At 44.6% G+C, this 60948-nt stretch overlaps 1 long non-coding RNA gene and 1 pseudogene across 2 annotated transcripts; both read right to left on the bottom strand.

Annotated features, from left to right (window-relative positions):
- Positions 1-15285: 15285 nt before the first annotated feature.
- LOC144289668 (nmrA-like family domain-containing protein 1 pseudogene) lies at positions 15286-16443 on the bottom strand (annotated as a pseudogene).
- A 2271-nt stretch (positions 16444-18714) lies between these two features.
- On the bottom strand, positions 18715-36473 carry LOC144319949 (uncharacterized). 2 transcript variants are annotated; one of them, XR_013385576.1, is made up of 3 exons: positions 36225-36458; positions 21433-21503; positions 18715-18955 (listed from the first exon to the last, which is right to left on the bottom strand). It is a non-coding gene; the product is annotated as an uncharacterized LOC144319949 (long non-coding RNA). The 2 variants fall into 2 exon arrangements; XR_013385577.1 differs by lacking the exon at positions 21433-21503 and having other exon boundaries at positions 36225-36473.
- Positions 36474-60948: the final 24475 nt, after the last annotated feature.

The raw sequence follows: 60948 nt of genomic DNA, 5'->3' as shown, positions 1-60948 counted from the left end.
ACACCACTTCTGACTTTATTTTTTTTAAATCTGATTGTTCCTAATTCCAATACTCTGACCACTATTTCCACCCCTGTGAAGAGAAACCCCTGCCTATAACTTGGCAGAGCATCCAGGCTTCTCCAACATACATCACTTGACATCATCGTCTGCTCCATCCTTCCGGGCTCCAGCATGCTGCCTTCTATATCACCCTGGCTCTTCACCCTCCCTGGCTACCATAGGTTTAATCCTCAAGTCATCAATAGTTCAGTCAAGAAGGACTTAAAAAAATAACAGTAAGGAGAAATGGCTTCCTCCCTTCATGGTACATTCCACAGGAGCTCCTCAGCAGAGCTGCTTGTGTCCAGACATGTTACACTGCTTAATAATATAATCACTTGAGTTTATACACAAAGACCTCTTCATCCCCAGGGTGGACAAACCCACAGAAGGGCCAGTCAGAGAGGATCAGCTGCCAAACTTCACTCAGGAATGCTCCCCTCATACTGAGACTGGAAGCTTCCTTCCTTTTAATGAATTCTCACAGGAGGCTAAGTATTTTCTAAGAGGCTTCTGAAGCCCTCTACACCTAACCATCCCCAGGCCATTGGGCATGCCAGTTCAGTTTTAGACATGGTACGAAGGGGTCCCAGGAGGCTCCATGGTGCCTATGATAATCCAAGAAGAAAATAGACAAGTGGGCAGTTGGGATGAAGGCACATCTTCATAGTTGTATCTAAATCTCTAGTTAGACTAACTGGGACCTCTGGCATACCCTGCTGATTACATACCAGGAGTCACTCTTCCCTTCTTTGAGGATGAAATGTAATTTTTTTCAAGGTGACTATATACTCTGCTTAAAAGTTGTATATCCCCACTCTCATACCTAAGTGTACACCTATGACCCAGTTCCAGCCAATGAGATGTTTGCTTCCTGGAACTGGATATGATGGCAGGGGCTCTAAAAACATTTTGTACCATGAAGTGAACTTCAAGATAGGCACAAAGTAAGGATGGTGGCCCAAAAGTTAGGAAGGAACACTATACCCAGGGAGGGGGAATTGTTAATTGTTAAAGTAATTGTTAATTGTTAAAATTGTTAAAGTAACCCTTGATTAGCTACATCCAGACTTATCACTAGAGAGAGAAAAGAAGAAAGGAAGAAACCTTGATGCACTAGCTCTTATTTTCCATTTTCTATTAATATATTACTGTTTCTAGTTCTAGCTGACGAAGCCCTCTGGTTGTTAGGTTTGGAGCAACTTTTCCTGGGGTCCCAAACCTGACTGTCGCCCCCCCGCCCCTTGCTTATCTGTGTCCTTGAACAATTCTTCCAAGCTCTTTGTGCTTGTTTCATTTCAAATAAGAAATAGAGAATTCGAATACTTATCTCACAGTAGTTAAGAGGATCAAGCAATATGATAGCATGAAGCTCTCAGAAGAGCCCTTGGAACACAGTCTTCATTAAATATTACATAGCCTGTGAAAGAATCAGCTGTCCCCTATCCCCATGTTGACTAGGTTTGAGGTTATTCTATGTGCAGGTTATTCTATTCTAAATGCTCGTTTCACTCCTCTTGTTCCAGACAAGACAGGACCTCCCAGCTGGTAGCTTTACTTCCCCCTCACATGTAGAGAGGTGAGAGGTGTGTATTTGTATACACATTTTCTCCTTGATTGCTGACACAGAGAAGGGTCTCATTTTAATAACAATTGCACACCAAGTACCTGGTGTTCAAGCTCAAGGTCAACAACAACTCTGACAAGCCCACGTTTTCTTCGTGCAGGATTTTAAATTGTCCTGTAAACTTCCTATCAGTCACTTGCACTCAGCATGAAAATATAGCCATCTCTGCAACACGGGGCAGGAGGGGGCGGCTATTACAGAGCGTTGCAGACATATGTCGCCATCCGGCAGAGAAACAGAAGAGGCCCACTTCAATCTTAGGGCAGAAAACATCAAGCGGAAACCAGTCCAGATGCCCCTCTCACGCTTCCCTTGGACATAAAAATAGGAATGGTTGAAATTGAAAATGACGTGGGAAGAATGAGGCACCATTTGTGGGAGACACAAAAAAACACGAAGCTCATGAATGCTATTTGTTTCCAATCCATTATTCAGCATCTGCTGTTGACCCTTTGTCATTAGCATCCTTTTGTGTGGGGCCACCTCAGAGATTTTCCCCTTTTCGGACACAGATGATGAGTTCCAAACCCACTCTGAATAGGCCATTTGCTGACCATTTGTTTCTGCAGCAAGGGTGAATGCGTGGGGCTTGTTTGCAGCAGGATGACTGCACACGGCCTTACTTCTGCCTCTGTGATGAGGAGGCTTCAAGATAATGGCCAGCCCTTGGGGGTAGCCCCTTCAAGCCCCCCAGCCAGGTGCATGGTAAAGAATAGGCTGGTTCCCTTTCATTTGCAGAAGGTGCTTGTTCTGATTTTTCCTGAGCTTGCTTCTTTTGAGCAAGGCAGGAACAGAATGAAAAGGAACGAAGGAGAAGAAACCCATCAGTGGAAATCAAGGACCACATTTACTGACTCACCTGAGTGTCCTGGAGATTATGGCCATAGCAGCCTGGCTAAGTGGGTATGTGGGGCAGAGTTCAAAGGAGCAAACTCCTTCCTGCACAGGCAGCCAGGATGCAATCTTCACCCAGTCCTGAACCAAGGATTCATATTTGCAGTTTGAATGGACTGGCAGCTTAAGCCAGAGGGAGAAAAAAAAAATCCAATCCATCAATCTATTTCCTAAGCCTGCAAAACCCCAGGAAACTACTTTGTGCTCAGAGAGGTTGGTGCCTTAAAAAATGAGCTGCCCAAGTCCGTTTGATATGCAGAGGTCAATGGAAGCCATGACTTAATAGATGGCAAGTGAGGGAAAAATTCAAAACGGCAATTATGTTTTCCTGCCAGATTCCATGTGTTCTTCTGAGTCTCACCCTTGCTGTCTTTCTGATGCTTTTGATAATTATTTAATTGGTCTCTAATCTAAGTAGATGCTGTTTGAACTGCCTTTCGGGGTTACAGCAAGTTACTGATTATACAGCTCTCAGATGAATAAATACACGTCACTTTTTTTCCTTTTTTTGGATCATGGAAAAGCAGTACTTTGGATTTATTGATGGACACAAAGTAGAGAAATCAGGCAATTCCCTGTGTAATTTTCATTATGCAAATGTTTTGTAGAAATAGGCATCTAATGACAAAAGAGCTTTGTAAATAATACCTGTGTTAGGAACAGTTTAGGGTAGGAGAAAAGGGGGAAAACACTGCTTTTCCACATGTTTCAAGTATTCTATAAGAAAAATAACATGTCTCTTGGATCTAAAATTAATTATACATTCCATATAAGCACTCTTTATCTTGGATGTGGTGCTTCAGTAATACTTAGGTAATTCCTAGAAGCTTGGACCTGGACCCTTTAAGCCTTGATGAAAGTATAGAACACATTCGCTTTCTAAAACCAGAGCTCAGGCATCTGGGTGGCTCAGTGGTTGTGTGTCTGCCTTTGGCTCAGGGCCTGATCCCAGGGTCCTAGGATCAAGTCCCACAGCAGGCTCCCCACAGGGAGCCTGCTTCTCCCTCTGCCTCTGTCTCTGCCTCTCCCTCTGTGTCTCTCATGAATAAATAAATAAATCTTAAAAAAATAAAACCAGATCTCTATGTTGCTATCAAATGAGAACTTCTGAAAATACTATATAAAAGCAAAGTACAATGCTGTTTTAGTTTTGTATTACCAGCCAATTCAGTAATGGTCACATAGATAGTTATGTATAATCCCAAAGCAGCAATATATAAATGCCTTGAAAAACAGAACTTCAAATCAGCTCCTCCAGAGCCCAGCAGAGCTTGGCAAACCATCCACCTCCAAAGACTGGATCACATCCTTTGTTGGATGCTTGAGTAGTCTTTAGGGAGACTCCTATTTTATATTGCAGGGTCCTCACTCAGCTGTCTTTTTTTTTTTTTTAATTTTTATTTATTTATGATAGTCACACAGAGAGAGAAAGAGAGAGGCAGAGACGCAGGCAGAAGGAGAAGCAGGCTCCATGCACCGGGAGCCCGACGTGGGATTTGATCCCCGGTCTCCAGGATCGGGCCCTGGGCCAAAGGCAGGTGCAAAACCGCTGCGCCACCCAGGGATCCCTCAGCTGTCTTTCTATCAGAGTAATAACCTAAGTCCTTCTGGCAATCCCACCATTTCAGCATGATAAAGGAAATAATCTCAGTTTCAAACATTTTGAAACAAAAGCACAAGTTGTGGGAGTTGTGGGTTTTGCCCCTGAAGAGAGAAAGGCCCTCTAGTATCCCCCTCTGAGGCCTCCACTAGCTACACCCCATGTAGACATAGTTTTCCCTCCCCTGTTGTCTTGGTACCCTGTATACCCTTCTTGATGGCCCAAGTCACATTGTTTTGTCAGTGGGTTCTCCAAAGACTGGAAGAACTTAAGGAGCCAGGTCATGTCTCAGTGTCCCCCCAGTATTACAACTCCAGGCACAGCAGCAACTTAATTAACATTTGTTGAGGAAGTGCCCATATGCCAAACATTTCCAGCATCCAAAAGTATTGCCCCTCTTCAACATAACCTTCTTTTACACAATGCCCCTGCAGGCTAGTTTGATGGAATGAGTACATGTAGGGCCAGAGGTGGACCTGGCGAGCTGGGTAGCCAACTTCCTTCCCCTATGGTAACCAATGTTCACTTGTTTTAACAAGACCCACTCTGTTTTGACCAAACTTTCTCCTTTGGGATCATTTTTGTGGTTTTATTTCCTCACAAGTGCCAAGACCAAGAGCCTATGCCATTTACTTTGGTCAGTTGGAAGGTAATCCAACTGACAGGAGTATGGAAAAAGAGAAAGTAGCATCTCTAGGATTTTCCATCCATTGACAACATGCTGCTTGGGATTCGTGTCAGACTGGTGACCTGCCAATACAACCTGGACTAAGAAATCTTTTCTAATCAGCATATATCTTTTTAGCAGATTTAATTTGAATTGAACACTATAGGCCCTGGCAGAGCAAGTATAGCTTGATTAGGAGTCCTCTCTTACCAGTGTCCATCACCTCACATGTGAACCGTTTCAGGGATTATTGTAACCCAGGCTCTGGGAGGTGGTTAAATTTGCCACCCTGATCTGGTTCATCCTTCTTTAAGGCTTTGTTTTTATTAGGATATTAAACAAAGGAAGGCACTTAAGCCCAAGGTCACTTATTTGGTTAATACTGCTGTAGAAAGCCTTCTAAAATGGCTCCCAATGGTTCCTTCCTCTTGCTGTCCACTCCTTGTATAATCTATACCTTTGTGTGGCAGCTCAATCTAGGGACTTCTTCTAAGAAACAGAAAACAGGAACATAATAGGCTCTCACTCCCCAGAATAGGTTATACAAGACTGACTTCTGTTTTCCTTGCACTCTCCCTTGCTGGCCTTCTCTCATCGTATTGCCTTCTTAGCTTATTCACTTTGATAAACCAAGTTGCCATATTAAAGAGTTAAATATAGCAAGCAGCCGAGGATGGCATCTGACCAACAACAAGCAAGAAACTAAGGTCCTCAGCCCAACTGCTTCTGAGAAACTGAATCCTGCTAATAGCCACTGAATGAGCTTGGACATAGGTCCTGCTGCCCTCAATCAAGCCTTGATGTGGCCCAACCCAAACCTTGATTATAACCTCCCAAAAGTTCCTGGGCCAACCGTTTGATTGCAACTATGGAGAAACTCAGGAGCAGAAGACCCAGCTAAGCCACACTCAGATTCCTGACCCATAGAAACTAGAAGATAATAGAAGTTATTGTTTTAAGTCACTAAATTTGTAGTAATTGCTTATGCCATTAAAAATGTCCAGGCACCAAATCTAAGGAGTATTTTCCATATCAACAAGCAATTCTCAGGCCTCCCCACACAGCACCAAGCAATTATCCACAACTCAATTCTGACACTATCTTCCCAGAGACAGCATCAGATTCTACAGGTAAGGGCTCAGTCCTGCAACAATGCCCCCTCTGTACTCATTTCCATGCTGGTCACAAGCCAAGGTTGTTATCTGTGCTCCTAAGCAACCTACTTTCAGTTGGAAGTTCCAAAGATCTCCCTCCAACCAATCCCAAGTCCAGGACATTATTGTATTCCCAACCAGACTGGCTAATCAGACTGCCCATGATCCCCTTGCTCAGATTTAAGTAGTTTGCTACAATGGCTCACTGAACTCAGAAATGGTTTTAGTTAATCATAAGTTTACTAGAAAAAGATATAACTCAGAACTGTCAGATGGAAGAGATGCATAAAGCAAGGTATATGGGGAAGAGTTCAGAGCTTCCCTGCCCTCTGTTTACTACCCTTCCGGCACCTCCACTCGATCACCAACCTAGAAGATACCTAAAACTCTGTTCTTTGGACTTTTAATAGATGCCTGATTACACAGGCATGACTGGTTAACTCATTGGCTATTGGCAGTTGATTCAACCTCTGGCCCCGCACCCCTCCCCGGGTTGGAGGTAGGACTACAAGTTCCAATCCTCTTATCATGTGGTTGGGACTCCCAGAAACCAATCTAATCTCCATCCTCAGGTGGGCTCCCAAAGTCAACCCCTTTAACCTAACAGAAACACATTTTTCTTATTACTCAGGAAATTCCAAGGGACTTTAGAGCTGTATGCCAGAAACAGGAAGACCAAATATTTATTTCTTAGTGTAAATCATAGTATCAGAGCAGCTATAGATCACTAATAAAATGGCAAAGTGAGAAGCAGAACCTCAACCTCCTGCGTTCCATTTACCATTCCACGCAGTTAAGGCACTGGCAGCCTTGAACCCCTTTGATCAGCCAGCAGACATCCATGCTATCAAGCTCAGAGTAAAAAGAGTTGTCCTCCTTTTTTTTTTTTTTTTTTTTTTTTGGCTAGACGAGAAACTTCACAAGCATTAAAATAGCTGCAATTGATCAAAAATTAAACAGAGCAAGATAGAATATAAAAAGGAACACAAGTCACTAGAGTGTTATGCTTGCAATTATCTCTGTATTTAGGGAGGGAAGTTTGGTTCTTTAAAGTTACTTTCAGGGGAAGTTTGTCCACATTGGAGAAAAAAAAAAATCCTGTCTTCCTGACCCCTGTTCCTAGCAGAGCAGGAGCCTTCCCCTGCCCAGGAGGGAGCTATTGGGGGAAAGGTCCATGTGGAGCCACCCAGCTAATCATCTAACATTGCCAGATCCCATTGGACACAAACTGGAAGGGTGGTGCCCTGGTCCCCGCATGTCAGGAGCGCCCTCTGGTCTCCAGCCTCAATCATCCATTACGAGTCCCTTTCATGGCCTTGGCTTGGGTCCAGCCCTTCTGTCCCGTCATCTTCTGAGACTGTGAACAATTCCCTCCCTTCATTTATATTGCTTCTGTGAAGTATAACTTCATCATGTTTCTCCAGAGTCTTCTTTTTCTAGGTTATATAAATTTAGCTCTTCACCCTCCTTCACAGCTTGCCCTCCAATCCTCTTGCTAGTTGATTAATTTTTCTTCATTTCTTACACATATGCACAGGTATACACCCTACTGCAGGGTAAAGGGCTATAAGAAACAAGACCAAAGACACTGGGAAAAAGCTGAAATTCACCATGAGAAAGGGGGAATTAGGAAGCTTCTTCGATCTGAGAGTAAATGCATGGCAACTTGTTTGAAGAAAACCCATGAAAAGAAGGTCATTCGGAAAAGGTTATGGTTTTAGAAATCGTATTCAGGTTCTTCCTTAAGATAGAGAGTTCTAATTAAGATCAGCCTATAAGATGTTTTCAACATGTGCCAGAGGGCTAGGGCTAAGAGTTATCTTCCCCCTGCACTCCTTACCCGCCATGCTTTGATCTCTCCCTGAGTCTTTCTCCCTGCCCAATGTGGATCTCTACCTACTCAAACAAGCTCCAAGGCAGGGAAAAAACAGAAGAGCCACCTTCCCTATGGGTACAGGCAAGTATAAGGGTGCTAACTCTAACACCTGCTCCTGGGTAACTCTGTTTATTTGCAATGTTGTTCAGGAGATTACAATATTGCCCTCTTTATCCCAGCTATGAGCTTTCTAGCCCCCAGTTACCTACATTTGGGTGGCACATCTCAGTAATTTTTTTTTTTTTTTTAAGATTGAGAGAGAGAAAATACCTGCACTGGGGTGGGAGAAGTGGGGGGGAAGAGAGAGAGACAAGCAGATTCCACACTGAGCATAGAGCCTGATGCAGGGCTCAGTCTCACGACCCCAAGATCTTGACCTGAGCTGAAACCAAAACTCGGAAGCTTAACTGACTGAGCCACCCAGGCACTCCATACTTTGGTTGTTTTATTGCACCATGAAAAATACCTGAGATACAATCCGTCTCTACCTTGGTTTTGTTTTTCTTTCTTTCTTTTATTTAAAAATTTATTTATTTATGAGAGAGAGAGAGAGAGGCAGAGACACAGGCAGAAGGAGAAGCAGGCTCCCTGTGGGGAGCCCAATGTGGGACTCAATCCCAGGACCCCAGGATCATGACCTGAGCCGAAGGCAGATGCTCAACCACCAGGCCACCCAGGTGCCCTGGTTTTGTTTTTCTAGAAACCCCCTTGGGACCCAAGTTCTTTTCCTGTTACGATTTAAAAAGCTTTGTTTCGTTTCTCTCCCTTTCTCCTTAATCAATTTTAGGGAGTTGGAAATGAAAATACTTCTGTCATCCAGGACTTAAGTGTGGTCACTTCTGGCATCAGAGGCTGAGGAGAATTACCATCTTCTTTCTAGACTTTACCTCTTCTGGTAACAAGGCAATCAGTGCTTCATTCTCCCAAGATGTGATTTGACACAGGATAAAATCTAGGGCACAGTACTGTGTTTTTAAACAAAGTTTCATGGTTGCACATTTACTTCAGAATCCAACAACTTCCAGAATTTTACTTTGTGTTGTTCAAGTGTGGTTACTCCAAGACAATCACCTGATGAATTTACCCTATGGGAGGTAGAATAATGGTTACTTCCACCACTATTTTATTTTATTTTTTTACATTTTATTTATTTATTCATGAGAGACAGAGAGAGACAGAGAGGCAGAGACACAGGCAGAGGGAGAAGCAGGCTCCATGCAGGAAGCCTGATGCGGGACTCGATCCCAGGACTCCAAGATCACACCCTGGGCCGAAGGCAGGCACTCAACCACTGAGCCACCCAGGGATCCAGCCCCCCCACCATTATTTTATTATGCATCTTTTAGCTCTTATACTATTACTTGTGTTTTGTGGTTTTTCTACTTAAACAAGGTGGTGTTTATCTTTGCAGGAACCAAAATGTATTCTAAGAAATGCTCAACTGCATTATTCTACACACATAATGGCTTCTTGGCCTGATGAATAGGTTCTCTGGGTTTACCCAATTGGATTTTGAGCGGGTCATAGTGTTTTGTAGCTGGTCTCAGCTAGGCTGTCTATCAGGTAAACAGGAGGGATGGAGGCAGGTGGTGTTTAAAGAGATCAGGGTTGGCATACATTATGCAGGGGGGAACGAGGGGTACATCAAGGTTGGTATGTACTGAACTGTGTCCCCCTAAAATTCAGATGTTGAATTTGTAACCCCCAATAGTTTTATGTCACTGTATTTAGAGATAATTACCTCTTTAAAAAGGCCTTAAGTTAAAATGAGGTCTTTCAGTTGGAACCTAATCCAATATGGACTAGCATCCTTCCAAGAGGAGACTAGCACATACAAAGAGAAACACCAGGGATGTACAAACACAAAGAAAAGTGCTCATGTCTCACTCTGTGAGGACACATTGAGAAAGTAGGCATCTGTAATGCCAAGAAGAAAGATCTCCAGAGAAACCAAACCCGTCAACATCTTGATCTTGGACTTCGAGCTTCCAGGATTGTGAGAAAACGTTTCTGTTGTTTAAACCCTCTTCTCTGTGGCATTTTATTATGGCAACCCTAGCTCACTAATGCAATGTCAAGGTAAGGAAAAGGATCAGAAGAAAGTGAACAAAGCAAGGTGGTGGGAACTGGGTGGGACAGAAGAGCAGTCTCATCATCTAAGGATAAGCAGATGCAGCCCAGAAGACAGACCCGCTCTAAGGCAGATGGTAAGTTCCTCAGACCATTCCCTCCAACTCTTCAGCTTACAGAGCTGGCTCTTTTGAGAGAGATCCAGAAATCATGACCAGTAAAAATGACCAAGTCTAGTGCAGGTTTTGCTCAGCTCACATACACCAAAATGGATCTGGTCTTTGCTCTGTGATCATGAGGAAATTTATGCAGAAGGAAATGTTTAGGGAAGTAGAGATGGAAGATGAACAAATCATATCTCCTGCAGCATTAGGAGGAACCTGCACAGCTCAGAAAGTAGAGGCATTGGTGCTATGGGTTCCATACATGGCATCTGTGGTAGGCAGAGCAATGCACCCCTCCAAAGATGTCCACGTCCCTGCCCCCCACACCTGTAACTCAGGTACCTCACATGGCAAAGAGACTTTCACATGTGATTAAAGGGATGAACTCTGAAATGGTGAGATTACCGTGGAGTTTTGGGGCAGGCCCAATGGAACCATCAAGGTCCTTAGAAGAGAGAGACAATAGAGGCATAAAAGGTTATGTCTAGGCCATGAAGGTTGGAGCAATGCACTTTGGACATGAAGGCAGGGGGTCACAAGCTGGGGAGTACAGGCAGCTTCTGGAAGCTGGGAAGGACCAGGAAAGAGTTTCTTCTCCAGAGTCTCCAGGAGGAACCAGCCCTGCCTCTACCTTACTTCAGCTGGGGGAACTCACTTTGGAAAAATGACTTCCAGAACTTTAAGATAATAAATATGTATTCTATTAAGCCACTAAGTTTGTGGTAGTTTTGTCACAATAGACATAGGTGATGAATACGCTGTCGTTAGGACCCCTTTCTCCATCCCTCCCCCCAGATTTTCCCTTGCCTATTTCTCTTTCCTCCTCAACCCTCCTCACTGACCATCAATTCTGCATCAGCAGGGCTGCCCTCAGGGGAGGATCCTGTGGTCCTGTGAGCCTGTGAATGCTCATGTTGGTCCCCACCCTGAAGGCTGCCCCTGGCCCAAGAGTCCAAGTGCCGAGCAACAGCTATGCTTCCCACTCCAATTGTCCTGCCATCCTGAACTTCAAAACATGCAGCAAATAATTTGGCTTAGACTTGACCTTAAATTGCTCTTCAGGAATATCCCAACACCTTGCTATGGGCTTTGGATGGATGCAGGGGCCCTAACCTCATGTCAAGTATTATTCCCATTTCCCGGATGAGAAAAAGGGACACACCAGACAGACAAAACAATACCACATCCAAGGTCAGAGAAACCAAGGCTTATCTACTTTCCAAGCCTCACAAAGACAAATGCTTTTGGGGTCAAGATGCTCTTCAGTGAGCCTTCTGATGTTTGCACTTCATCCACTAGATGAAGCACAGCAGGAATCGCACTGTGGACACACTAATTTTACTGGATTTGATTTTATTGTTCTGATGTGTGCAGCAGTTTGGTTTAATGAGATTGGATTCAGAGAGGCCTCATTGAGTACTAGCTCAGAGCTCTAGCTCTGAGATCTGGAGCAGTACAGCAGAGTGGCTATTAAAGTAAGATTATACGTAACCTTCAATTCAGCACTCCCATCCCTGGGAATATAGTCCTTAGAAATTAAAGGACCTATCAGTTGAAACTACACTTACAAGAATGATTACTGTATATTTGCTTATAGTGAAGAGAAAAAGTGAGAAAAGTGGCTTCCTATCACAGGGGACTGGCTAAATAAGTAGAAAATATCCAAACCATGGAATATTAGGCAGCAATTAAAACAATGAGCTAGATCTACAGGAGGGTAAGTTGGGAAGAATTCTACAAGGTCTTATATAGTGGGAAAGACAAACTACACTTAAGTTTGTATGACAAAATCCCATTTTTTTAAGTCAGTGACAAAATTCCCATGCTTGAGATTCTTTATAAAGGAAATAAAAAGTATTAAATGATACCAGACAAAATTCGATATCCATTCTTAATTTTTAGAAATTGCAATCGCAATAAAATAGCGTTAGATAAATAACTCTGTAACAAGATAAAATATTCCTATCATAATCCCAGAGCTAGCATTCTGCTTAATGGGAAGCACTAGAAACATTACCATTAAAGAATTTGATGTTGTGCTAGAAGTAATAGCCAACACAACTAGGTAACAGAAAGTTATAATTCTAATTCTAAAAATTGGAAAGGAACATAAAAAATTATTTGCAGATGGTATGACTGTATACTTGGCAAATGAAAAACAGCTGAAAAGCTTCCATAACCAATAAGAGATTCATAAATACTCTAGGAGTATAAAATAGATACATTAGCTTCCACAGACACTATATATATATATATATATATATATGCCTATATATATGCTTATATATATATAGTGTATATGCTTATATACACAATAACCAAATAGATAAGGCTACGTGAGTGTAGCAACCAAATCAGGAATTAAAATAATTCTAAGTAGGGGCCACAGAAGAGAACTTTACAATACTCCTCAAGATTAAAAAATAAGACTTTTTAAAAACGAAAATGAATACCGTGTCCGAGAGGTGAATTTTCCATACCCTAATTTGCAAGCTTATATACCCCAATACCTACAAGTTTAGTTTTAAAAAAGATAGATAAAAAAACTAGATAATGGGACTCCAAACCTCACATGGAAACAAGAGTTGGAATAATCAGGAAAACTCTGTAATAAAAGAGCAATTTGGGAGGAAAGTGGGAGGGGTTGGGGGAGTTAGTCACACTAGATGTCAAAACATATTTAAAAGGTTCAGGTATTGAAACACTATGGTAACATATGAAGAAATAGACCCATAGAACAGAATACAAAGTCCAAAAAAACCTCTACAGATGTATCTGTAGAAACTTGAATATAAGACAAAGAAGGCATCTCAAATCAGTCCCAAAATGATTCAATAAAAGGATACGGGGTTAGATAACTACCTAGAAATATCTAAGACCAGATGCATGCTTCAACTTCTACTTCAACTTCAACTTCTGGGATTATTTCCAAATGGATAGAAGACTTTTTTTTAAAAAAAAAGATTGTATTTATTTATTCGTGAGAGACACACAGAGAGAGGCAGAGACACAGGCAAAGGGAGCAGCAGGCTCCTCGCAGGGGGCCCAATGCGGGACTTGATCCCAGGACCCCGGGATCACGACCTGAGCCAAAGGCAGATGCACAGCCACTGAGCCACCCAGTCATCCCCCAAATGAATAGAGGACTTAAATGCAAACACTGAAGTCAAGATCTAGACAAAAACAGGAGAGAAACAGAACATTGGAGCAGTAACGATCTAATGAGAACTCAAATTTAGAAGTGATAAAAGTCTGGTAAACTGGACTCTTAAAATAGCAATTTCTCATGGGAAAAATATCATACTTAAGGTCAAAAGAAAGAAACCAGGAAGAAGTACTCACAACTCCTATCACAAAAGACTAATTCCTTAATTATAAAAGGGCACCCAATAGAAAAAAATAAAATGGACCAAGGGTAAACATAGATTATTTCACTAAAAAGGAAACATAAGTATCTTCCAAACATGAAAAGATGTTCAACTTCATCTTAGGGTAAATAATTCAAACTACCTGGACTTGGTAATTTTGGTCTATTCCATTGGCCAAAAAACCTGAAAATTTGTGAAAACTGTTGACAAGTTTATGGAAAAATAGACACATTGCATTCTGCTGGGGGAGAAAACAAACCCGCACAACCCATGGAGGGCAAGTGGGCAGAATCAACCAGAACAAATGCCTTTCTTTATCTTTGATTCAGCAATCCACCCCACAGACATGCCAGCCCTCGGAGATAACCAATGGAACATGGGAGGGTCTATTTCCACATTGTATGCAAGAGCAAAAAAATGAAAAACCATCTAATCGAGAACTGTTAATTATGGAATTCATTTTTAGAAATAAAATGCAAACAATGCAGCTCTTTGAAAAGAATTAAAGTCTCATGCTATGATTTGTAAAGATCTACAAAATGTAGTTACGTGAGGGGTAGGGGGCAGAAACAAGGCATAAGATCGTGTGCATATGCTGCCATGAGTATAAAGAGAGAAATCTATCCATACACGCATAAAAGCGCTCTAGACGGAGTCATAGATTAATGATAGTGCTGCTGTTTAGTGAATATATTACCTATTCAAAACTTAAATATTTGAGTTTGGCCGTGTTGATTTTTTGTCATCAGCATACATTATCTATAAAGAAAAAGGCATTTTTGAGTAAAAGGAACTTTGAAATTAGAATAAGTGCCTGTAAATTCTAGTTCCACCTCTTAGTAGCTGTGTGACTTTGGGCAAGATATTTAACCCTTGACACTTGACCTCTAAAATGCATATAATAATACCTCCCGGGTTGTTTCGACAATGTGCTGGCTCAACCTTATAGGGTTGAGCCCAGTGTAAACCCTCAATAAATAACGCTTATTATTCCCTCCCAGGGTTGCTCTGGAGAGAAGGACAGGAAATAAATAGCTCAAGCTACTGGTGCAGAGCAGGCCTTCGATGAATATTCATGCCCTCCTCTCTGCTTCCAGCTCCAGTATGACCCACCTCATGATAGGCCTCATTGCTGCCAAGTGTTTCCCACGTCTCAACAAAATTCTAGAATCATCTTTCTTGACAGTGTGCCATCATAAAGACAAGACTACCTAAAAGCCGTTCACCCTTCTTACAGGGAGCTGCCTCTAATCATCAATTGTCAGACCAGGTCCTGAGCTGCTTGGCTGGAAATGGAATTATAAATGCAGCTGAGGAATCTCAGTGATCAAATCCTGATGGAAATTAACATTGGAAATTTTGGATTTCCAGCCTGCTAAAGTCTAGAAGATATGGTAAAATAATTAACCTATGCTTTTAAGCCTCCCCTTCCCTCCATCCCCCGGTAAACCTGCCTCAATGTTAACATTTGAGCTGAACAATCTTCGATTCAATCTAAGGACAAATCACAACTCAGAATAGGAGACCGGTCACTAATATTTATTAAGTACCTAGTAAGTGCAGAACACAATGTAGGTTTCTGCACATGGTACGAGATGAAAAAAAGCTATGGCTTTGCGTTGAAAACCCACCTGAGGAATACAAAGTAAAACCAGTTCTTTAGTGCAGGAAAATAAAGTGTCATTCATTCCAGCTGTATTAAGATTTTTCTATGAACAGAGACGATATCAACAATTAATAGAAAAGAGGCAGGAAAGGTCAACCTACTTTGGAGAAGGAGCATCCAGATTTTTGAGACACTAGTTATAGGTAAATAATGCATGATGATTTTTAATCATTTTGTGAACATGTGAGAACAATGGCTTTTTAAAAAATAACTTTTGTAATACAACTGCAACTGTACCTCCCCACCCCCCCCAGATGGGGCTGAGAGGTGGTGGGGTTAGAGACAGCAATGTCCCCTGTGTGCTACTCCAGCTACTGGTCCAGCATCCTGGCCTTGGGATTAAGCCTCAAGGTCAGTTCAATGTCACTTCCAGGTTTTAAGCCACAGAAAAGGAATATGTTGGCCAGGTCCCAGGCTCCAGGGAAGCCCTATTCCTGGCCCTTCAGGGTCATCTTGGCATCGCTCAGAGTCTTCTTGGTGTCTTAGAGAACAGGGCAGCACACACTTGCATGGGGTGCTTGCAACTCGGAGCCCAATGTTCTGGACAACGTATTTTTCTGGCATCTTCAGCAGGCTGAGTACCACAGGACCCAAGTGGGTCAGGGATATGCCATCCATGGGCATGTCACCCACAGGCAAGCTCAACAAGTAGCTCTTTCCATCTGGAGCTTTCTGGGGCAGAAGGAGAAGGGGTTCTTGAAATGGCAAGACAGCCACATACTTGTCATAAGAACTCCGGTGTCCCCAAAATGTTCTTCCTCCTCCCCTTTCCCATCAAAGCAGCTAGCTGCCAGTCTCCCAGCCATCTGCTTCTTGAGGTTCTCCAGGCTACTGGAGACCACATAGTAAAGACCCAACCACTGGGCCAGAGGAGCCAGCAGCTTCCCTGGCTTGACCTCCCACTCCTCACTGCAGTTTCCCCAGTAGCCAGTCATGATGAAAGTCATGTGGGCCCCAATCATGGCCAGCTGCAAGCTGGCCTCGGCATCCTGGTCTCCCCACACCATTTCTGCGCCCTGCAGGCTCTGCTCCTTTGCTGCCCTACGCCCAGGGTCTCATCACCATTGTGGCTCTGAATGTCCCATCTTCCAGGAGCATCCGGGACACTGAGCCTCACTGAGTACCTGTGACTCCAACACCACCACGAGTTTCTCATCTGCCATGAGAACTAAAAGGGAAAGGATGATCCCTGAGGCCTGTGGGATGCACAGGGTTGGTGATGGGGGCCTGGAATGACCCCCATGCACGCACCATGTGGACCTGCTGAGCTGCTGGCCTGGGGAAGTCGGGGCTCCGTGACCTTCTGTCTGCTTTGTTCCACTAGACCCCCTTGGGCATGACCCCCCCATTCCCCACCTAACCTCCCCATCGCCCAGAAACTTAGTCCCCCACCCCACTTTGACAGTCCCCCCTGCTGGTGGTACCTCCCTACCCCTGATGGAGAAAACTGATTTTTAATCACTCATCTGTTCCAAAGGGAGCTCTTCTGAGAGTGTTTACCATGCAATATTTCATAAGCAGAGTTTAATTAACATTTGAAACTATAAATCTCTTTCAAATAACACCTTCTAATTCAAGTCTCATTTGGTGCCTACAGAGAGAGCAATCAGGAGTGAGGACCGGTGACAGGCACAGTCACTCACTCCCACATCACTGCAACACACGGGCATCCGTGTTCCTGCTTTACAGGCAACACCATGGAGGTGTAGACAGAGCGGCAACCACATCCCAGACCTGCTTGCTGCAGGGCACGTGCCCAGTGTCCCCTCCGCCCTAATGCCTAGCTCCTCTTGCATTTCATGGTAGCCACTGGAGAGAACGCAGATCAAGGCTAGGTATGCTCATGTCCATGGCATCGTGGTGGCCACAGAGCAACCCAGCTCCTTACCACGATCTGCTTTGTACAGGGAACTAAAAAAATCCAGCCAGGAACCGAACTTCATTTCAGCCAGGGCATGACCTCTACTTTTCAGGCCTTGGAAAAGGCTCACTCAGTAGAGGGATGGGTACTTGAGTTTGGAACCACCTGCATTTATACAATTGCATTGCATTGCATGCTCCAGGGTCAGGGTATGGTCTCAGCCATATCCCCCCTGGGCCCACCCATGGTGTGTGCCTCCCATGTTATCCCTCTGCAACCTCCTGGCCTCCCGGCAGTCCCTTAATTCTTTAGACGAGGTTGTGTCCATCGAATTTTTGTCACAGACTTGTTTCATATCCTGACTCATTTTTCACTCATCATTTTAGAAATCCCAGGGCAACTTGGAAAAATTGCCAGGTTGAACTTCTTAAAACTGTTTCATACGAAGTCTTTGCAAGGTCACTGGAGATGAGTTCTTAACAACGCACTTACTATCATCAGGGCAATCCTGCTGCTTTCTGACCTCGGGCAGTCACACTCCAAATCTCATTCTGAGGGCCTGTGCTCTAGAACCACTTCTGAAACCAACTGTTTCAGCCCATGTTCCTTAGAAAATGGTCTGGGCCACAGAGGATACACAAATACATTTTTTTTGGAGCCCGAGGCAGTAAAAATAAAGGAAAATAGAGTTGAGGCATAGAGAATAAGAAGCCATGAAATGGGATATGTTACCACCTGGACACTGTTCACAGTGGGCTGTGAAGGGATTCAGTCAATCGCTCAGCAGGGTACCTGCTTAGCCACATGGGACACCCCCATACAGGCTATCCTTGGGAATAGTCCACTGTAGGGAGAGAGGGAGGATTTGTCAGTGGGCTCCCATCAGTACCACCCATCAGTAACAGCTGGCACCACAAATTGAGTGGTCTTTGATTTTTCAGCAGGTACTTGGGCAACTCTGCAGCATGGGGTTCAGTGCCTCGAAGCGGCAACAGAAGCCAAAGGCTCCAGGGTTGGTTGTCTTCAGGCAGAGCAGGCAGAGGCTCGTAGTGGATCGGTTGGCCATAGGAGTGGCTTAGGTGGAGCAATGTAGCCTATGCACTGGAAGACAGAAGAGACCCACCCAACAAATCAAAGATACCAAAGAGGAGTCTTATGAAGACAATGGGTGTTTTCATTTGTTCAGACATTTCTAATACTCCTGGGCAGTGAACAGGATCTTGGGATTATAGTTAAAGTATTTATGGCCATCAAGAAACTGAAGATAAACAAAAATAAACACTAAATACTATAGTATTTAGTTCTATAACATGGTTAAGACAACAAAAAGCCATACCTCTCAAGAGAAAGGGATCCAACCACATGCAGGAATTTGACAAAAGGTGTTCCCAGAAGAAACCAACATTAACTGAATTCCATGTTGTAAAATCAAAGCCATTAGTTAGAAAAGTAACTCCAGAACTCATCTGGTGAGGCTTTCACTTCAATCAACCAAGCTCTTATGATCCTGAGACCCAAGAGAAGTCAAGCCCAACCCAATCTCCACCCACCCCTACACCTACTCTGGTGTTACTAACCATTTGCACTTTCCAGATCAAAGGTATTAGAGGTCTCTGAGCCTTTGTCAATAAAATTCCCTGCCCAGAATGCCCTTCTGTGTCAGTCAGGACAGACCCACTTATGTTGCAGTACCACCTACAGAAATTTTATGGCTTTCAAAGAGAAAAAAAAAAAAAAAAGATTTATTTCTACTTATTGTAGTCATTCAAGAACATTGACAGATGGAAGTTTCATCTTAACGTATGTTTCACTGGTTTCTTCAGCAGTAAAGAGGGAAAATGATAAATCACATGCTGGCATTTGAAACTTCTGCTTAGAGGTGACGCTCATCCATCCGTTTCACATTTCATTGGCTCAAGTGTAATATATGGCCACACTTAAATTCAAGAGGATGGGACAGGCTATTCTATTGGGTGCCAAAGAGAGAAGAACCAGTAAGAGACAATAGTATCAATAACTCACCTTTTTAAAACTTCTGCACCTACTGAATTCGTACTCAAGCTTCCAGATTCAGGTCAGGTTGTATCCATTCAAAGAAGCTTCCCGACTCCAGTACCCTGACCTCCGGGCTGATTCACCAGGGCTCATAAGCGCCCCCAACACTTCGCTCAACCATTGCGTCAACGAAACTGCATAGACACGATCGCTCTGCTTTCCCGTCTCCCACATAGCACACAAGGTTCCCTGTGACAGCAACCATTTCTCCTTTAACCCGCGTGCTTGGCACCCAGCACAGCGCCTGCTAAACAGACACTCGATGCACGTTTATTGAACTGAACAAAATTGACACGACAGGACAGAAAATAAAACTTCCTTCTCATAAGAATCCGCTGTGCCAGAGTAAGTGAAGCGTTGCACAATGTTATAAGCATTTTTTCAATGCCAGTCTCTCCTCTCCTGCAGTTTGTCAAATTAAAGTGACACATTCAGGTGATAAAAAGAACTCCCCTCGGGCAAAACCTGAATATAAACATTCTAGGAAACTTTTGCCTTCATCTGTTTTGCTAGTCAAGTAAACCTTACACAAATGCTTAAGTTCTGCTGAAGTTTCCTTCTCCCTCCCATCCTCCCTCCCCCCCCCCCCCCCAAGCAGAGTTCAGCGAGGAGGCAGGGCCTGGATGGGGAAAGCAACTCATCTCCCTCGTTCTTGGCAAAAACGTAAATCAGGTCATAAGCAAAAGTCATTTGGAAATCTGATTTCTCTGCGGGCTCCGCTCTTCTTCTCTTCCAAGTGGGTGAATCCCACGAGCGCCAACCCTGCCTTCTCTGTGCCATCAGGAAAGAAGGAGAAATTGTACTTACAAATGCCCACGAGCTCGGGTTCCAGGGATCGTGGTCAGAAAAACTGATGCCACGTCCACGTGGGGCAAGGACAGCTCCACGGTGGCACCGCGAGTGGGCAGCCAGCGCCGGTCCCGCCCACGCGGACTGAGGGCCGGGCGGCTCCCAGGCCCTTTTATGCAAGATGTGGTTCACGGACCAGCAGCGCGGGCCTCGCCTGAGGCCTCATCAGAAACTCTGAATCTGGGCAGCCCGGGTGGCCCAGCGGTTTAGTACCACCTGCGTGACCCTGGAGACCCAGGATCGAGTCCCGCGTCGGGCTCCCTGCATGGGGCCTGCTTCTCCCTCTGCCTGTGTCTCTGCCTCTCTCTCTCTCTCTCTCATAAATAAATAAAATCTTAAAAAAAAAAAAAATCTCAGCTCCCCACGCTGCACCTGCATTTCACATTTTCCACGAGATCCCCAGGTGACTCTCATGGAAGTTAAAATTTGAGAAGTTAAAATTTGAGAAGCGCTGAGCTGGGCTCGGAACACACTTTCTGGAGGAGTCTGGAAAGCATAAGGAGAGCTGTGCCCACCCCCGTCTCCACCTGGCGCCTTGGGAGAGGTAAAGGCTTCTTGCCCGGTGAGCATGGTGGGACCTTTACTCGTCGAGGAGGCAAGCGCCTATGGACGGGGAAGGGAGAGCCCGGTGTCCCCAAGGATCTCAGGGCCAGGCGTCTGCCGACAGCTCTCTTCACAATTACGGGTGGTGGTCGGCCAGGTTGCAAAGGTGGACAGCCCCCTTACCATGGGGTGACCCAAGAATCCCAGAGATGCTGCAGACCGTGTCCAAAGGCCCCACGGTCTTCCAGCCTCCTAGGGTATGAGCCACAGCTGGCATCTCACTCCCAGCCTTTCCAGGAGGTAGGGAAGCTGGTGAGAACCCTGTGTCATTATTCTCCCTTCACAAGGCAGGGACTCCTCTGTCCTTGTTTATTCTCATTTCTTGCTGTGTGCTCCTTGTCTGATTTTCCTTTTTTTTTTTTTTTTTTTTTAAGGTTTTATCTATTTATTCATGAGAGACAGAGAAAGGCAGGGACACAGGCAGAGGGAGAAGCAGGCTCCCTGTGGGACTCGATCCCTGGATCCTGGGATCATGACCTGAGCCGAAGGCAGATGCTCAACCCCTGAGCCACCCAGGTGCCCCTCCTTGTCTGATTTTCCACCCTCTCCTTCCTGCCTGCTGTCCCTCTCTGTCACCCTTCACAGCACTTTGGCTTCCTGGTAACTTGACTACTCTATGATTCGATCTTGTCTAACCTATCCTTTTACTCTTGGTTGGTAGACTATTTTAGTCAGTGTTATTCCATCTACCCTGAGATGAAGGCATTTCCCTAATGGTTTCTGTTCTCTTTACGTTATTGTAGTGTGTTACAACAGCGATGAGCACGGGGTGTGTTCTTTCACAAAACGACCAATACTGACACACTGGGTATAGTTACGTGAAAGAAGCTCAGATGCTAGGCCAGGCATGGGTAAGAATCTCTCTTCTGGATTCTCTCTGTTCTCTCCTGTATTATCCATTCCCCCATTGCCAATGGCAATTGACCTTCAACCTACATCGTGTTCAAATCTCCTCCATCTCCAAACGATGCTGTCTTCAATACTCTTCTCCCTTAAGCTCCTCCATTCTTCATTAAAAAAAAAAAAAAAGATTTATCTAGTTCAGATAAAGAGAGAGTGCACATGCAGATGTGGGGAAGGGGCAGAGGGAGGGAATCCCAAGCAGACTCCCTACAAAGCGCAGAACCTGGCCCAGAAGCAATATTATAACCCCTGAGATTGTGTCCTGAGCCAAAACCAAGAGTCTGTCACTCAACCAAATGAACCACCCAGACACCCCTCTGTTCTTCCTTTTCAAAGGTGCCCTTGACTACCTTCTCTGCCTTCCATTTCTCTCCTTCTTTTGCACTAGAAATTTCAGCTAACTGAATTTCCTACAACATAAGCAGTTCCTGGACTCCCTGGCTGGGAATCTAGTGATGCCCTTTTCGATTAATTCCAGATAGAACTCGAGAACAGATATTGCCCTTCCCCTTGGTAAGACTTACCTATTTTCAGTCATTCCTTATCAGCTTAATTCATACACCCAACCACATGGTGCTTCCTGGTGATTTCAGACCACAACCATGGTTTTTCTGGCTCCCTACCTGTGTCCATATCAGTTTTCCGATGTAGATGGCTACTCCCTATTAGTAGCTGATGAGGTCTGCTTACCTTTTAAGACCCAGATTAGGTCACCTTCCTTATTGGGACCTAAAGCCTCGCCTTCCCTCTGCATTCTAATGTCATAGCCACACGTCTGTCTCATTCATTGCAATGCGAATATTTACATTTCTGCAGTGTGAGCTGCTTGGATGCTTAGATTTTTACTCTATTTGTCTTTATATCCCAGCTTCTAATAGGATGCCTGACCTATAAATATACACAAATGTTCATTAAATTACATTTCAAATGAACTCCAATTTCTTTTCCATTTATTGCACACTGTGGTTTCAGATTCGTAAGATGTCAACATTTCAATCCAGAGAGTCATGTACAGAGATACGGCTGCCAGGAAGCATGCCAGGGCTTCAGGGAGGTGTGCAATTCTGGATGGGCTCCAGGCTCCCTGGAGAAAGCAGGTCATGGAGAATGGCCAGGCCGCTTAGCCATGACCTTCCTCTCCCCATCTGCTTTTGATTTGATCTGCTCAAAAAGCAACTTCCCTAGGTTCCTCAGCTGCCAGAGATTACCCTGGATGATTTGACTCTGGAAAGAGGAAATGCTATACCCGTCCCCCGCTGGCCAGATATCCACTGAAAATCAGGCCAGGCTAGAATGGGCAGTTGTCAGGGCTCGGCACTTGGGAAATTTGAATAAAAGGAGAACCATGGGGCAGCCTGGGTGGCTCAGTGGTTTAGCGCCGCCTGCAACCCAAGGCGAGATCCTGGAGACCTGGGATCAAGTCCCACATCCGGCTCCCTGCATGGAGCCTGCTTCTCCCTCTGCCTGTGTCTCTGCCTCTCTCTCTCTCTCTTTCTCTCTCTCCCTCTGTCTCTCATGAATAAACAGATTTTTTTTTTTTTTAAAGGAGAACCATGGATGGTTTTCACTTAAAACTTCATGTTTGCGGGATCCCTGGGTGGCGCAGTGGGTTGGCGCCTGCCTTTGGCCCAGGGCACGATCCTGGAGACCCGGGATCGAATCCCACGTCGGGCTCCCGGTGCATGGAGCCTGCTTCTCCCTCTGCCTGTGTCTCTGCCTCTCTCTCTCTCTATGTGTGACTATCATAAATAAATTAAAATATATATATATAAAAACAAAAAAAAAAAAAAAAAACTTCATGTTTGCTTTAGGGAGCAGAGGAACAGATGCAGGCCCTGTTGGGAGCCCCTTACAAAACCCAACTTCGGTCTTCTCACTCTCTGAGTATTGCTGATTCAGCTGGCCCCCTAACTCAGTATGTATAGTTCCCTAACTGCATTGAGTCTAGCTGTCCAGAGCCATGCTGTGAGCAGAACCGAGAATCCATAGGGCTCAGATCTGGCTTTAACTCTGCTGGGGTGGGGCACTTCTCAGCCAGCCTGGGGGCTCCGAGTGGGTCAGTGGGAGAATGATCTAGTGTATTTTACCTGTAACAGAACTCTGGTTCACTCCACAGGTGCCCCAAGGCCATGGAGGGCTGCCATGGGCATTGTGTATGTGCCTAGGTCCAAAGTGGGTATGTTGGAGTTTTCAAAGTACATGATGCCCTAATCAACTGTCTTTGTGGCTAGACATCATGGGAACTTTCCTGCCATCAGAAGAAGAAACACTCTCTTCTCATACCTCATGCTGAACCTACATCATCATGAAATGACTGTCAAATGAACAAGAAGCTTGCTAGAAAAGAGTTGGTGTTTGTGTGTGAGCAAGCATTGTGATCATTATGTTATCAATGTAAATAACTGCACTGCATGTTGTGTAAGTATTGACATACTTGTATTTTTCCTGGAGCTATATGTATATATAAATATATATATATGTAAATATATATTTAATTCTGAAATCTGATCTCTTTACAACTTGAGATATACTGAGAGTTATTCGCTGCATTAAAATTTCAAATTCAACAAAACTGCACTCACTTAGAAAGCATTCATCTATGCCTGCGTAATCCTCCAGAGAAGAATGAAAATATCAAGCAAGTCAAGCTTCTCCTGCAAGGAACATCTCCTACTCTAGTTCAAAGGCTTTCTGTGAAAGTAGAAAATAAACATGACAAAATCGAAATTGATGCAGGTGAATCTGCATCAGATACTCGGTCCACACATGATGAAATCAGAAGGGTTAAAGGCATGCTGGCAATGCTGTCTTTGAGACAAAGCTATAGCTTGCTGTCGATAAAAAGATTGTAATTTCTGCCAAAGGAAAAGCTTTTCAAAAACGCCTTCTCAGGGCAGCCCGGGTTGGCTCAGCGGTTTAGGGCCGCCTTCAGCCCAGGGCCTGATCCTGGAGACCAGTGATCAAGTCCCAAGTCAGGCTCCCTGCATGGAGCCTGCTTCTCCCTCTGCCTGTGTCTCTGCCTCTCTCTCTCTCTCTCTCTCTCTCTCATGAATAAATAAGTAAAATCCTAAAAACACATACACACACACCTGAGTTGTCAATGAGAGATAACATTATGTGAATGTGTTAAGCCAAAGGGAAATAACACTAGTATTTTAATATTATGTAAAATTAGTATCACATTACTAATATTGGCATTTTACTTTGGTACTGCAATCACCAAATAAAACAATAAACTCATAATTACACACACCCCTATACACTTAAACAATCATAGAGGGACCATGCAGAGCTTAGAGTTTCTGTATTTTTCTCCCTTATGTGTTGGTTTTAACCATTCGATTAAGTCAAATGGTGGGAAAAAAAAGTTCTTACAGCTTATCAAAATTAGGGCTCTCTCTCCAATCTGAGTAAAACTATAAATTTGTTTCTCCTGTGTCCCAATGACATAGAAATTCCCAGATACTGGGAGGTAAAAGTTGGACGAAAGAGTTGCACTGTTTGTTTTGTCTCTTAATAAGTGTGGTGCACCCATTGTTGGGATGTGATGGATTTCCTCCCAACCTCTGGGACTGCGGTTCTTCCATCACCGCTTCAGCACGGTTGAGCTGGATCAGCTCACTCTGTGGCTCCTTGGGTGCTGACCTCTGAGAGGGTTTCCTGGGAGGTCTGGTGGGGGAGGGGCATGAATATCTAATGAGAACTTCTCAACGCATTCAGATTAGATTTCTCTTTATTCTTCAACAATAGCATCAAAGGCAGAAAGTATAGCTTCTAAACCAAGAGAGATTTTTATAGGGCATTTGCAGGTCTTACAAGTTTTTTCCTCTGGTTTCCAGTTCTCAGCCTGACCTGGGGAGAGGGAACTTGCTCAAAAGTCAGTTAGCAAGCTATTCAGGTAGGTTCAAGCCCAGGTCTAGCTGCCCCAGAGCTCATGTCCTGCCAACTCCATCGGTGGTCCCTGGAGTGCAGAACCATCTAGAGAGCTGGGCCCCAGTGTCAGGCCCACACATTTTGCTTCTAATAAGATCCCAGGTGAGGCTGGTGCTGCTGGTCCTCAGAGCACACTGAGAGACCCTGTGCCCCACATCAGTGGTCCCCAACCTGTGGCAGAGCTTGTTATGAGAGCCTCAAGCCCTGCGACCTCCCAGGTGATTCTGATGTGGGTGACCCACAGTGACATTTGGAGGAAATCACACTTTGCTAGTGGTAGGTACCAGGAAAGACATCGTAATTCCAAACAGCATGGGCAAAATAGAGTGCTAAATACAGGTTTTAAAATAATTAGAAGTTATTCTATATGTTGGCAAATTGAACACCAATAAAAAATAAATTTAAAAAAATCCTAGAGGAGAACACAGGCCAACACCCTTTTTGAAATTGGCCACAGTAACTTCTTGCAAGATACATCCATGAAGGCAAGAGAAACAAAAGCAAAAATGAACTATTGGGACTTCATCAAGATAAGAAGCTTTTGCACAGCAAAGGATACAGTCAACAAAACTCAAAGACAACCTACAGAATGGGAGAAGATATTTGCAAATGACATATCGGATAAAGGGCTAGTTTCCAAGATCTATAAAGAACTTATTAAACTCAACACCAAAGAAACAAACAATCCAATCATGAAATGGGCAAAAGACATGAACAGAAATCTCACAGAGGAAGACATAGACATGGCCAACAAGCACATGAGAAAATGCTCCGCATCCCTTGCCATCAGGGAAATACAAATCAAAACCATAATGAGATACCACCTCACACCAGTGAGAATGGGGAAAATTAACAAGGCAGGAAACCACAAATGCTGGAGAGGATGTGGAGAAAAGGGAACCCTCTTGCACTGTTGGTGGGAATGTGAACTGGTGCAGCCACTCTGGAAAACTGTGTGGAGGTTCCTCAAAGGGTTAAAAATAGACCTGCCCTATGACCCAGCAATTGCACTGCTGGGGATTTACCCCAAAGATACAAATGCAGTGAAACGCCGGGACACCTGCACCCCGATGTTTCTAGCAGCAATGTCCACGATAGCCAAACTGTGGAAGGAGCCTCGGTGTCCATCGAAAGATGAATGGATAAAGAGGCTGTGGTCTATGTATACAATGGAATATTACTCAGCCATTAGAAACGACAAATACCCACCATTTGCTTCGACGTGGATGGAACTGGAGGGTATTATGCTGAGTGAAGTAAGTCAATCGGAGAAGGACAAACATTATATGGTCTCATTCATTTGGGGAATATAAAAAATAGTGAAAGAGAAAAAAGGGAAAAGGAAAGAAAATGAGTGGGAAGTATCAGTGAGGATGACAGCACATGAGAGACTCCTAACTCTGGGAAACGAACTGGGGGTGGTAGAAAGGGAGGTGGGCAGGGGGTGGGGGTGACTGGGTGATGGGCACTGAGGGGGGCACTTGATGGGATGAGCACTGGGTGTTATTCTATATGTTGGCAAATTGAACACCAATAAAAAATAAATTTAAAAAAATAATAAATAAAAAATAAAATAATTAAAAGTGAAAGGCACAGAACAAATCTTTTTTGAATGGGCCATGGTGGGAACCAAAGACAACTTTTGTGCAAAGGAGATGTCTGAACCAGAGCTAGCTACATAATTTGCAGGGTCCTATGCACAATGAAAATCTGGGATCCTTTTTACCACAATTAGAAAAAGCGTGGCATTAATGCTACTAAAATATAAAGCTTTTCCCTTTCTCAGTCTCTCAACTTGACATGGTGTTTTTTATTTGCTATTTAATGACTTTGCATGGATTTTACCATTCATCTTTATGTTGTGCAATGGCCTGTTTTAAATGTAAATTTAAGAACATCTAATTAACATACAGAATGACCAACATTGCACAATTCACATTTTGGAGCTCATACATGCATATGTTTTTCATTCTTACCAGAACAGTGGAAACACTCCACAAAATTAACTGAACTCTTAATATCACTTCCTTTTTGTAAAGATTTATTGATTTCTTGATTTGGAGAAAGAAAGAGTGAGAGAGATTGCAGGGGGAGAGGAGAGAGAGGCAGAGAATCCCAAGCAGACTCCCCACTGAGAATAGAGCCTGACATGGGGCTGGATCTCAGGATCCTGAGATCATGACCTGAACCTAAATCAAGAGTTAGATACTTAACTGACTGAGCCCCTCAGGTGCCCCTAATTTCACTTCTTTTTTAAAAAATATTTTATTTATTTATTTGAGAGAGAGACAGAGATAGTGGCAGAGATAGCAAAAGAGAGCACAAGCAGGGAGGAGAGGGAGAAGCACACTCCTCGCTGAGCAGGGAGCCTGATGTGGGGCTCGATCCCAGGACCCTAAGACCACGACCTGAGCCAAAGGCGGCTGCCCAACGGCCACCCAAGTGCCCCCCTAATTTCACTTCTTGATATGTGCTCATTCTACCTTAGCTTTTCAATGAGGAAAGAAGGAGGGACTAAAGGAAAAAGAACTATGGGTTGCTCTAGCTTTCCTTTTCCTGTTATATATCATTTTCAGCTCACCTACTTGGCCAATACGATACTGGTTGGCATCCTGGCACAGTGTCTTGAGCGAAAGTGACATGAATAGGGAAGGGTATGATAGGATTCCTTTGCTGTTCCTATTTTTGGGGCCACAACTGCCTTCTTTTTGTGTTGAAATAAGTTCGGGTTTGAGCAGAGTATGTGGCTTCTCCAAGCTCTCAGTGTCCTCACTTTGTCGTAGATGTAATGCTCTTGCCTTGTACTCACCTGGAACCATCTTGGTCATGAGCCCATGAGAACTCTGTGCTCATGAACCATCTTGAACACAGTGAGCAAATGGGGCAGCAGGGAAGGGAGGCACGCCTATTGCATGCTTCATATGCATACTCTGCTCTACCATCAGGGTTCACGTACAAAACACAAGTTCAAAGACAGAGGTGTTAAGTCTTCAAGGCAGTAACAGCAGATGACCACAAAGCTGGCTCTAATGTGGGTATTTGAATGAGGAATCTAAAATGGGAGATTATAAGGGAATTCCAGGCTGAGAGAATTGGGTGGAATGGACAGAGGGAGGTACACGTAGGGTACTATGAAAATGTAGGGGAAATCATGTTCTATCTCAAGAGAGACTTCCTTCCCATTGGGCCTATGTCACTGCAGAAGGGACAGGGCTCTAGCTGGCTGGAAATAGTTTATTCTCTTGAGAAAGGTGTTCAAAGATAAAGCAAAGCATTTTTGTGGGGTTTTTTTTCCTTTCTAATTAAAAAAAAAAAAAAAGATCTTAAATCTGTCCATAAGAATAAAAATAAAGCTGAGATTTTATTATTATATTATTTTTTTCTTGAAAGCAAGAAACCTCATGAAAGTTATATATGTTATTGATCAGTGTAATAAAAGTATCAGACGATAATTTTCAGCTTTTGATTGCCTAGAGGACAGTTTAGTTTCTCTAATGAAATTATAAAGAAATATTTCCACTTGTTTGTTAGTTTTTTATATGAAACCATGTTTATTAAATCATACTGTTATTACTTTCTCTCTCCCCTTGGTTATTACTGTGGAGTACTGAGGCACAATGCCCAGCATGTTGGAATTTGTTTAGTAACAAAGCTAATATTTTATGAAAGAATAATATATCTTTGCTTTTCAATGTACTATCGTGTGAACTAAAATTAGGCCTCATATCTAATTGTGTTATCCAAATTAGCAGAAGATTCTTATCAAAGCACCATTATTGGACTTTATATAAAATGCATTCAATTTTTGTCTCGAGATTAGACATTATATGTTGCAGATTAAAACAATATAGTAAGATTAAACAATATAGTTAGAGTTAAGTATTTAATTTTTCAATATAAATTTAAAATATTTTATCAACTACTGTGTATTTTGTCTTTTAATGTACATAGTTCACATGTCAAGATTCAAAACCAAATTCTAATATTTGAGATGAAAGTATATTTTATAAACTCAAAACTTTGAATGTTAAAATTAAATTATATAAATAATATATTAGTACTTTCTATTGTAAAAAATGCAACCAGTAAATATAAATAGCAATCCTCCCTGACGCCCCTCCAGAGGTAACAATTATTTTTAGGGTGATAGGTATAATTTAAATTATTTTTTTTTGTTTATATCATAATGAACAATGAAAATTTGTTGGTTTTTTATATGAGTAGTGTCATTTTGTGCTTAATGTCCTGAAGCTTGCTTTAATTTTATTTCTTAATTTATTAAAAAGATTTATTTATTTATTTTAGAGAGAGAGAGCATGAGTGGGGCAGGGAGGGGAGCAGAGGAAGAGGGAAGAGGGATAGAAATCCTCCAGCAGACTCCTTGCTAAGCACAGAGCCTGTTACAGGACTCAGTCCCAGGACCCTGAGATCATGACCTGAGCCCAAATCAAGAGTCGGCCACTCAACAGACTAAGCCACCCAGACGCCCATGTTGCTTTAAACGATCAAGGTCAGAGAGTTCCAGGCTGGTACATATGTATAGACCTAACATTCTTTTTGACAGCTGCAAGTATTTCTTAGATGTTTGGTTGTTCTTTTATTCCCCTCCTACTGATATTTTGGTTGTTTCCAATTTTTCACTTTATATACAATGTTATAATGAATAACTTTGCCCCTGCTTCCTTGTTTCCTTGAAAATGTGTTTTTAGGGATACAAAGAGGGAAAAAAGTGGAACCGGTAGGTCATAAGAGATAAATTTAAATTTTTCATTGGTCCTGTCAAATTGTTCTCCAAAAAGACTTTGCCACTTAAACCCATAAATTCCCAGTTTCCATTGCCAAAACTTGTTATTTTGAATCTTTTAAAATATTTGGGGGACACCTGGGTGGCTCAGTGGTTGAGCAACTGCCTTTAGCTCAGGTCGTGATCCTGGAGTCCTGGGATCAAGTCCTGTGTCAGGCTCCCCACGGGGAGCCTGCTTCTCCCTCCACCTATGTCTCTGCCAACCTCTGTGTGTATCTCATGAATAAACAAATAAAACTTTAACAAAATAAAATATTTGGAAATTTAGTATGTGAAAACTAGTATGACTTCTCTTAGGACTGCAAGGACAGTCTAGTATTCAAAAATATAATAGTATAATAATTCAAAACATCTTGAATTAATACATTAATTAATAAAAATATAATAATTCAAAAATATAATAAAATTAAGCATATCAACAGAGGAGAAAATCATACAATACATGCTTCAAATGCATTTGATGAAATATAGTTTCCTCTCTGTGATGGTCAGTTTTGTCTGTCACCTAGGTTATGGTATCCAAATATTTGGCCAAACATTATACTGAATGTTTCTGTGAAGGTATTAGGCTTCAAGGGAAAAAGATGGACCTCATAAGAGGAAGAGGGAATTGTGCCCACAGGCTGCCTTTGGACTCCAATCTTTCTGTGTCTCCAGCCTGTCAGCTTGGCCTTGAAATCTCTTTTTTCTAAAATTCTTTTTCTTTCTTTCCACGCAGACACACACACATGCACACATCTAGACAAACACATGTAGAGACACACAAATACACTATATATACAGACACAGAGACAAAAACAAAGCATCTACCCAGACAGGCCACACACACACAAGTGCATGCACACATACATACACACACACCTTGATGGTACATGAACAACTGTCTATAGAATGAGAAGGGCATTAGATTGAGCAGAATAGCTGGGTTTCATTTCTGGTTTTGCCACTTACCAGCCTCATGACCTTTGAAAATTATCATTGAGCTACAGTTTCCTGCTTTATAATTAGAGTAATAAAAAATAATAGCACGCTGCACTGGCTGATAGTTCTTAAACAATTGCTTATTGATGCATTACTACAGAGCACACAGTAAGTTTTAAGTGCTTGCTTTTTAAGAAATTGATGTCTACACAAGCACACTTCATTCTTACTGGCCCTTTATTCTTCCTTATTAAAATTTTATATTCACTGAAAACTGTGTGTGTGTGTGTGTGTGTGTGTGTGTGTTTAATGAGAGCATCGCTATGAGACCAGTCTTTGTCTAATTTTGAGTTGGTAGGAACAAACATTAGTGTCCTCAGTTGTGGTTTTGCATGTGTGTAATTTTTTTTCCTAAGGAAAAATACGCCACTGTTAATTTGAAGGGTAAAAAATAAACCATAGGTATCTCAGTTCAAGGCAACATCCAGACTCTGACTTGAGGGTACCTTAGTATAATGCCCCAGAACTCCAGAAGTTGGGCCCAATAACTCCACAGCTCACAAGGAAACAGCTGATAGATTTGATCACATAAAAAATCATGACTTCTAAAGCGATAAAAGACACCATAAACTAAGTTAAAAAGACAAGTGATAAACAGGGATATTTGCAACCAGTATAACAAAAGATGTATATTCAGCATCTTTAAAGAGCTCCTATGATTTGAAAAAGACAAATACCCCAATATATGGGCTTGAGAGATGAATAAGCAACTTACAGAAGAAAAGCAAAAGTCCAATAAACACATGAAAAGATATTCAACATTACTAGTATTTAGAGAAATGCAAATTAAAACTATAATGAGCTGTCTTTTTCTATCCCCATCACATTTGCAGAAATTTAAAAGCTTGACAATATATAGCAGCGATGTGGATCGTGAAACTTGGCACTCTTGTACACTGTCAGTGGGTGGGTAAAGGCTGGCAAATCTGTTGTGTTTTTAAATGTGTATATACTCTTTGACCCCACAATTCTGCAGGAATACTCACCTATATGTGCAAATATTTTTGTAACAGGTATTAATTGCACCATAGTTTGCATACAGCAATATAATTGGAAAATTTATGTCAACAAAGGAGAGTCTACATAAATTTTGAATCACTCACAAAATGGAGTATTATGCTGACTGTAAAAAGAGTGAAATGGCCATGGAAAGGCTTTCCAAGCACATTGTTGGTTAAGAAACAAGTTATTGTACCCATTTATAAATGATACATAGCATATGTATATATAATGGTGTAAAAATGCACAGAACAAAGTTAGAAGAACACACTTGACACTATTAGAATGAACAACATGGCATAGCAATAGTTGACAATTTTCAGTCAACAAATGGCACAATGATAAAGTTTAAGCTAATATTAATAATGGTTATATCTGAGGGATGGAGTGGGCTATGCAAGGTCTATTTAAAAGAGGAAATACTAATATTATTTAAATCTTTACAGCAAGGATGGATTTATATATCATGAATTATCATTTTTAATTTTTTAAAATGAGAGATTTAGCATATTCATTATCATTAATAAGCGTGTGTCTTGTGGTGTGTATCTGTAGGATTAATAAGTATGTGCTTGGTGTGGTATGGAATGTGTGTGTGTGTGATTCAGAAATAATTCTATTGTCATTCTTTCAACATTTACAATGTGTCAGGACTGTCTTAAGAATTTCACATATATTAGTTATGTCACTTAATCTTCACAATAATCTTAGAAGGTGTTAGACCCAGTTTCTAGGTGAGAGAACGGCCAGATGCCAATAACCCTGTCAAGGCCCCATCCTGGAGGGGAGGGATGAACATGCCCAAGCTCATAGGACTAGTATGCAGTGGACCTGGGAATTCAACTTGAGCAGTCGAAGTCTAGAGCAATGATTATAATCACTGTGTACACAGAAGTTTAGCTCATGCACCTCTTCCCTATGCTGCAGCCCTAGTTTGAAACAACAGCTTCAATGCAGCAACCATGTAGACCTGCCAATGGCTGTTATGCCACTGAAGTGATAAATCATTCTAGGCTTTCCACCAATCAAGACCCTTTTTACAGTTTTCTTCCTTGGATCCCATGTTTTAAAAGATTTTTCCTTCAATCTGGGTGTGACAAATGATAAATCAATTCCATTTATCTTATTATTTATCCTTGTTTTCATCAGCATCCTGGCAGGAAATAGACAACACACTGGAGTATCTAAAGATGTTTTTAAATAAAAGGACAGTTTACAAAAGTAGGTTTAAGGAAATGGTGTCCAACTTAGTGATGACCTCCTTCCAGGGGACACATGGCAATATCTGGAGATATTTTTGGTTCTCATAACTAAGGTAGCTGCTACTGGTATCTTGTGGGTAGAGGCTAGGGATGTGGCTAAACATTCTAGCTACAATGCCCAAGACAGTTCCCCCACAGGAAGGAATTATCTGGCCCCAAATATCAACAGTGTTGAGGTTGAAAATCCTCGTTTAAGGTAAGAGATAAGAGATAGTGAGGTGCTTAGAACCTAGCAATCAGGAAACTATGAACACTCATGGGCCGGAAGAGGAGGATAAGACACTGGTGCAGGAGCCATATTGAGGTCTGAAGCCATGGAACATGATGCTGCCTAACAGATGCTTTGGTCAAAAAGGGAAGCAGCCATTTCCAGAACAACACAAAGAAGGTGAAGGTGAATGACCCAACATAAATACGTTGTTTTTCTCCTTCAACCTCTGCTCCTCTGCTGGTACTTTTCATTGGCCAAACCAATTAGAAGCCAGAGAGCAAGCAGTCTGCTGCCTCTCTGAGCAAGAGCAGAAGAGAGGAGGGAGGGGAATGGAACTCAGAGATCAGGAAATTGGAGAAAAGAGAAAAGCCACCATGAGGCAATTAATGTTCCCAATTTTCAATAAGGATCCATAATTATCAAGCATTATGGACTATTTTGTGTCACCTCAAAATATATATGTTGAGGTGGCTCAGTGGTTGAGCACCTGCCTTTGTCTCAGGTCATTATCCCAGGGTCCTGAGATCACATCCCACATCGAGTTCCCTGCAGGGAGCCTGCTTCTCCCTCTGTCTATGTCTCTGCCTCTGTGTGTGTGTGTATGTCTCTCTATCTCTGTCTCTCTCTCTCTCTGTCCCCCTTAGAGACAGAAACCCTAATTTCCAAAGTTTTGGTATTAGAAGGTGGGACCTTTGGGAGGTGACTGGATTTAGATGAGACCAAGAGGGTGGAAATCCCATAATGGGATTAGTGTCTTAAGAAGAGGGAGAGACTATTGATTTCTCTCTCCGTTCTCTCTCTATATATATATCCCCCATGTGAGAAAGTAGCAAGAAGCCACCAGGCAAACCAGGAAAAGAGGTCTCACCAGGAGCTGAATCTGCTGCCACCTTGATCTTGAAATTCTCAGCCTCCAGAACCATGAGAAATAAAATTCTATTGTTTAAGCCACCCAGCCTATGATATTTTCTTATAGCAGCTGGAATAGAGTAAGACACTAAGCAGGTGGTAAAATCAGTTAAATCCTGGCCAGGCTATGAGGCTAATAAGCAATGAGTCAATAAGCAAACCAACTCTGGGCCATAGCCACCGCCCTGCCCTCCACTGGGGATGCTGTGCATGTTTGACCCAACCTGGAAGTATGCTGCTCAAACACTGTCACTCTCTAATTTTGGCTCAAGTAACTGTGTCAAGGCCACTGATCATTTATGTTTCATAAAGCCAGTCATCAAGAGCCAATCAGAGCTTCTGATGTGGACATTAAGTGGCTATAATTCTGATCAAAAGCAAAAGGAACTTGTGCATCAGAGAGCCACCAATTACTCATGGCTCCTTTAGCACTTAAAAATTTTTAAAAATAACTCATCACCACTTTCATGAATAGGCTGCGAACTTTTGAAACAACATGAGCATCTACTCATCTAGAGGTTCCAGAACTTTCTGTCAGGTGCCATGTCCAACTAGAAACTCATCCTTAGTTGTTGGGGGCAAAACTGTCTTTCTCTGCACATAATGGGGTGGGATGATTTATAACACCAAACTTGTGTTCTGTGTTCAATATTTAGAATGGTTTTAACTCCTAAGAACCTGAGCCTCCTTATGGCAGGGAATAGATCTGACAAATAGATCTCCTTAGAGGCTTGCCTAGTTAGTAGCTCAAGGGCTCAAGAGAAATGGAGAATGAGGAAATTCAGGTGATATAAGAACATTTCTTAAAGGAAATGGCCTTCGACTGCATCCTAATTGGTGTGGAGAATTTGTAGGGGACAGGACATGATTTTGCATGATAGAGAAGAGATACAATAACTCTGGAAGAGCTTCTGTGTGCAAGATGTTTGGCCCAACATGCATTATCATGAGAGGCAATGAAGCCTAATGGTTAAGAGCACAGGCTCTGGAAACTTCTCAGTCTCAAAGCCTCGACCTACCAGTTACTTACTAGAAGTGGGGCTTAAGCACCTCTATACCTTAGTGATCTCATCTGTCAGAGGGAGTAACAGTAACCTACTGCCTGGTTTCACAGTGAAACACATCATGGTGCATGAGCACTTGGGTAGTACTTACTCTGTGTTGGTTATTCTCACTACTCATAACGGCCCCTGTTGGCTAAGTTGGGAGGAGGCACAGCCACTTAGCCAATACCTACTTACAGCTGAGGGTCCCTGATAGAGAATAACCATCTTCATTCAGTTCCTATCGTTGGAAAGAGAGAAAGCTAGACCTCTCGCTGAATCCCTCCTGTTTCTGAATTCTGCACATTTTCCTCTCTGACCAAACGCACAGCCTCTTGCTCCTTTGTGCTGCAACAAATATGTGTTGCGCTGGATACCTCAGAGGAGCCAACACAGCTTCATTCTATTTTTTTTCCACCCTCTGGCTGAAACAAGCAATTTTATTGCAGAAAATTGTATTGCTGTTACCCACTCTAATGTTGATATGAGATATCTCAATCGTTCCAGAGCAAGGAGGCTTGGAGATGGCCGAGGCTCTATTCCTTTCTTCTCTTACAATGATTTTTCTACCTTAGAGTTGCTTCCATTTCACAAATTTGCCAAATAATAGTAATAACGAGAACAACTCCCACCACTTATTAAACACTCTGTGTGCTAAACACCCTGTGTGCTGAGCACTTTACCTGCATTCTCTCATTTAATCATAGTGACATGTTATTATCCCACGTTTACAGCTGTCAGAGTAGGGACTGAAAGGCTATGCTCCTTGCCCAAGATCACACAGCCGTCAGCTCAGTAGCTGGAATGTGACCCGAGGTCTGTGTGTGTTTCCATGCTCTTTTTCTTTCCCAATTCATGATGTGCTTCTTAGAATGTTCCATAAGCAGATTAAGAATGATGATTGTTGAAGTCATCAGCCAGAAAGACCTCAAACTTCATTTCATAGTATGAGATTATTTCACACAGTAAAATCTTCTCTTCTTATATGCCAGAGTTTATGTGGAGATGGTTGACTTGTTTCTCTGGTTACGGAGGAGGGGCTCAGATTCAAAATGACTCACTTTTTCTCATAAAATATTTTTGTCTTTATCCTACACTGGGAAACTGAGGCATGCTGTTTAAAACAATCAAAATGCTTGTTTCGAATAGTGATGAGATGTGTTCAAATATAGATAGACATATGATCATTTGTGTCCATGATCAAAAGCTTTTTGTTAGCATTAGTGTGGTGTCATATGATCTCTTGATTGTAATACAGATAAAAACATATGAAAAGAAATTTAATAGATAGCATCATCTTGTCAGACTGGAAAGCAACCTGATTGGTTTAAAATGCTTTCTTTAAGAAGGGCAGTAAGTATATTCTCTTTCAGTAAAGTTGGACTAGGATATACTGTGGGAAGAAAAAGAACCCAGGGGCTTAAATAGCAAAGGTTTATTTCTTTCTCGTGTTATATGTCCATCCCAGCTGTGGGTCATCCTGACTCCAGGACCCAAGTGACAGAGCAGCCATAATCTGGAAGGTCACTGGATTTCCAGACAAAGGGAAAGAAAACCCCAGACATTTTACGGCAGGAGTCGAGTGCTCTGGCCTAGGAGGGCATGCTTCTACTTATAGCTCCTTAGCCAGAATGATCCCATGACCTTCCCCCATCACAGGGAAGAAAGGAAGTGACAGACATGAAGTGCTGGGAAAAGTCGGTGACCAGCACCAATGACCATCGTAGTTACCTAAGTGTAGAGACCCTGGATTCATCACTGCATGACTGGGCTGGTGTTTGGATACACAAATCCTAAGCTGAACCAACAAAGCACGTGTTTCAAAGTGAAACAATCAAACACCGCAGATGTTGATTGGAAAATGATTGGGATATAAAAGAAGGGATGACAGATCTTCACGTCTGCATAGCCTACAGTGCATTATTTTTAAAAAGAATCAAAGCTGATTATAAGTATGATTTCTGAAGTACCAAAACATGTTTTTAAATATCATGTTCCTTGGTGATACACACAAACACCTATATAACTTTTTATTAACTGCGATTTACAGGGGGAACTGAGGCAATTATCCAGATATTTTAAAGCAAAGGCATCCTGTGTCCATTATATGCACATTTGAGATGAACAGGATGTTTTATCTGTGTTTTATTTTTTAAGACATTTTTTAAGAGCAGTTGCAGGTTGACAACAAAACTAAGAGGGAGATACAGAGATTCCCTGTGTACTCCTGCCTGCGTCTACACCCAGCCTCCCCCATTATGAGCACCACCTACCAGAATGGTGTGTTCTTTACCCAGGGTGAATCTACATGGACACATCATCATCACTCAAATTCCAGAGTGTACGTACCAGTTCACTCTTGGTGTTGTACATCCTATGGGTTTGAGCAGATGTGTAAAGAGGTACATCCGGCATCATAATATCATATAAACTATTTTCACTGCCCTCAAAATGCTCTGTATCCTGCTTATTCTCTGCCCATCCCCTTCACCCCTGAAAGCCACTGATCTTGCTATTATCTCCAAAGTGTTACCTTTTCCACAATGTCATAGAGTTGGAATCCTACAGCAAGAAGCATTTCCAGATTGGCTTCTTTGACTTAGTAACATGCATTTAAGGATCCTCCATCTTTTCATGGCTTGCTAGCTCATTTGTTTCTGGCACTGATTCATACCCCATTGTCTGGATGGACCACTGTTTATGGATCTATTCATCTACTGAAGGACATCTTGGTTGCTTCCAAATTTTGGCAATTATGTATAAAGCTGCCATAAACACTCCTGTGCAAGCTTTTGTGTGGACCAAAGTTCTTATCTCCCTTTGGGTAAATACTAAAGAACATGATTGCTGGGTCATAGGGTAAGAGTATGTCTAGTTTAGTGAGAAAGTGCCAAACTGTCTTCCAGAGTGGCTCTTCCACCAGCAACAAATGACAGCACCTGATGCTCCACATCTTCACCCACATTTAGTGTTAGCAGTGTTCTGGAATTTGGCCATTCCACTAGGTGGTGTGCAGTGGCATCTTGTAATTTGCATTTCCTTGATGACCTATGATATGGAGCCACAAACAGTTTTTAGACCTATAATTACTCAGAAAGTTGCCTAAAATTCCTCAAAGTCCGTCTGTGATGGCAACCACAGCAGATTAGTGATTTCTTGATGTGAGGTGGAGAAGTTAAATGAAATCTAGAATCCTAATAAATCAATGACTTATGAAACAATAGCTTATTCTTGGGACCAGGTCTCCTACAAAATTAAGAAGTTTGGGCAAAATCTTCCAACACCACCAAAGGCCAATTTCCAATTTTAAGGCTTCTGAACATTAAAATAAAATGAAGAAATGTCAAAAGAAGGTAACAAAATGGCAGTAAATAGTGCCATTTTAAAAATGCTGGGGCACCTGGGTGGCTCAGTTGGTTAAGCGACCAACTCCTGACTTCAGCTCAGGTCATGATCTCAGGGTCCTGGGATCAAACCCTGCATTGGGCTCCACACTCAGTGGGGAGTCCACCTAAGGATTCACCTTTTCTCCCTCTGTCCTTGTCATCTTTGCTCTGTCTCTTGCTATCTCTCTAAAATCAATAAATCTTAAAAAAAAATAATTGACACAATGCACATATCTGTGCTATATTTTTTATAATTGCAGGATTTCTATGTGTTGTTAATTCCTAGGGCACCACAGACAGCGTGGTCAGAATGCGACCCATTAGAGCGGGGGAATGGTCGTCCTCCAAGCCTGCTAGCTCCTGCTGTGGCTTCAAGTCCAATCCCACCCAGAAACCTCAACCACCTCAGCTTAAGGCCTGTGAAGACCCTCTTGCACACCCGGCCCATGAAAGACCTTGAGTGTAATAAGCTATTCAGTGATCATTAGTGACACTAGGATTGACCTGGATTCACACTCAGATCTGAAAGCCCAGCATCCCTTGTCTCCTGGAAGGAGACTCCCTACACTACACTCCTTCTGCCCAGGCCCCATTTAGTGGCTGAAATCAGCTCTGCAGGGAGACCAGAGGTACAAGTGTGAGAATGCCATTCTCCTCTGTGGCTACTGCCTCTGAAGCTGATAGTCACATATACTCTCCATCGTCAGGAAAGGAAGCAGATATCATTTAGGGAACACACAAGTTTTTGAAAGTACATGGATGGAAGGCTGCCTCTTCAGACCCTAGGCAAGAGTGGAGGGTTAGGCTGAAAGGGAGACTGTGAGCTAGCCCCAGGAAGCTGTTCCGTAGCATGTCCCTCCCAAGCCCCCAGGCTTTCAACCTTCCTTTGTCACCTAGAAGGGCCTTTACTACAGCATAACCTTCCTCATCCTGACTGGCACAGGATAGATTTATTTCTTAAAGCAAAGAGCTGCTTATTCACCTAAAAATCCCTCACCTGCGTGTGTGGGTGTGTTATTAAAGAATTTAGCTTAAGGCACAAGGCACGAGGGTTCACATCACAACAGGAAACTTACTGCTGCTGAATCTCTTGCAAATTACTTAAGTATTATCATTAAGTACTATTTCTTCAGTTCTAAAAGGATGATCTCATAAAGGACCCACCCCACAGAATTGCCTCGAGAATCAAGTGAGAACATCTCTGTGAAAAACGTCCTGGGAATTATGAAACTACTACTGCCCCATCCAGCCTCCTCCAGAATCAGTGAAGAGGGCCAAGGCCATTCAGCCACAGCCCAGGTGGTCTCTAAAGCCTGGTTGGACACCTATCCCTTCCAACCTAAGTGGACAAATGAACCATTCAGAAAGCCCCTTCCAGGCCAACCGTGCCCTCAAGTACAAGGCCCTCAAATCATCCACCTCTGAGCCTCCCACCCTGTCTCTGGCTCCCAGGTGACACATAGTGTTCAGTGGATTGACAAGCTTTGGCGGAGTCTTGGAGGGAAGCCACCACTCTACCTCTGTGCTCAGAAGAGCGTCATCCCATGAGGAAGGCTGCTTAGGAGCAAGTCTGGTTCCTGGTGTTAACATGAGTCAGAAACCCGAGCAAGCCAACGGCAGCCCCAGGATAGGGATGGGGAGGTGAGTGAGGGGCTGACCCTGTGCACCCATGACCTGAGATTGAGGCTCCCTTAAAAGCTGCATCCCAGGTGCCTCACTGCCTCGGCTGAGTGCCCACCCTGGGCTGCCCTGTGTGTGACCAGCTTCACCCCGGGAGCTCCCAGAGGGGTGACACAACTCAAGGCTGGTGGGCGACCTCCCACTTCCCCGGATGGCTGGGCCATGGAATGTTATAGGTATTGAATATTGAATGTATCCTTTTAAAAGACTTTATTCATTTATTCATGAGAGACACACAGAGAGAAGCAGAGACACAGGCAGAGGGAGAAGCAGGCTCCCTGCGGGGAGCCCGATATGGGACTCGATTCCAGGACCCTGGGATCAGGCCCTGAGCCGAAGGCAGATGCTCCACCACTGAGTCACCCATTCAGGTGCTCCTGAATATGGAATATGGATTAGTGCACAATTTTACTCACGTCAGAGAAGTAAGCGGATCACTGATGTGTGAGCAGAGAGGCCCCGTGTGTCCCTCAGCCTGGTGTTGCCTCACTTTTAAAATGAAGTGTTTTATTATTATTTTATGATTTTATTTTTTTATTTCAGAGAGAGAGAGAGAGAGAATGAGCACAAGTAGGCAGAGAGGCAGACAGAGGGAGAAGGAGAAGCAGGCTCCCTGCTGAGCAGAGAGCCTGATTCAGGACTTGATCCCAAGACCCTGGATCTTGATCTGACTGAGCCACCTGCGCACCTGTTGTTTCCTGTTTTAAAGTGTATTTTCAGTTTGTCAAAATGTTAACAATTGAAGCTGGGGGATGGGATCATGGGGACTCAGGATACTATTCTCTCTTATTTGGCGTGTGTGCAAAATTGTACACAAGACATTCAAAAACCAACCTAAGATTTCTCTAAATAGCCTTCGTTGCTTAGGCCAATTTTCTAAGATGTCAAACACAGTACAGATGACCCCTGACCCACACGTATCCCAAGGCAGTTCCAAATCTTCAAATTCACAAAAATCATGATAGTACAGAATTTTCTCTGACCACCTTCCCTGCCCCCTGACCACCCCATGTCACGAACAATACAATAGGCAAATAAAAATGAAATTTTGTGTGATCTTTTCAGACCCTCAGGGAAAGTGACTTCACATGCAAAGCAGCACTGAGATGCTGGTGATCAGAGGGGAGGCACGACTCAAAGGAAAAGCACGTTTCCCTACATGAGGGCTTTAAACTTTTGCCTTGCCAAGATGACACCAAGTTATAAGCCAGGGACTTTGAGGCCACCTGTAAATGCATCCACAGTAGGCAGAGAATGCAAAGTTCAGTGCTCTAATTCAAATACACACTGAATGTGTTTTTCTTTATATTTCTGCAACATGATCTGATTTATTTCAAATCCTCTTTTTTGTTAGAAGAGCATAATGTGAATCATAGTCCATGTGGGGATTTCCCCCTTCCCTGGGGCCCTGCATGAGTTGGGGAGGTAGGAGGTGAGGGTCAAGGGTATCATTGGGAAAGTAGCATCATCTCTGGATTGGCAGCTGCTGAGACGTTCCAGTTTCGTCCCTCAGCCCCCCAGAAAGGCCTCTGGGTGCAGCTCTCTCAGCTACAGCTAAACTCCACAGAGGGGCAGGAGGCAATGTGGGGACTCTAGTCCCTGTGAGGCTGCATAGGACCCCATGCACCTCAACATACCACAGGGGCCACCTCTCTGGGGCCTGGCCTTCCCCTAGGGTTCTCCTTAGGGCAGAGGGAGGTGTAAAGTCTCTTTGTTCTCAGATTTCCCCAATGAATGGGGACGTTCTCTCCCCTCCAGGCTCCTGACAGGTGGAACACAATACACCCCAACCCGCCTCTGTCCACACCTTGGCTTTCCCTCTATCTTTCTCCAGCCCTCCCCAGGAAATTCCAGGAATTTTTTTTTTAAGATTTTATTTATTCATGAGAGACACAGAGACCGAGAGAGAGGCAGAGACACAAGCAAAGGGAGAAGCAAGCTCCCTATGGGGAGCCCCATGTGGGACTCGATTCCAGGACTCCAGGATCACACTCTGAGCCAAAGGCAGATGCTCAACCACTGAGCCACCCAGGGGCCCCAAATTCCAGCAACCCTGAGCTGCTCTCCAGGTAAGAAGCCTTCCCCCAGCTCACCAGCTATTAGTCCAAATCTATTGCTTATGCCTAAGTCCCCTCAAGGCGAGGCTTTTGAAACTCAAAGCTTTTTTTTCCCCTCTCTTCTCTTTTTCCGATAACACCAATTCTCCAAGGGCAATGAACACCTCAGAGTCTGGACTTGAAACAGTGAGTGGTCAAGGGGCAGTGGGTTAGTTGAAAATCACAAGGAAATCAAGACCACTATTAATATTTTAAAATATCACTTTGCCCCTGGAATTCTCTGCTTTTGATTGCAACTCAAAATTTCACCTTCAAAGTTCTTCATCCCCTCGCTACTCCTGGGGGCAATCCGAAAATGGGTCTCCCGGTGTTCCCCTCCCCTGCTAACTGCCCGCTAGGGCCCAGGAAGCCCCGAGGCTGCTGCGGAAGGGGCCGGGCCACCTGCTGCTGCTGCCCGAACCCACAGCACCACTGCCAAGGCGGAGAAGGCTTCCTGCCTTCCGGATGTCCCCAGGGATTCTAGAGAAACGGTTCTTTCAGCTCGAGCTGAAAGAGCCCACGGGCCTGGGGCAGGGGGTGATCTGAGTGACAGACGTGCCCCTGTCCCCCAAAGCCATTCGACTGCTTATGCTCAGAGTATGTGGCTTCCACAGTTTCCGGCCCGCAGTGGGGTGAGCCTTGTCCAGCAGGCCCCTGGGTCCTGCAAGCAGAGAGGCCTCCGGTGGCTCAGCCCCCCAGGCCACCTGGATGTGCTCAGGGGCAGATTTGATTCCTAGGACAGAGACAGCGCAGATTCTCAAGCTGGGACCTAAATCCTGCCCCCTGCCTTCTCTCAGACTGATGACCAGTGACTGATCACGCACACGTGAACACGCGCATTTGGCATTTCTTCCACTTACAGGTGGTGGAGGCTCATCGGCCGGGATAGGGAACATTATCTCCGTGTATGGATAGGGGGACAGATCTGTGAGGGCCGTCCACGCTCCAGACACTACATCCCTTCTTCCCTTTATTGGGAGGGCAAGCCCTGTGCACCACAGCCCTCCCATGCTCTTCCCAGGTAAACCCGTAGGAAGTAACATTTTTTAAATCTTTCTTTTGAAAACGCAGAGCCTGAAATGATAGGACCAGGCCGTTCTCCTAGCCCCCCGAGTATGGCCACACCCTCATCCCCAGAAGCTGTGAATAGGCCAGAAGGGCCTTGGCAGCAGGTGTGACTAAAGTAGTCTTGCGTTGGGGAGCTGATCCTACATCACCGCTCGGGCCCTCTGTCGTCGTTGTGCCCAAGATTGCGAATCCGAGAAACCACCAAGGAGCCGACACCGATGCAAGTACATGAGGGTTTATTTACAAGCTCGAGCCTGGGTCTGAGGATACTCCACACAGCAGAGCAGGGGCTTGGGCCCCGAGACTAAGAAGCACAGCAGTGTTATAGGGGCCAGAGGCCAATGAGATTGTAACACACATAGAAAGTTGCACAGTCATGTCGGTCCACACGCAGGTGGCCAATTGAATTACGATTCACCCTATAGTGACCATTTGAACTGGCCTATTATTCTGGTTCGAATTGGCGTGCAGGTTTGGCGGGCAAAAGAGGGGTTTCATTCTTTGGCGGTTAAAAGTCAGAGGTCCCGCATTCCTAGGTGTGCTGGTTTCTGATAAGGGTGTGCTTAATAGCTAAACTAGGGTGAGGGAGTGCCTTAAACAACAGGCAGGTCGTGTGGGGGTCATACGGGAGGTGGCGGGTGTAGCACAAAATGGAGTTAGTCCTGCTCTGCTTGTCCAGGGGTAGGGGATTTTTGTTAGATTCCCTGTGGTCCCTGGATTTTATTAAATCGTCACAGGGGCCACTGTGAGAGGATGCAGGACACATCAGAGTCAGGAGAAGACAATGTGGGGCTGCAGCAGAGACTGGCATGATGTGGCCACCAGCCAAGGAATGCTAACAGCCTCCAAAAGCCAGAAGAGGAGCGGCCCGGGTGGCTCAGGGGTTCAGCGCTGCCTTCCGCCCAGGGTGTGATCCTGGAGACCTGGGATCGAGCCTGCAATGGGCTTCCTGCAGGGAGCCTGCTTCTCCCTCTGCCTGTGTCTCTGCCTCTATCTGTCTCTCTCTGTCTCTCATGAATAAATAAATAAAATCTTAAAAAAAATTTAAAAGCTGGAAGAAGAAAGGAGTGGATCTCCCTTGGAGGCTCCGGAAGGGATGAGCCTGGCTGACACCTTGACTTCAGCTCTGTAAGAATCATCTCAGATTTTGGATTTCCAGAACCGGAAGGCTTCCCAGAAACTAAGTTTGTGCTCATTTCGTACAGCGGCTGCAGTAAACACAGAGTTTACTGTACCCCCCCTCCCCCAGGGCACCACTGAACTCAGACCCTGTCACAAGGGTGAATTAGCAGAAGAATTAGCGGAATAGCAGTGTGAACTGGCATCTTGGGATTTTACCATAAAGCTCCGGGGCTGCAGAAGAAACAGGAGACTGAGAGAAGCTGGGAGCTGTGTTTCTTAGGGAGGAGATCCTTGGGATCAGCTTGCCTGTTGGATGTTCGTGGAATGGGAAGCGTCCCACCACAGGATAGATAGCACTCTCAACCTAGAATCTGATCTGGAGAACCCCGGATCTCAAACCCCAGTTGCACCTGCTGGCTGGATGATTTAGGGCAAGCGAATTTATCTTTATAAAATGGGGGAGCTCGTAAGCTAAAAAGACAGTTTAGTGAAAAATTCAGTGGGATAATGTAAGCCAAAGGATTCAACATCCCATGAAGACCTTTATCGAGGAGAAGATATTCTTTCCGACAAAAACACAGCATAGCCTGTGTGAAAGATCCCAGTCATTCGCCCTTCCTGGTTGTCTGGATTTCAGATGAATGGGAGTTTACTGAAATTTGCCTCAGGTTTTCTCTTGAGGAGCTCAGATTTCATTGAAAGCTTTGGACTCCATGTGTAAGGTCCCTTCCAGCTCTGCCTTCTATAATTCTAGATGTCAGCTGAACGATGCTAAGATAGTACCAGTAATTCTCTCGTGGAGGATATAGGGACCACAAGCCCAGGAAGGAAGCTGGAGGTGCTCAAGTCTGAAGGGTGGCGTGGGCCAGAGTACAGACTCCCGCATGGGCATTTTTTATCAGTGCGTTCTTGATTCGTGTGTTCATGACTCACCTAATCACTGAGTGAATACCAGACAGGCCAGGGGCTATGCCTGGCCCTGGGCAGGAAGGAATAAGAGTGCTTGGGGGTGGGAAGAGGTATAAAAATGGATGAGACCAGCTTCACGACCTTCATGGGACCTCATGACTTCATAGTCCAGTGGAGGAGACAAAAACGCCAACCCACAGCAGCCCACATGTCCCCACACTCACTCTCGTGAGGTCTCAGTCCATAAATCTCATTGATTTACAAGGATGCACCTATTTCCAAGACGCTCAACCCCTTGCCAAATCCCCCCAAATCTGTAAAGGCCTCCAGGGATTACTTGTATGTGCTCGACAACATTCTGGGCCTGCTGGCACCTGCCACTCCCCACAGGGGTTCCACTGGATGCACGCCGCCGTGCCCGTGGCCACCAGAGCCAGAGATGGAGCCCCTCTGTATTTCATCAATGTTAGGTTTTTCCCAAATGAACAGCAGAGAAATAAAAAAAACGTCAGAGCCAGGCAGTAGGTTCGAGAGTGCTTTAATGGGGAGTGCTCCCGGGCGAGGTTCCATGACTCAGAGGGGCTGGAGTCAGGGAATTCGTGCCCAGGCAAACCGCAGGGGGGTCTATAAAGAGTTTTTGGTGGGAAGATGGGGGCAGGGTGGCATTCCGATTAGGGCAAGGGTTACAGGTCTTTGTGTGCTAAGTTAGGGTAGGGCGGCAAGGCGGCCTTATCGGGAGGCTGCTGGCCTGGGGTCACCGTTTTGAGGTCCCCAGTCTCGCCAGCCCAACATAGTTACATTTGGAACCAACTCTCATTCCAGGGCTTGTGTGGCCATCTAAACCTCCCTCTACTTTCTGCAAGTTTCCATGGCTTCCATCTTCCTTACCTGCTTTGTTTACCACTCACCCGCCTCCAACATCCTCCTCCACGTTCCTGGTGCAGAGCTCAGCTACTTCTACTGTCTCCAAAGAAATCCATGCACATCGGGCACATTGCATCCTCCTCCCCATCCCTTCCTTCCTTCTGTGCATTCGAGGGACAGTTTGTATGACAGGGAAAGGACAGAGTGGGATTCATAGGGGGAGCACTTGCAGAAACAAGTCCTTTCCCCATCCACTGGCCCCAACAGCCCTCTTCCCTCCTGCTCTCCCCCCTCCTTGCCCACCCCCTGCTTCCACAGGGCAGTTGCACTCCCTCTCAGCTATGTTGGAGGCTTAGTTCCTCCTGCAGGTGTTTATCAAAGTATCTTCCTGACAAAGATCCGTGGACTCAAGAGAAGGCACTGAGTCTGACGAGGAATCTTTCAGGATAAAATGGAAGAAATCCAGTCCCTAAAGTGTCTTTCATTTCGTTTCCTGAAGCACCCAGCACACACTCTTTCTGGCTCCAGTGTCAGTTTTGGAGACACAGGGTAAGTCAGCCTGACTTGCCAGCAGGGTGGTATCGAGTGGCCGCTATGTGTGTCGTTAAGGACCGGGCCGGGCTGGGGTGGTGCGTCTGCACCCCGTAGTGACAAATCGGCCACAGCAGGACCCGACGGTGTGCCCAGAGCAGGTGGCTCTTTCATTTTCAGGATTCTGAGTGTTTCAAAGTATTCGTCACGCACCAGATGTCACTAAAGCAGGCTTTTTGGGAAACAATCTGACTCAAAATAATGAGGCTTCGATTGTTGCTAAGAGCTCAGGGGGATAAAAACAGAAACACAAGCCGAGGTGGATTCACCCTGAAGCTAATAAAGCACCAGCTTTGGGGAGGTGGGGCGGGGGGGCTTGTCGCTCAAACGAGTTTTTTTTTTTTTTTTTTCAGAGCTCTGTCCCTGATTTTGTGTTTGTAATTTTATATTCATCTCTTTTACTGAAGACTCCAAAATGACTATGTTTTGGGGTTCCACGAAATCAACCACCCCAGTAGGTGGCCTGGACATAGACAGGTGTGCAAACGCGGGATCAGCCCTCCTGCTGAGCACCCACCGCCTCACGCAGCTGCCTTTCCCGCACCCAGTCAGCAGTCTGCAAACTGGGGCCCCTTGGGTCAGATCCAGGCCACCACCGCTTTTGCTAGAAACCAGCTCTAGTGGAATACAGCGTCACTCCTCTGGTTCCCGTGTTAGCTACAGCTGCTTCGGGAGGCAGAACGGGGTGGTTAGCACAGACCAGGCCATCCCCGAGCCTGCAATATTTACCTTTCAGGCTCTTACACTTGATCTTATCCCCGACAACTCCGTAATGATGTTGGTAACTCATTCCATCAGCCAAAGATCCGTTTTGAGAAATAAACCAGCTCATACCCTCTCTTCTTGCTCCCCAGGACATTTAAGATGAGATCCAGCTCCTCACAGGGCCCTGGAAGGCTTTACCTGGTCAACATGTGAACCCGAGACTCCCCGATCTACTTGCTGGCCTCGGCCTTGCTCCCACTGCCTTCCGGTTCTAGAGACTCTCTGTGGGTTTGGCCTCTGGGTCTTTGCACCTGCTGCTCACTTTTTCTGGAAGCCCTTCCCTTCCTTTCTTATGATTCAGATCTCAACCGAAATATTGTCTCCCCGGGCAGGCTTTCCGTGACCCCTTATCATATATTGTCCCCTACCTTCAGTCACTGGTGGTTACATGCCCTGGTTTCTTTTTTTTATAACTCCTGTAATTCTCTTGCTTGTTTTCTTGTTTGCCATCAGTTTTCCCCTGGGGTGAATGTGAGCTTCCCAGGACCAGAGCCTCGTTTGCCTTACCCAGTATTGGAAAATGCCCAGAACAGCTCCTGGCATAGAATAGGCTCTCAAGAAATATTTGTTGAACAAGTGAATGAACAGAATGGCTATACCTTAATAGGGGGATTCCAAAAGCTGAAAAAGAATTTTTTTAAAAAATGTTTATTTAATTTATTTATTTTAGAGAGAAAGAGCACAAACATAGAGGAAGAGGGAGAAATAGACTCCCTGCTGAGCACAGAGCTGGAAGTGGGTCTCAATCCCAGGACCCTGAGACCATGACCTGAGCCAAAGGCAGACACCCAGCTGACTAAGCCACCCAGATGTCCTAAAAGAATAATCTTTAAGAGAGGAATTTCATATTTGTATGCATAACTGCGTGGGCACATTACAGAGACCAACCAGAGGGTCAATCAGACTCTCCTCTGGGAGCCTTAGGATACAGGTTTCAGATATAATTTATGATCAGGAAACCACCCAAAGCTGAGATGGGTATAAGGCTTGATGAGTATGGAAGGAAGCCGGACCTTCCATACTCTCACTGAAGAATCCTCACTCACTTTGGGGTTCAGGCTGGGCCAGTGAACTTGTTTATAACCATGAGGTATTGCAATAAATAGCATCTGACACTGAGTCAGTAAGCAGAGGCGAGGCCTTCATGTCAAAACTTTCTTCTCAGTGACAGCAAGCATCTCCAAATTTAGGCATGGCCCTGACATTAACCAGTGATTTTTTTTTTTTTTTTAATTTCTCTCTGAGGGTGACTGGGTGGCTCAGTCAGTTAAGTGTCAGTTAAGTGTCTGCCTTCAGCTCAGGTCATGATCTCAGGTTCCTGGGATCAAGTCCCACATTGGGCTCCCTGCTCAGCAGGGAGTCTGCTTCTCCTTCTGCCCCTCACCCCATTCATTCTCTCTCTCTCTCTCTTAAACAAACAAACAAACAAAAAAAAAAAAAAAAAAAAACCTCTCCTGAAGCTATTTCCACCCACACCAGCCTCACCGCAGTCACCCTGGACAAGCTCTTGGCACACTGTCTATGCTCCACCTGCATTGCTTCCTTATTGTCCTCTCCCCACTGGGGACGACCCCTAGGTCTCCACCCGCTGGCCCATGGCCCCCACTTCCTCCATTCCAGAGAACCCCAGAGTTAGCATCAACCCCATCTTCCCCATCCCCCTGCTGCAGAACAGACCACCCCACAACTAGGCAGCTTTAAACATCCACCATTTTCTTTGATTTCATGACTTGGTGGATCAGGAACTTGGGCAGGGCTCAGCCTGGTGGTTTTTCTGCTCCCCATGCAGGGACTGAAGTCATCGGGCGGGTTCACTGGGTTAACAGGTGCATCTTGTTGGCCGCAGCTCACTCGATGCTTCCACATTGGCGGGGATGGTGGGGGGCTGGGCTCAATGGGCGCTGGCATCCTGACACCTGCACACACACCCCCCCCACGCCCCCCCCCCATCTTCTTTTGCAGCAACTCAGGGCTCCCACAAACTGTTCTGGGAGACAGGAACTGAAAGCTTCCTGGGCTGCCCTTCCTTCTCTGGAAATAAAAGGCTGGCACTGAGGAGACAATGTCTTAGATTGCCTCTAGCCCCGAGAGTCCCACACTTTCAACTCTGTCACAGACAGCGTGGGCTCCGCAATTAATCTCCCCTTCTCTGGAACAGCAGGGGACTTCTGGGAACATCTGATAAATTGCGATAGAATATTCTGAGAGCTATGCGTCGGAGGGCAGGGAGTTATGAAGCAAGCTGGCCGGACAGGACTGCAGCTGTAGACCCACTTTACTCTGCTGGCGAAAACAAATATGGGAGAGCGTCTTTAAACAGGGGAGCAGGGGGATCCCTGGGTGGCTTAGTGGTTTGGTGCCTGCCTTTGGCCCAGGGCGCGATCCTGGAGCCCCTGGATCGTCGAGTCCCACGTCGGGCTCCCAGCATGGAGCCCGCTTCTCCCTCCTCCTGTTCTCCGCCTCTCTCTCTCTCTCTCTCATAAATAAGTAAATAAATCTTAAAATAAAAAAATCTTAAAAAAAAAACAACAGGGGAGCATCTTTAATCGGGCGGGGGGGGGCATCCTTAAATGCTGAACTGACTTAATTGCCCTCATTATCAGCTGCCCCCCAGGCTCTGCTGGACACTGGAGAGAACAGGGCGGGGAAAGAGGCAGAATTTAACTTGATGGTCAGTGTCTCCACAGGAAAATGACTCTTTGGGACGAATATTCACTTAACTTATATTTAAATTTTTTGCACAGCCTTTTCTCCCTTCTTTGCCCTCTTTTTTCAGGCTGGCTTCTGAGTGAAAGTGAAGCGTGAGGGTATTTTTAATAATCGACAGTGAGAGGTAACAGGGCCCTGGCCTCTGAGGACCTGGCACCTATGCTGTGCCCATCTCGTCTCAGCATTGTCACCTGCTAAGGATGGTCCCATCTGGCCTTAAGGCTCATGGCTGGCCTTTGTCATTGAATTTCAAGCCCTTGGCAGTTGTCTTGTTCTGTCTTTCAGGCTGCTGCTGGTCTGGCCCTCCTCTTAGCATCCCTGCGGCTTCTCATGAGCAAGCAGTGAGTTTCAGACCCTTTGCCTAACACCCCAAGGTTCAGCGGAGTCAGGAGAGCTTCCCTTCAGACCCATCTTCCTTCCTCAGTGCCACATTTCTCCAAGAGATCTTGAGTGTTCCCCAGGCCATGCCTAGGGATGGGGCCACAACACAGCACAACTCTAGGAGGGGCCATTGCCAAAGAATGCAATGGAACCAGGTACCCCTCATGCTGCAAAACACAGAGCTTCTGCTGTGAGAAGCAGATCATGGATCTCAGTATTGGATTCACTCAAGAATTGCCCTAAAGGGGGAAACTGTAACCACACATTTGTGATTACATCCCTACCTTTTCCCCCCAACCCCTCAAGCCCCAAGACTCCAGATATGTCCCTGACCATCCATGAAAATAATACTTCCTATACATTATATCCAGAGTCTTCTCTTCTCAAGGTTCATAGAAACTTCTGAGCCAGTCCTAGCTCCTTATATATTAAGTGGGCGCTCAAAGATTTAGAAATTCATTTCTCCTCAACAAAGCCTGGCTTTGAAGTCTATTATCTTGCTAGTGAGTCAAAAATCCTATTTGCTACGCAGAGATGAGAAATCCCTTTATTGTTATAGTTGGTCTCCACCCTTCCCCTGGAGCTCTTAAATCAATTGTTCCAGTGGTTGGAGAACCCCAGGGCAACAGTCATTCTAGGAGATGGAAATATTACACAAAAGATATTTTAAGTGATTATCTCCCATATGCATTTATGTTGCAAACATTGTCTTCACATTTTATAAATAATGGCATTACAAGGCTCTCAGGGGTTAAGAAACAGGTTGAAAGCTTCTCTTCTTTGCTTCTAGAGGATTTATCTCCTATTACCTTCTTCCTGGGTTCATTTTCCCAACATTTGGGTTTTTGAACACTCTTCAAAAGAAAAGGTATATTCTCCTAGACTGATTACTTCTGTTATGAGCTTGCTGCATACTTGTGAGCATGCTTCTCTGTGAATTTCTAGGTGAAGCAACCAAAATGCAAAGCCTTATGTGTTTGCCCCTTTCAGGAAAGCATAGTTCCTATAAAAACAATATCCCACGTTCTGCTCTAGCTGTGCCACCAAGCAGTCGTTTGATTGAGAATGGCATCTCGCCTTCAGGCCCTTCAGTTTCTTCAACTGTAAAGTGAGAGGGTTGGTGATCTCAGCAGGCCTCTGGCTATGGATCCACATGAGCCTTTGTAGTTGTGCTCATACATTGAGCTACTCATGGTTTCAAACTTCACTCCTGGACACCTTCTGGAAATCTTCCCAACTCTCCATCTTGGCACTCCTTGGCTCCCAGAGTTGGTGGATTGAACTTCTTCTTAGACCCCCTAATTCCCTGCATGGATAACAAGAAAGTGTATTGCTCAGAGAAATGACATAGCTCGTTGAATGGAATAAGGGTGGGGCTGAGATTAGAATACAGGTCTTTCACTGACTCTTCTTCGCCAACTTCTCTCTCCTCATCGATGAAAGCATGACATACAAAGCTAGGCCTTTGGTTCCCAGCTTCAAATAATTTTGCCTGAATTAGTTTCCGTCAGTGGGCTGCCAAGATTCATCAGGGCAGCCCAGCCCAGGTCCCAAGAGGGTGTATGTGGCTGCACAAGCCCACAGGTCCTCCTTCTTCCGCATTGGTCCTCTTCACCATCCTACTCTTCCCCAAGAGGTAAAAACACGTCATTAATCCCTAATAATGTCTTAATAACTAATATTAAGTTATTATCACTGATAGATATTCAATTGCTATTAATAATTAACACTTATTAGTCAAATTCTGGCTGCGCAGATGGATTGACGCATTGGGTAGAAACCTGTGTTCATGGTCCCTCTAAACCATTGGTTCTCTCTCATGGGGGGGGGGGGTGCAGTGATTTTTACCTCACTTCCCACCCTCAGGACATTTGGCATTAACTAGAGACACTTTGGTTGTCACGTTTTGAGAGGGTGCTCCTGGCATCTAATGGGAAGAAGCCAGGGATTTTGTATTTGCTTATTGAACAAGGGCATCGATTGTGGAGCCTTGTTCTCAGAAAGGAAATTGGTGGGAGACAGCCCAGCAAGCGTGGAGTAGCTAGCTTCCAACAAGAGAGTAATGCCGGGGCCCAGGCTGGCCGATGCCAAGTAGGACAGGCACGCCCAGCGGAGCCAGCAACAGGTAGAGGTGCTGAGTCAGCAATGCCGGCTGTGAGGGTGAGGCTGGAGCCTGGAGGCAGGAGGGAGAATGCAGGCACCAGTCTAGGGAGCGTGGGAGGGTGTCGGAGAGACACACGGAGGTCCCGCCTCAGCCTTGACCTAAACTCCCTGCCTAACCTCTTGGGCAGCCACATCTGCCCCAGCTAAGACTGGGGCTCTCGGAGCTGGGGTGCTCTCAGCTAATGTGCTTTTCTCTGCTTCACTGTACCCTTTTTTTCTTAAAAAAAAAAAAGGAGGGGGGCACCTGGGTGGCTCAGTGGTTGAGAGTCTGCCTTCGGGTCAGGTTGTGATTATGGGGTCCTGGGATGGAGTCCCATATCGGGCTCCCCACAGGGAGCCTGCTTCTCTCTCTGCCTGTGTCTCTGCCTCTCTCTGTGTGTCTCTCATGAATAAATAAACAAAATCTTAAAAAAAAAAAAAAAGTTTTATCTTTTATTCTTTGTTCCTGCAATTCCTCTTTTTTTGGTGATTTCCCTGAGAAAATTTGAGACCCACTGGTATGTCCTTTATTATTTTTTAATACCCTAACTGGGAACTCCTGGAGGAACAATATTATCTTTTTCATAAACCAGGAGTCTGGCACATAGCAGATGCTCAAAATATGTTTGTGGGAATAAAGGATTGTCTAAGGCGGAGGTAACAACGCGAAGGCATCTAATATTTTCCGTGCTTAACGATCTTTCCTTTCTAGAGTCACAGCGCCTTATTAATAAAATGTCAACACTCTTAATTAAGACAACCTCACGGCTTTAACATATGTGTGACACAGAGGGTGACTTAGGTCTACAAATGCTTACTGTGCATGTACCAGTCAGAGTTTTAGGTACTATAAGGGATACACAGCTAAATAGATCATGGTTTCTGCATCAGGGAGTTGAACTGGGGAGAGGGGGAGCAATTTTCGAAGAGCTAGCTAGTCCAGACAAAATTACAACAGATACTAAAATGGGAGTATACAAGCCAAGAGTGACAGGCACCCAGAAGAGAGATAAATTCAGAGAATTCTGACTTTACAAGGAAAGCTTAGACGTAAAGTGGTATCTGAGTTGGGTACTGAAGACCGAATAGATATTGACTGGTTCCCCTCATAAACCACTGCAGCCAAGACCCGGCTTGGATGTACATTCCCCCTGCAGACAGGATGCCCTTCCTTCATTTCCTATCTTTTTCATGTAAATGTAACATATAGACAGGGGCGGGCACCTGAGTGGCTCAGTTGATTAAGCATCTGGCTCTTGGTTTTGGCTCAGGGTCATGAGCTAGAGCCCCTCATTGGGCTCAGCACTCTGTGGGGAGTCAGCTGGAGATTACCTCCCTCTCCCTTTGCCCCTCCTCTGGCCCACTCTCTCTTTCTCTCAAATAAATAAATCTTTTTTTAAAAATGTAAGGTATAGACAGAAAAATGTACAATTCATAAATACACAGTTTGATGAACTATCACAAAGTGGGCATGCCTGTAGAACTGACACCCCGGTTATTTTTTTTTAAGGTTTATTTATTTATTTATTCATGATAGACAGAGAGAGAGAGAGGCAGAGACACAGGCAGAGGGAGAAGCAGGCTCCATGCCGGGAGCCCGACATGGGACTCGATTCCGGGACTCCAGGACCACACCCTGGGCCAAAGGCAGGCGCTGAACCTCTGAGGCACCCAGGGATCCCCGACACCCCTGTTATATGATAGAACACAACCCTGTTTCCAGAAACCTTTTTGTGGCCCTTCCCCATACTATGCCTCCAGGCCCCCTGAAATTCAGCACTCTTGTGTTTACAATGCAACAGAGTCATTGTGCCTGATTTCATAAAACTGCAAGTTTGTAAAATGCTTTCAACTGTGAGTTATTTCTTTGGTCAAAATTATGTTTTATGGGGGGGCACCTGGGTGGCTCAGTGGTTGAGCATCTGCCTTCTGCCCAAGGCGTGATCCTGGAGTCCCGGGATCTAGTCCCACATTGGGCTCCCTGCATGGAGCCTGCTTCTCCCTCTGCCTGTGTCTCTGTCTCTCTCTCTGTGTCTCTCATGAATAAATAAATAATATCTTTAAAAATATTATGTTTTATGGAATCATCCATCCTTTCCCCACATAGCTAGAATTTATTCATTTTCATTGCCATATGGCATTCCATTATATGAATATACCTCGACTCATTTACCTATTTTACTATTGATGATGAGGGACTCGTTTCAAGACTGGGTAACTTCAGAAATTGCCACTTTTGTATGTAACTTTGGTGAAAACCTAAAGAAGTATGTGTATACATCTGTGTTGGGTGTATGCCTTAGAATTCTGAATGCAACTTCATTCTGTGAACCTTTTGTAGAGAAGACTGAATGTCCTCATCTATTCTTTGTTGGATGGTGGGGGTTGGGGGAGTGTGGGGAAATCCTTGCACCTGTCATGGTAACTAAGGAAGAAGGGGGAGGATTCCAGACTGAGCAGAGGGGTACACAGGCGAGATGGACATGGCAAATAGCCCAGGTTTGCCTGTGTGCTGAGCATAGTCAGAGGGAGGCCCTCCTCACTGCAGCTGACGGGCTGTGAAAATGGGTCTGGAACCACAGTGACTCCATCCTCCACCTTCAGCTCCCGTCTTAACCCCAGACATTAGCCCAGCCCCGCCCACATGCTCTGGCAGGACTTTCCGTGTAACTTAAATCAGGTTTCATCCCTGATTTATTCGGATTTTCTCAAACTGCTAATACCATTATCCTACCTCCATCCATTTCATCAGCCACAGTAAAGCTCAGTCGCCTTGAATCAGTCACAAACAGTCCCAAAGGTTTATTTGGCCTTATATTTCTTAACGCAATTTATAGCATTCAAATATTGAGTTAGATTTCGGGATGACATTCATCAAGCCTGCTGTAATATGCCCTCGGCTTCTTTCTCATCATCCCTGTCATCTATCTTGGCAGTAAAAGTGCCGCTGCTTTTACCTCTGTTCCATATGACCAGATAAAATCACTTCCTCTTTCCCGGGCTGGCATTCCACCCCAGGACTCATCTGCACGGACTGCTTAGATGTCATTACCTCTGTAACACTGTGGAATAAGCCCACCTCTTCAAATATATTTTCCCCCAAGATATGCCCCAAATTTGTTTGTTTGCTTTTACCTTTGTAGATGTTGGAATCGCTTCCATGGGCAAGGCATGTTCTCTTTTCCAAAGCAGAGGTCAAGAGACTCCTGGATTTCCAAGGATGAGTGTGCTCACAGGGACAAAGGACCAAAATACCATGACGTCTGGGAAAATCTCATTTATAAGGCTGCTTGTGCAGCCTGGGTTATTCCCCGGCAGTGAAATCCCCATGGCTCCAGCCAAAGAGGCGGCCTTCCCAGGACAGAGTTGATATGTAGCTCCATCCTGATCTCTCACAGACTCCCAGAAGAAGCCAGAGTGGGGTCATTTGGTCCAACCCAACTTGTTCCATAAGCGGGGAATCTGAGAACTACAAAAACTACCACAAATGGAGCATACAATCCCCATAAGATACCAGGGAAAATCCCAGATGTGTCCTGTGGGTATTTCAACACCAGTCATCCCCTGTGTCACAAGAACCCTCATGGTTACATGCTCCAAGGGGAACAGAGCACAGGCTCTGAGGGCGACCTCCAATCTGCATCGAGAGACCCTACCACCTACTGATTCTCAGGCAAAGTCTTTTCCTCCCCCGTGAAACGGGGTATAACACTGCCTCCTTGGAAAACCAGGGTGTCCACACAGCACACGAGGCCTGATGAGACTCAGGACTCCACAGCTAAGCAGTAATCCTGGAGAGCCAGGGATCAATAGGTGGACGTTGAACACTCGTGGGAAAAAGGACCTGGGAGCTGGGAGCTGGCTAGAGCCCCAGCACGCACCGAGAAGCCAGTGGAAACCTCGAGCTCATCTGGCATAGTCACCAGGAAGCCTGCCGGCCTCGGCCAGCCAAACCACTACCACTCAGACCATTCAGTTCCTGGAGCTCTCCAGGTCCTGCCCGGTGTCACCCGCCCAATTCCTGTTCCTTGCCCACAGAGATAAAAAGCCGAGGAAAGCAGGTGAAAGAAGGAAAAAGATGCTGACCAGAGCCTGGCATGTCTTTCAGTAAGAAAACTAGATCACGCTTCAGTGGGCTCCCCTCTCTCCCTGTCCTTTATAATAGGTCCTTATGATGCGTGCATATCTCAGTGTTTGAGTGCTTCTTGAAAACACAGGTCCTGTGGTTCTATCACTCGAGGCCCCTGGTACACTGCTGGGCATAAGGATGGGCATCCAATAAGTTCTTTGTAAAGTCGTATGGATGAGACGACTGGATGAGAGCTGAGAGAGAAGCTCGCTTAGTTTTCTGGTGAAGAGATACAAAAAGGAGGGGGCCCGGACCGAGGACAGCCTTCTATACATTTGGATAGAAGAACAAAGCTCAGCCTTCCTTCCAGCCTTCCATTCTATGTGACCCCAAGGGCAGCCCAAGGTTTCTTGGGTTTTTCACTCAACCTCCTTCTGAACCTTGCAATCTCGCATAGTTCAGTGGGTTCACCACCACCCACAGCCGTTCAGGAAAACTATATCCTCTTCCTTGAAACTTTTATATGGCCTTTGTTCTCCTTCTAGGCCAGTGCCCAATGAAAGCTGAATTTCCAGTTTAGAAGTGAACAGATGGCCATGTGATTTCATACAGTCTTGCTAGAAGAACTGGAAAAGTCTGTCTTCAGAAATAAATAGCTGCAGCTGATTCCCAAGATCTTGGTTGATCAGCAGAGAATAGTAGGGACAAAAAAAAAAGAATCCTATATTAAGGTGCAGCGATCCCAAACTGATGACTGTCGCCATAGCCAGGCAAGTTAATGCCACCATCTGCAACAGCTGGGTTTCCACAAATACCACCGGGCCTCTTATTCATCAGCGGCATTGTGTCTCCAAAGCCATGTTGGTTTTGCAAGACTGCCTGCTGCTTGGCACTGTTTCAGCGTGTGAATATTTCCATTGAAGATTTCCCCATCTGGCAGCTGCCCAGGCAGTCATGCCCTGGTGTGCCTGGTGGTGTTCTTACAAGGGGATCAGGCCACGGAGAACGTGACACCTGCCTGTGGGCTATGTGGGAAATAGTCAGGCAAAGCAAAATGTCACAGGGCATGGCTGCAAAGAAATAAATCAAATATGTTGCAAGCTGTTGATGGAGCCAGGTGACAGGGGCCCATCTGGAGAGAATCTATTCCTTGGAAACAGAGTCAGAGATCCAAGAAATGACAGCTGTGCAGATGTAGGAGTTTTTGTCCTACCGCAGTAAACCTGCAAAATTTGGATTCTCTGCAGTGCTCCCCATTTGGGATGTTCACCCAGCTAAGGATAACATCTTTTCAGTGATACCACAAACCTGGCCTTTCTACACTTGAAAAGCCAAGAATGCTAATCACAAGCTAGTCTCCAGGAGATGGGTGGTAAGCAAAGTCGGAGCTGCTATACCTTCATACTGGTGACCTCCCCTGAGTAGCTTCATTAAAATGTTCTGGGAGTGGGGTGGGGGGTCCCTGGGCACTCAGTCGGTTAAGCATCTACCTGAGGCCCAGGTCATGATCTCAGGGTCTTGGCATCCAGTCCCATGTCCCTGCTCATCTGGGAGCCTGCTTCTCCCTCTCCCTGTGCTGCTGCCCCTGGCTTGTGCTCTCTGTCCCAATCACTCTCTTTCTCTCAAATAAATAAATACATTCTCTAAAAAAAATGTTCAGGGGAAGGGAAAAGGGTAGAAGGCAGAAGAAGCAGGTTTTCATTTTCTTTCGTGGTGAAAAACCATCTATCATTCCATCTCAACACAAATAGAATCATGATTTATGTCTCACAATTTTCATAGGTGATTTCCTGCACTTTTGACATTTCTCATATTTATTAGGCAGTTTTTTCCTCTCCTCCATCAGGAAACTGGAGGAGAAAGAGGAGTTAGGTGCCTTCCCATGTGCTCTGGGTACGAAGTGAATGGTGCTGAGGCCAATCTGCCTATAATATGTGTTGGCTTCACTGAATATAAACAAAGAATAAATATGTCCATGGGAGGAAGAGGGCAGGGACTACGTAGGCATAAGATTCACCCCCAAAGGGGCGCCTGGGGAGCTCAGTCGGTTAAGTGTCTGCCGTCAGCTCAGGTCATGGTCTCAGGGTCCTGGGATCCAGCTCTGCGTCAGGCTCCCTGCTCAGGGGAAAGTCTGTTTCTCCCTCTCACTCTGTATTCTCTCCCATTCTCACTCTCTCTCAAGTAAATATATAAAATCTTTCTTTTTTTATATAAAATCTTTCTTTCTCGCTCTCAAGCAAATATATAAAATCTTTCTTTTTTTATATAAAATCTTTCTTTCTTTCTTTTTTTTTTTTTTTGAAAAGACTCACACTCTAAAATGCTCCAGTTCCATAAGGTAGGAATGGGTCATTTGAAGCTGACTGCTCATCAGAGTGGACTGTTGTTAAAAATGATTCCAAATGATCTGGAATCATTTACCCGCCCTAATCAAATCCCTATTAGTGAGAGTTGAGTAAGAATGTCCCCGTCAAGGGGCCAGTTTGACTATTTATTAGCAGCACCCCCCTGAGCAAATTACCTCTCCTCTGTAAGCCTCAGTTACTTCATCTGCAAAATGGAAATAATAATAGGATCTATCCAGAATCGTGCTGGGGTCAGCTCTCACTGGCTTACAAGAACTACCTCTGTGCTTCTCTTCCCAACTCCAAGTTTGGTGACTTCACATTGACAGGCTGAAAATAACCAGGTGGGAATATTTACGTCATGGAAATCGGCAAATGACACACACCAGAGATTTTCTTTGTGGAGCTAGCTGTTAAACGTTTTGGGGGAATTAATAAGATAATTTGTGTTAAAGGGCTTCACAGTGTCTTGCACATTGAGGACTGTGAATTATTACCATATTTCATACATGCTAAGACTTTTTGTTTATTTTCACATCCTTAAAACCAGGATATGACTTATAATCAATAATATCTGACAGTTATAATTGGCAGCATTTTTCCCTATTGGCTTACAAAATAATGGTTCATGTGCCAATCAATGGAGTGTTAAGAGTTGATGAAACACATTATTATTACTGTTATTATTATTACCAATCTTATCATTTTCATATTAGGCCCTTTATGATAGTCCATGCATATGATTCTCAGAATGTGAGGGAAAACACCAAAGTTCCCACCAAACCTAGAGTAGCATCTGGCTAATTCTAGAGGAGCCCTGGAAGTAGACAACACCCTCCCTGTCTTCGTCCTTGCCCACGACTGGCAGCCCTCCCTTCTCCCCTTGCTGTTCTCTATCCCCAAATCCTCCAGCTAAGCCCTGTGTCAGAATAATCCCGTAGGACCCTTGATGTGCGTGAATCACTTCGGAGAATGCGACCCCTCCCTGAATAGTTTTGCACGGAAGCCCCGCTGCTCACTAGGCACCAGGAGCTGGAGTCCCCATTGCAGGGGCTGGTCTGGTCAGGAGGCTTTCTTGACCCCGGGATCACCCACACAGGCTGTTGCTTGCAAACCTCTCAGCTCTAGAAACCCTTCCTGCCTCTGGATCCCATGGCCTCGTCGGTGACACTGGCTGAGAGTAGGTACCTATTAATTGCACAATCCAATGCACAACTGAGTAACAATAATAAAGATGTGCCAAATACGAAGAGTTTAAAACGTGAGATCATCAAGCATCA

The sequence above is a fragment of the Canis aureus genome, chromosome 1, assembly GCF_053574225.1.
Source record: "Canis aureus isolate CA01 chromosome 1, VMU_Caureus_v.1.0, whole genome shotgun sequence".
NCBI lineage: Eukaryota > Metazoa > Chordata > Mammalia > Carnivora > Canidae > Canis > Canis aureus.
Note: the sequence above shows the minus strand (reverse complement) of the source record. Positions and strands in the feature narration are given on the sequence as shown.